General features: G+C 39.7%; 1 long non-coding RNA gene across 1 annotated transcript; it reads left to right on the top strand.

Annotated features, from left to right (window-relative positions):
• Nucleotides 1–20,719: 20,719 nt before the first annotated feature.
• On the top strand, nucleotides 20,720–41,584 carry LOC118898036. The gene is made up of 6 exons (XR_005020588.1): nucleotides 20,720–20,744; nucleotides 23,430–23,520; nucleotides 27,794–27,860; nucleotides 28,455–28,562; nucleotides 28,969–29,058; nucleotides 41,523–41,584. It is a non-coding gene; the product is annotated as an uncharacterized LOC118898036 (long non-coding RNA).
• Nucleotides 41,585–72,089: the final 30,505 nt, after the last annotated feature.

Below are 72,089 nucleotides of genomic sequence, written 5' to 3'. Positions count from 1 at the left end.
TGTAGCAAAAATCAGGAATTTTTTAAAAATAGCAAATCAAAAGGTAAGATGAGATCATATAACATTCTCTACACATCCCAAACCAATATTCCAATCCCTAAATCAAGGTAATTAGTGTCATTAAAAGTTGGTCCCAAAGAAATATGTCCAGTGGTTCACAAATATGTACCTGATAGTTCTCTAAGTTTGTTTCTATTTAGCAACAATAACGAGTTTACATTTGTAGATGTCTGCACGTTATTAAGTACTTCCACTCCATTAACTTACTTCTGTTCAACATCCCTCCAAGATAGTCAGAATAGGTTACCCCCCCATTTTACAGATGAGAAGACTGAGGTTCAGTAAGGTATGTAGCTTGCTTAAGGTCACATGGTTAGTAAATAGTGAAACCAAGTCTAGATGCTATCTCCTTTGAACCAGCCTTACTGTGTTTTTATTATCTATTATTATCTGTGTAGACATTTTTAAAATTATAGATTTCCTAAAATGAAGATCACTGTCTTCTCACAACACCTTCCCAAGGGTCTAAGGTTTGCTACTTAATGTACTTATCATAGTGTTGGTGCTCAAACAGTAGGAAAAGCATTAGTTATGGAATAAAAAGTCTATGCTGATGCTCCACTAGCCATTTCCAGGTACTTTAATATTAATAGCTCTACGAACCTAATGTGTTTTAGTTGGTTTGTTTTGTTTTTTTGTATCATATGGATTTATAAGTTGGCAAGTATTAATTTGATTATAGCAGGGCTTTTCCAAAGAGGTTTATCTGCATACATCATAATTGTTGACTCATTAATGCACATGAACTCATGCTACTTTACCATTTCTTTGTAAATGAAGGCTATGTCATTTTTACTTCTTTATGCTTGAAGTTGATGGTATCTTACCTGGTATCTACAATGAGGAACAGCACCGTGCAGTCCCCTTTACCTCAAACACGTTGAAGTTCTATCAGTGAAAGCGTTCTACCTACCATGTTTCCTTTAACAATGTAAGGAATCTACAGCAAGCAATGGCTTGGTTCTAAAGGAAAACCTTCAGCTACTGGGGATGATTTCATTTAGCCAATAGTTGCCATCTTGTTTACAAGGAAAATACAGCCATTTTCTTTACTGTGTATACAAGTTCTGCAGAGCTGTTTGTTTGGTTTTTAACAAAGACAATACAAAAAGAAATTATACCTCGATTTGGTTTAGGTAAGCAATCTTTTGAGCCAGCTGTATTACTAACTGATCCATAATTGCTCTGCATTTATGAGGTACATAGTTTATTCTCTCGCTTGCCACACAATAGGCCATGCAAGTTAAAGAGCTCCAAGTTTCAAGGACTGGAGTTTTTGGGTGCCTGCCAGGACTGATCTGTTTAGCAAACAAGCTGGAGGGTGCTTATTAGTAGGTTGTGGCTTGCAGACCATGAAGCCCCTGGGGCCAGATACACTGATCAAATGGTGGATCTATATTCCAGCGAGGCCATTGGATGAAAAGGGGAATGGCACCACATTACTAAATATGCTTCTCATAGGCCTTAATTACGCCACTGTAAATGAGTTCTTTTGTAACTCTTTCTGTTGGTCCAGAAGACAGGTTATTAAAGATTAACATAGGAACTATTTTTCAAATTAAAACGTAGACAATTCTGATGAGTTACAGCTATATTATTCATAGTAAAAGAACAAGCCCTGGTTAGATTGGGAAAGTGAAGAGTCATATTTCTAGTGGAACAAAACACATCTTATTTTCTCCAGGTGCATTTCTTTTTTAAAAAATTGCTAATCTTCTCTGCCCCCTGCTTAGATTTTTGTTTCTATTGAGTGACTCAAGGTGGCTTGAGGCTTTAAAATTAATGCCTGGTAGAGTATCATTGAGGCCTTAGAAGAATGAAGTTAGTCTGATTTTTGTTACATAAAAAAAAAATCTAGATAATGTCACCTTTTGCCATTCTTGGTCTCACACATTTTCTTCTGTTGCCTTCACTAGTTTGCCCTAAATTTTAAGGCAATAGCATAGAATGTACCTTTTGAGTGTTGTTATATTTTAATAGAAGCTGTTTCAAGAATACAGATGCATGACTGGAGAAATTTTTGAGTCAGCCCAGTATGTCATTAATAAAACCATTTTTTGTCTCTTGCTCTGCTGTTGATTGGTTAATAATTTGCTCTTATAAAGTTATGAGATAGTTATCCATTAAATACCAGTCTCATAAAGTTATGTACACATGTGGTGTAGAAGAAGAGAGACTTGGGACTTCCCTGGTTGTCCAGTGGGTAAGACTCCACACTCCCAATGCAGGGGGCCCAGGTTCGATCTCTGGTCTAGGAACTATATCCTGTATGCGCGCTGCAACTAGGAGTTCGCATGCCACAACTAAGAAGCCCACATGCTGCAACTAAAAGATCTCTCATGCTGCAATGAAGATCCCATGTACCACAACTAAGAGCCAGCGCAGCCAAAATAAATAAATAAATATTTTTTTAAAAAAAGAGAGAGAAACTTGAAAACACAGAGCTATATGTTAAAATGATAATGAGTGACCCTAAATATAATTTACATTCAAGGCAGAACCATCTATATTATAATAATGTGACAAAAGAACAGCATTAAACAGTTCTATAAATGCAAATGATATTTCAAACCCAAATTTGAGAAATTCTGGTAAAGGGACCAAACTAAAAACAAATTTACAGTTTCACGATATTCTTGGACTTACTTTACCATCTGTAATATTGGCATGACTAAAGTAATTTTTAGTTTAGGAGGAAAGTATTTACATAGAAAAATATCATCCTAAAAAGTGTGGCTATTATGTCAACTGTAATTATTTAGTGTTGATAAAATTGGCCATATTTATTTTTTACCAAAACATTTAACCAAAACCAATGCACCATAACAAATACCACACTTTTTTCTTTATATAAACCTCAAACCATTTTATTCATAGCAATGAAACTATTCTTTATTTTTTATTTCTTGACATTGTATATGTGGGTCATTTTACTGTTTTAAGAAGTTCATCTGATGGAAATTAGCTACTTTGAAAGGTGCTTAAGCTTGTACAGTTTGGGCATGCAAGTTTCATTGGGTCCAAGATTTCAGAACCTAGAGTAAAGTAGATAAAGTAGGCTGTGAACTTGAAGCATAACTACCTAAAATGCATGGGAAGCTGAGATTCCTCTTTTCAATTGCTGTCATTTGTTTCAATCCGACACATATTTTTGGGCTCTCTGTAATGTTCTTGCTTCAGTGCTTGATTCAGGGGAGACCAAGATCTGGTCCCTGCTTTTGCAGAGACACCGTATTGTGTCTTTGCTCATGCTGGGCCCTCTCGCTGGGATCCCCCCTGCCTTTCGGTGACTGGCAAACTCCAACTGACCCTTCAGAGTTCACCTCCTGGGAGGAGGAGCTTTCCCTGCCTCCCCTGCCCCAGTCCTCTGAGGTATCATGCCCTTTGGGCTGCCTTCAAGTGGCTCCATGCTGCATGCCCCTCCCACTATAGTTATAAGTTGATTTTTCTGTCATCCCCACAACAAAGAAACCCAAACATCTGTTGAGTATTTGCTAGCTTATGGGCTAATTCTATTATCAAGATTAGAAAAATCACCTTCATGGACCAAATGAAGAAAAGTTCTCCCCCTTCTTCTCCTCTCCAACCTTCCACTTCTAAGCCTGAGCTCCTATGTTCTGCCCAAAAGGTAATTTGCTTCTTGGCCAGTAATGTGACCAATGAGTTAGATACCTCTCAGTACAGGAGCCCACTGGGGAGTTGGTTGGGGATTCAGAAACTGTGTGAAGCCATTTCAGAAGCTTGGTCCTTTTCAGTGTCTCATACGAGTGTTTCTCTATGTAACAGTATCAAAACACTGAGCATGTAGGGCTCTCACAGTCCGGCTTAGGATATCAGATCGGGGAGTCCTAACTGAGGCAATACCAATCCCACTAGTGTTCTGGGACTGGCTTACCTGTGTGCTGGGGTGTTGACCCCTCAGGCTTGAGTAGGACCAGGGCTGGCTGGAGGCTCCAGACCCATCACTTCTGCCCGGGAGCAGCTTTGTCTACTTCCCTGTGAACCATACACATAGTATCGTTATCTATGCAACTCGATTGGGAAGCACTGGTTGGAGCGATGGTTTCTAAATCTGGATCAGGGTCAGCATCACTTGGGGGAACTGTTAAAAAAAAAAGGCACCAGATTCCCAGGCTGCCCTCGGGTTCACAGAATCAAATTCTTTGACTCCTGGAGCCAGGAAATAGGCTCTTAAGAAACTTCTCAGGTGACTCTCATGTTGTAGAGATCAAGGTTCGAAAACATCTGGATTATAAGCGTGGGCTTTGGGATGAGATATGCCTGTTTCAAATCATGGCTCCATCACTAATTATTGCATAAGTTGTATAAACTCTTTGAGCCTCTGTAAAATGTAGATGAAAACACTTACATCATGCAGAGAAGGAAGTACATAGCACCATGCCTGGTCTGAAGGAACACTAAATAAATCATATTATTTAATATTAATTTATTAATATTATTTATTAATTTTCTTATTAATAAAATAATTTAATTTATTATATTATTTTATTAATGTAAATATTATTAATATTATTTTATTTTATTATTTTATTATTATTTTTATTGTTATTATTATTTATTATTGTAATTATTATTATACACTTACTGGTACTTTAATGACCAGAGTTAATGCACCTCCCATGGCCCCTCCCATTCCTGGGTTTCTTTATCACTTGAGGTTAAGGTTACTGAATGACCATCCCTGGGTCACATATATTTAGCAGTTTAGGGACCTCTAGAGATGCATTTGCACTTACCTCTCTACCTTCCACCTCCAGGGCACAGAGTTCCAAGGTTACAGCACAGACAATGACGACAGAGAAGAGAATCATGCTAACCAGCTTGCCCATGAGCGGACCCTAGCTTTACCACCTGAGCCAACCTAGCTGTGGCTAATTTTGAAAAGGGAGAAATAGCACTCAATGTATTCTACAGGTAAGGAAAAAATAAGCACTTTTATTTCCTTTGCTAACATAGATAAACATTCGTATGTTTTAATATATAAATATATTAAATTCTCGTTTAAACATTTGGCCTTGCGTTAAATTCTGCCTTTGACCAAAACTTCTTGCAGTACTAATAAAACCTTGAGCTTCTGCTAGATAAGTAAAATCTTCCTTGGTCAAAATTAAGAACAGTGCTATCTTCTATAAGGTTTTAGAAAAAAAAAAATCAACTACAGAAAATGATTAAAAGGCAGAACCACTTTTAAAGATAAAAGTTTATAATTAGCATGGAAGTTCTATAATTTAAAATGGAAAGTTTGTGAAGCTATAGGAAAACAGGGTAAACTTCATCTACAAAATAACAGGTTTCATATGTTAAAAATGTCAATCATTTAACCCAAAGTGAACCAATTATAACACATTTCCTCTAATGTATGGGTCTGAAGCTCAGAGGTAAGCCCATTGACTTATAGGAAATAAGTCATGTCCTTAATACTAATAACCAAACTTTTGCCATATATTGCTGTCTAAATTGATAATTCCAAATTTGGGTTCCATTCAAGTTATTGGGTTCAGTATTGTTATTTTAATAGGGTAGGAGCACTTACGTAGTATACTGCATTGAAGTTTGGCATCAATGTAATAACCATGTATCACTTATATAATTGTTATTATCCAGACAAATATGTTTTTCATAGTCATCTGGGATCCATTTAGAGTAGCATAACTCCTGTTTTAACTTAGAGTTAGCTTTATTTCCATATTATTTCACTTCTGTATAGCAAAAGCATACCTTGCAGCTTGACAGGTAATAAATTGGTATTGTCAAAGAACTGTCAATCATTTCAGAATATATTCTTCTAATCAACTGGCATGAACTTGATACATGATAGATAGCTTATCAAGTGTCTGTTTGGATTCTTTCATTTGGAGTGTGTCGACTGAACCTATGGCATGAGGAAACTCGATCTCAAGCTAAAGTAATGGAATTTTTGTACCTAAAATATAAAGAATTTGGGGCGGGGGCAGGGAGTAAGGGAGTGTAGGTGATGAAATACTTCACTGTGCAGTGCCAACTCCTTTTGCCCCCCAAGAGTTAGTTTAAAATTGGGATCACTGAGTTCCAAAGCCCACTGCACTCCAGGAAACAATTTAAACTATGCAGTGATGTGAGTATCATTTTATTCATGGCGCATGACAAAGAAAAATAAATTTGACTACCAGGAGTCTCCTTTTAGAAAACCAATTGGTTTTTACCAGCATGATCATATATCTGTTCACACTCCTGATGAACAGTGGAGATAGCCCACAGACTGCCTTTGGGATTTGCAGTAAGTTTGGGATACCTCCCCAGCTATTCTGGCATACTCCACACTAGGTTTCAGTTATTAACTGAAATTTTCCCAGTGGTCCACTAAGTAAAATGTGGAATTTATTCTCCATAACTATTCATGATCCAAAACTAAGACTTCAGTCAGATCTCTCTCATATATAAAGAGAATAGGAGCCTAGAGCTTTCCATGAACACATCAGGTCAAAGAGAGCCCGTGATTGCTTCAATTGGTTTGACTGTTCATGTGCTAGCTTTCCTTTCTCTGAACTTCTTCTACACTGTATTTTAATATAAGTTGTTTTGTTGTCACGTTTGTGTTTGTGTGGTTTTATTCTGCACCCAGTTTATTGAAAGCTCTTGGGTACAGAAATTGGGTCCTTTATTCCTGCAACATTGGATTAGAAACATAGTATTTTAAAAACATTTATTAAGTGAATCATGTGAATTGATTGCAACTTGTCTGGATTACTTAGAGATCTGCTTTAATTTTTCCCCTTACATATGTATGCATAAGCACATTGCATTTATACCAAGCCTCTAACCCCAATCAACCACACAGTAAGAATGGAGTTACCTGTAAATTCTGGGAGACTCCTGGCTCAGAAAAACCTGTACAGTTAAATGAACTAGAGTAGAATGGGTAGAATACTTTTATCTGAAGTACAGATAAAAAGATCATGCATGTGTGTGTGGTGGGGGGGTCATATAGGGCTCTTGAGGGAGTACAGTATCTGGATAAAGGCATTTTCCCCATCTGAGGCTCCGTTTCCAAACTCCTGTCACCCGAGTCATATTCTTGCCAAAGACACAAAAATGGTGGTCAATGTTGGGTGAATATTTCCTCTGCTTACAGACCTCTAGGTTGGTGTTTCTCCTTGTATTAGCGTTTCCACTGGAGATTACTGAAACTGATTACATCATATTCTGGAATAAAAGGTTTTACATTTTTAGGCTACCATTTGACTCCACATTATTTCAATCAAATCAAGATCAGTCTAGAGAAAGGGAAAGTAACATTAGCATGGAGGAAGCACCAACTCCACAGAAGAAATACAAATCAGCGTGCAGTACATTTTAACAAAATGACATCATAAAAGATTACAGACTCAATGGAAAAAAAGAAAACCACAGAAACCTTTGTCTGTACGCGAAGAAGTTTAAGTATAACCGTCGTTTGCAGTTTAAATCTATTCCTAGGTATGCCACCTGTCTTCTTGACACTTTAAAAAAGTACATACATTTTCTCAAAAGTTGTTCTTTACTGAATTAATAATTTTTACAAAAAAATTGTTATGCATCCTCATGCTTAAAAGTGAAATATTCCTTAAAGATTCTAAGCAACTTATACCATAATATGTATAAAAACTGCCCTCCCTGCAACTCCTCCCTCCCCCTGCCAACTAAATTGACAGCTAATCTGAAACTCAATAGAAATGTTCCTATTTAACATTGTAAGTAGTTGATCCAGAGGATTTGGAAATTGCTGATATTAACTGAAGAGAGGAAAGTAGGGCTGTGGTCTGCTGAGCATGCCTGAGTTGGTGGCAATATATGCCTTATCCCAATCAATACCTTCAGATTCTTTAAAGTTGCACAGAGTTCATTCAAAACTGCTATTGATGTAATGCATGGGTGTGTTTATCCCTTATTTTAGGTTACATACTTGAGGTGAGGTAGCGATATAACTGCTTTATTTATTTATTTTAAAAAATTTATTTATTTAATTTATTTATTTTTGGCTGCATTGGGTCTTCGTTGCTGCGCGCGGGCTTTCTCTAGTTGTGGTGAGCGGGGTCTATTCTTCGTGGCGGTGTGCGGGCTTCTCATTGCGGTGGCTTCTCTTGTTGCAGAGCACGGGCTCTAGGCACGTGGGCTTCAGTAGTTGTGGCACGCAGGCTTCAGTAGTTGTGGCTCACGGGCTCTAGAGCGCAGGCTCAGTCGTTGTGGCGCATGGGCTTAGTTGCTCCGCGGCATGTGGGATCTTCCCAGACCAGGGCTCGAACCCGTGTCCCCTGCATTGGCAGGCAGATTCTTAACCACTGCACCACCATGGAAGCCCATAACTGCTTTGTTAAAAGGATGTGGACTTTTAAGTGCCATAGCTCTGGAAAGTGGGGGTAGTTATAAGGCTGCTGTCTGTCTTCAGTAAAAATATCTGCATCCCACTCCCACCTCCATCCTCAAGCGTTGGGTAATAATACCTACAGCAGAACAAAGATTTGTCTAATGAGTTATGAAAGTTGTTTCTTTTGAGAACTGGGCCCTGCTCACAGTAGAATAATTAAGTAATCACTGCTATCGTGTGAATCCAGCCTAAAATTGCAATGTTTGGGTCCATATGGGAACAATTTGGCATGGGAGATAATTACTGAAAGTATAAATGCAGTTTAATTCTTCAGCAAGTGGTAACGACATCAGAGACAATTGCCCATCATCACTCTAATTACCTGATAGGGTTTATTAAGCACCCATAGGCCACTAGCTCTATATTATGGGTTGTACTATCAACTGAAGTGGGCAGAGACCTTGCCCTTTGGGCACTTACAAGAGAGAACAGATAGCAGATCGTCAGATGCACAAACTGAACATTTCTCAATCCTCCTGGTTTTCAAATATCATGACTTTGCTGGCTGAGCAAACTGTTGTAGACAATTTGAGCTCTAGGGCAAAAGATGGAGGATTATGATTTCCACAGGGGTTAAAGGTCTTAATGCCTCAGCCAGGTATTATCCTATGTGTCTGTGAATGCAAAAATACATGTAGGATCAAAAGGAAATACTGTCAAGAATGTGAATGGGTTGCCCCATGCTTCCACCAGCCAATCACAGACTCCTGGAAGAAAGCTCAAGACTAGATTTGGCTAGGATCTTTCAGGCCACTTAACCAACTTGCCAGTTACATGGAAATCTTCGTCAGCTGAGATGATCACTGGCAGTGTCAAAAAACAAGCCTATTAAAGCTGTAAGAAATTTAAATTTTAATATACCTCTGAGTGATATACTGGATTGGAATAACTTTCTGGCTATTTGAATAGCTAGAAAGGACTCTAATGTTTATAGACTGTCTTTCATGTGTAAGCAGTAAACCAAAGCCCATCTATGGTGTATTATGGCTCATCACAGTCATTTGTTCTTCTCTGCTCTTTATTTTGGCAATATCATCCACATACAAATTCTATTTTAATGTATTATTCCTAATTTATATGATGTCATTGTGCTTTTCATGGAATGGCACTCTATTGCTGTTTTAACTTGGAGGAAATGGAAAGATCTTTCTTCATGGTAAAGATTATGATAAATCATATCTCAGTCTTAAAAGCTCATTTAGTTTTGGATGCAAAACTTCAGACTTAAGTGGAGTTGTACAGTGTGAGGAGAGATGAAAGGGACTTCAGTCTTTGAAAAATTGTGTCCCCTCCTTACAACTGCAGAATGGGGTACCCAAATGATGCCATTCATTGAATAATCCATCTTGAAAATGAATTCCTGGAAGACAGATTATCTTCTCTATGTTCTGGAAAGAATCCACAAAATGCTTCCTACAGAAGAATTCTCACTGTAGCATTTGATGAGGAATAATCCATTTTAGGTGGGTGTTCTCTTAGTGAAAGTTCTGCGTAGAACTATGAGAAATCTATTATATGCACCAGGTTTTTTCTTTCACTGAAGAACTTATTCACGTTTTTTGCTAATACACATAATATATATGTCCTGATTATCATCGCTCAGTTGAATAACCCCTTCGTGCATATTTTTGTCTAATTGAAAAATTTGTAAATTGATTAAAATATTTTGAAAGTTTTGGTGAGTTATGACCCTGTCCTTACGAACACTGTGTATGTTGAAAATACAGTATACTTCTATATGGACTCTAAAGCCTGGTAGAAGCATGTAAAATCTTAGAATGGGACCAGAGTCTCAGGTTCATGTAGTCTGATCTCCTTTCAAATTCAGAGTGTCTTTTTATACCCACCATGTGTAGCACACCTGCATTAGTCAAGGTCCTCCAGAGAAACAGAACCAATAGAATGTGTATCTATATGAAAAGAGATTTATTTTAAATTGGCTCACGTGACTATGGAGGCTGACAAATCCAAAATTGGCAGGGTGGCCCATCTGGAGACCAAGGAAGAGCTTATGTAGCAGTTCAAGTCTGAAGGCTGTCAACTGACAGAATTCCCTCTTGCTTAGGAGAGCTCAGTCTATTGTTCTAGTCAGGCCTTCAACTGATTGGGAGAAGCCCACCCACATTATGGACGGCAATCTGCTTCACTCAGAGCCCACCAATTTAAATTTTAATATCATCAAAAATGCCCTCACAGAAACGTTCAGAATGATGTTTGACCATACATCTGGGCACAATGTCCCAGCCATATACGTTGACATATAAAATTAACCATCACAATGCCCAACAACAGCATTTGAGAGGGTTGTTGCTTTCCCCTTTTTGCCCTCTTTGAGCAACAAAATTTTGCTTGTAATAGGGAAGAAATACACACACACACACGAGGAGTTCATGGTTAGACTTAAAGCAAAGAAAGATTACTAGAGAATGAGTGAATCTACACTGTGGACTGACAACCCTACACATTTTACCACAGGAGTAAATCTAGTGCCAGTATATATAAACATTTGTATAATTTTTAAAGTGGGAAAAGGGATCTGATTTAAAATTCTGGTTCCTCATCACTAGGAGTCTTGTGACTTTTCCCATGTAAATGGGATCCAGAAACTTCTAGCTTCTCCTCACCTTTTGTTTGTTCCATGAGACTCTTGTCCAAGCTAGAGAACAGACTTCTTTATTTCAGGACAGTAGCTGTGTCAACTTCTGAACTTGTTCATATCCCCTTTTCTCTTCTCTCCTGCTTCCCCATAGCATGCAGATATCCAGAGCTTCTCACACTCCAGACCCTGCAAACATTCAGAGAGAAAGCTTGACTTTTTTCTCTTTTCCCACAGCATTCCACCTCTCTAATTTTCTAGAGTATGAAACAACCCTTTTAAAAATATTAATCACACTTTTCCTATATTTTCATCAACCAAGTGATTCTAGAAACTGAGCTAGCAAGCAAGAGTGTTTCTCACTTTCCTTCCACTTCTCCAGACCTCATGTCTCTGTATAAGCCCAGGGACTTGCCGCTCAAAAGCAGAACTCTCCTTAAAGATGAAGGAGGGGAGAGAATGAGTAGGTGAAAGCGGAGTTCTCTTTGGCAGAGGTATTGGGAGTGGAGAAGGGGGCAGGTTGTGCAGCAAGGAGGAAAAAACTGGGAAATCACACCGGAATGTATTCAACCCAAGTACGTTTCTAATTAACCATTTCTTTGCCAATATCATTTAGGTCCTGTACCATCTTCAACAGATGTCATCCACTCTCTGAGGGGATGGGAAGCACGGTAATGTCTGAGGCAGCACATGCCAATTTTGGACAGCTCTGACTCTTAGGAATTTCTTCCTATTGTGTCAGCATCTTCTCCTTAGAAACTTCGCCTGCATCTGCCTCCGGGAGCACTGGGTCTTCATTATCTCTCATAGAAGCACATGAATACCACATAGCTCCTAAACCTCATTTTTCCTGGTTAAAGCTCCAGTTCCCTCAATCAATCTTTATATGACATGATTTTTCAGACTCTTCTCTCTCTTAGCTGCCCCTCTGGATGCTTCCTAGATTTTCAATGTTAAGATGGCTCAGAACTGAACTGAGTATTCCTGCCAGACTGTCTGCCTAGTACCTAGTAAAGTGGAATTACTCCCATTTTGTCCTATGACTCATGCTTATTAGCATGACAATCATATTTTCATTAGCTTTTTAAACCATCACATTGCATGATTTGCCCATATTGAGATTATAGCAACTCAAATCTCGTGGTCTTTTTCTTTACAATTATTACCAAACAAGGACTTCTCCATCCTTACTTTTTCATCTTTATTGTTAACTTTTATCTGGCCCACCTATAGTTCTGGCCTTTCAAAATCTAGCTGTCTGAGAATCACATAAAATATCAAGGACCCAGAAATATTAAAGTTCTAATATAAAATAACTGCTGGTGAGTGAAAGCAATGAAACCAAATAAACATACATTTAAATAAAGATAACTACTGTTACATTCATACAAAATTGAATGCAAAAATAAAATAATTCTTTTGAAAGGAAATATTAAAAATTATTTTAAAGTTATAAAATGAAATGCTAACAATTTAGTAGTAATGATTGAGATATAAATCCCAGATTGTTATCAGTAAAGGCCAGCAGTGTATGGGGGAAAGGCTAGGGAGAGTAAAAACATGCCAAATTCCTAATATCACATAATGAGAATCAGTTTTGTTTCATTCATGAATTTGATATTTTGTGAAATATAGGTTCACATATGATTTGAAAAACTTAGCAGCAACCACAAGTAAAATTAAAAATATAGGATGTCCATGTTCCAAATCACTATGGAAGATAAAAGGAATCAAAACACCAGTCATAGAGCAAAACCAGGCACACACAAAATAAACAGCAAAACATTACCCCAAAACAAAAGGAATAAACAAAACACTAGAGGAAAGGTCAAATATCAGATACGACAATTGAAGTAAATTTTGTAAATGTTCCAGTGAAAAAGCATACATTCCTTAGGATAAGCTTTAAAAAAAGATAAGAACTTTTAAAAACGACGAATAAAAGAATAAGTAGATTTAAAACAAAGTGACGCAAAAGTTTAATAAAAAACATAAAACATCACAACAGAGCAGAAAATGGTTACTATCTTTGACATATAAAGACCACATAATAATTGTCAAGGAAAGTAATAAATTTCCATTAGAAAAATGTATAAAAGGCAAGAACAGAATTCACCAAAGAAACACAAACGGTAATATTTATATGGAAGAACATTTAATGTCACTGTAGTCAATGAAATTCAAACCAAACAAAAAGAAAATTTGAGATTTGTTTATTTGCTTGCTTGTTTTGGCCTACCAAATCAACAAAGAATTTGAAAAGGAAATATCATTTTGAATGAGGGTAAAATGGGCTTTTTCTCAAACCACTGCTGGTGGTAATGCAAATTGGTGCAAGCCTTCTGAGTATAAGTTCAGTACTATGTATCAAGAATCTTTAAAACATGTTTTTACTCAATTATTCCACTTCTAGAAGTGTACTCTAAGGAAATAAAAACACAGATAAATTTCTTCATAGTAAATTGCAAAATTTTTTATTAAAAAATAATTTAAAATTTCAGAATAATAGAGTAATAATTAAATAAATTATAATGTGTGACCAGTTCACTATGTTTGTAGAGTTTTTCATGTCACGGAGTGAAAGATTATAATCAAATGCCAAGTAAGTAAAATGTATGATTTCAATCCTGTAAATTGTGTGTGTGTGTATTTCCTCAGTTCTAAGGTACATTTTTCATATTTTAGTGCTTCTTATTAGGGTGAATTATACATTTAATACAATTCCTTTCTCAGCCCCAAAGTTGTTTTTAAATTGATGCATTATCTCACAATGAATTGCATCTTGAAGTCAAAGATATACTGTGTGTCCACATGCTTTAAAAAATTGCTTATATATTTAGAAAAGAAATGTTTTTAATAGAAAAAAGTCCGCTGTGGCATACCTTTAAAGGTTGCTTCTCACGTTGGTATTTAAAGAGGCTCTCTTAGAGGAGTTCCTCTCTGCCATGTTGACGGTATGTGCCTATTACCTGCTTGTCTATTTACCTTACTAAAAAGAGAATGAAACCCACTTGGAGTGGATTCTCATTATGAGTAAACACTAGATCTTACTCATCAGATCAGCATTTTGTTTTGTAAGGGCAACAGACTACCCATTTAATAGTCCTTTCTGGAATTTTGCAAGATAACAACAGTATGTCTACTTATTTACTGTTTCTAGAATCTGCTCCCAAACCCCATATTGTCCACCTTCTGAAAATCCAAAGGCTTAGTTATTTCAGTCTCCTGACATACCTCAGGGTCTCCTTGATTCAATGATGACCCCAAGTCACCCCACAATCATGCCTACAATTTCCTTAGAATCCTGGGGTGCAAGTCCTCTGGAGATGGAATGTAAGATTCATTTAAGCAGACCATTCTTTTTGGAAATTTGTGTACCCTTTTAATCCATGCTGGATTTCCTAAGTTTTGAAGATAATTTTCCTTCATTGAAATACTTCTCTCATCTACTAACATTATACCGTCATTTCCAGTATTGTACATTTTACTTTCTTGTTCACATCTGTGATCTGAACAGAGTTGAAATGATAGGTTTTATTGCCTTTGTCACTTTTGTAAGCTTTGGCTTATCAGCACATTAACGATTCTGACAATTTTCTTATACATTTCACAATTTGTGTCCTTGGTTACATGACCTTCCTTGCATTTATATATGTATTCTTTCAAAATCTAAACTCATCAGAGGGTTTCTGGGCAGCCTTACTGACGTCTTTATCTCCACATTTATTCATCATAATGTGGTCAGAATTTCATTTTAGACCCCCATCTCTCTTATGCCATGTTCTCTTTCCAAGTCTCTCTTTACAAAACCATATTTGAACTTTCTCTAAGCTGCTTTACAAACTTTTTTTAATTCCTAAAGCATTGGGTACATGCCTGACTGATCAAAAATCTACATCTTAGATATTAGCAATTCCAAGATGGCATGATCACTTTCTCCTGCAGTCCCTACTGCTTTTATGGTTCCAGAAAATGAAAGATTTAAATGAATAGTATACTTTGTCAAGATAATTAGGCTCAGTAATTGATATCGGTGCGTAGTTTTGTAGCAGGGGTTTGCTAGGTCCTGATTGCTCAGTTTTATTCTGTAGCACAAAGTGAGAGCTGTCAATTTTGGGTTTTGCCCTTAGGGAAATGCAACATGACTGGTCCGGCAACTTCAGCTATAGCTTCATTTGAAAAGCTTTAAGGTCTACATACACAGTGTATAAGAGCATACATAGTACACACAAAGCGCATTGAAATCAAGACTCCAAAGTACCTCAACATGCTTCTCCAGGGCCCTGTAATTCATGACCACAATGAGCAGAACAGCAGTGTTCCTTGTTTATTCCATCTGAGTAACCCAATAGTAGTAAAATTAAAACGTTATAAACAAGAAGACATTGAACTCTTTAACAAATTCAACTATGTTGTGAAAAAGCCCGAATGGGTTTTTCAATGCAGACATTTTGTCCAGACGCTTAATTTGTTTGTCAGACCCAAAATGTGGGAGTTTCAGCAATTGTTACTTCTTTTCCACGTGGGACATAACAATATAACAACTTATATTGTTAGCGTTTTGTCCTAGCCTTCTCTTTTAGTTTTTGGTTGAATTCTCAATTGAAATGATGATGTGTGTGATAGCTAAAGAGCATAAGTTAAGATATTTAACATCTGTTAGATGAGTGTTTGCCTCAGAAAGTCCATTGCGGTGAAGGAAGAAAATATTAGAACTTTAATTTATATTCATTTTTTATCTCTTCAATTTTTATTTTTATGGATTTTTATAATATATATAATATAGTAATACATTTATAAAAATATATTAATAGGTACATGTAAATATATCACAGGGGTTAAAATTTTTTTTTCTTAAATTTTTATTTATTTATTTATTTATTTTTGGCTGCGTTGGGTCTTTGTTGCTTCTCACAGGCTTTCTCTAGTTGTGGTGAGCAGGGGCTACTCTTCCTGTGGTGTGCAGGCTTCTCATTGCGGTGGCTTCTCTTGTTGCAGGGCACAGGCTCTAGGCACGAGGGCTTTAGTAGTTGTGGCACATGGGCTCAGCAGTTGTGGCTCATGGGCTTAGTTGCTCCACAGCATGTGGGATCTTCCCAGACTAAGGCTTGAACCCGTGTCCCCTGCATTGGCAGGCAGATTCTTAACCACTGCACCACCAGGGAAGTCCCTAAAATTTTTTGATTGCAGTACATGATCAAAAAAGTTGGGAAACATGGTGTTTTATATAAAAGTGGTCCCCAACTTTTTTATTATATGTATATATATATATACATACATACATATAATACACATTTATATAATATAATACCTATTCTCCCAGACCTTGGAACTTATATTTTTCTACATTAAAAAATGGAGTCTCAGGAATTCCCTGGCAGTCCAGTGGTTAAGACTCTGTGCTTCCACTGCAGGGGGCATGGGTTTGATCCCTGGTGGGGGAACTAAGATCACGCATGCTACGTGGCACAGCCAAAAAGAAAATAAATAAATAAAATAAAATAAAATAAATAAAAGGCAAATTTAAGGTTATTATTATTAAAAAATGGAGTCCCTTAGTATTTACTGAGAACACAAGAGAAATAAATATGCTAGAGTATGGAAAAATAACTTAAATTAAAATAGGACCAGTGAGGTTTGGTAAACATTAGAATAGGCTATAGAAGGAGAGACTTCTAGATCTCCCTCAATATTTGTTCTTTCTTCTTCCTTAGTAGCGGAACCTATGGCTTTTAAATTGTGTACGTTCCTGTTTCCCATACTACCAGTGCTATTTGTAACTAAGTCATAACTCATGGGATGTAATCAGATGTGCTTTGGCTTATCAGTGCATTAACCATTCTGACAATTTTGTGTGCAACTTCTGAGATGTGTCCTTACAAAGAAGAGGCATGCCATTCTCCCCTTCCTGCTGGCAGCAATAAGGATGTGGTGGCTAAAGTCAAGCATCCATCTTGAACCATGAGGAAGAAGCCACACACAGAGGAGGATGGAGCCAAAGACAGAAGGACCATGGACTCACTATGCCAGCTCTGGACTGCTGACCTCCAGATTGCCATTATAGAGGGAGAAATTAACTTGTATCTTGTTTAAAGCCCTGTTGTTTGGGGTTTTCAATTATCCACCACTGAATCTAATCTAGTGCAATAGTTAATTGAGACCGTGAAATATTTCCTTGAAGTACAGTATATTGAAGATTGCATACACTATGAATTTAGTTATATACACTTATTATTCCACCTTCATTGAATATTAATGAGTATATGCAGAGGAAAAGATACAATTTCTTATAGTTAAAATAGGAGATATGAATACAAACAACAGTAAAAAGTAAGAGAGGTACAATAAAAGAACTGGAGTTTAGGATGGAAAGAAGACATTATTAGGAGGAGAGAACATTTGATCTTGGCCTGAAGCAACAAGATGTGGCAGGGTTGGGGGGTGAGGTGGTCACAAAGGCACGTGTTGAGAAAGCATGAAATGTTCATAAGGAAGGGTAAATAGATGGGAGGGAAAATTGTCCCCAGCTCGGTCTGAAATAAAATGGTTTTTGTATGTGAGACAGTTCACAACCAGCTTCCTTCTGGAAAGAAATGAGCATTCCTGATAAGTGCTTAAGCAATTTTCTGATGAACTTGAAGGCAATGAAGAGCTCTTCTGGGAAGTCAACTCCTCACCCTCTCATCTGATGTTCTTTAAGCAGATGATTTTTTCCTGAATTCTGCATAAAATTTTTATCTAAACAATTTCTGTTCCTAAAACACATCCTTACCAAGAGTGAATCTTTGAATTAGCCTCTTTGGACTTCTTGCCTAGTGGCAAGAAAGAAATAAAAATTTAGGCATGAGATTTTTCTAGCATAATCAATGTGTGCATATGAGAGCCTAGTAGTTGGTGAACCAGGTTAAATAATATTTGAAGCAATGAATACTGGGCTAAGGAGTTAAATCTCTTTGGTGGGGAGTGTGGAGCCATTTAAAGTTGCCAGAAACACAGTAGATGTTCAAATGCATAGTTGTTGAACTGCGCTGAGGAGTTGGATGCAATCCCAGTAGTGCCATAGGGCCACTTGGCCAGGGACTACGTGCTGGGTAATCCGGGCAATCTGAGCTGCTTGTCCACCACTTGACTGAATCTGGGATGTGAAGATCACCAGTGACCTCCTGGTACTGCCCTGTGACTTGGGCAGCACCAATCCCAGCCTTCATGCTTCTTGACCTATGTGGTTCATTCACAGGGGTGTCTCCCCTCTCCGTATGAAAATCTCCCCTTTTGGGCTGTCATGACATTGTACTGTCCTGATTCTGTTTTCCTCTCTACTTTCCTGACTCTTTCATCACCAGTCCTTTGTCTCTTCAGGGACTTTCTTCCTTCTTCCAGCCTCTGGATGCAGCCTTCCCAAAGTGCTGTCCTCTGCCTTCCTCTTTCTGCACATGCTTCCTCTTAGAGTTTTCATACCTGATGGTACATCAGGACCTCCTGCGGTGTAGTAATATCTTTCACCATATGCAACGTAAGAGCTGTTCCTATTAGCACTATCTTGAAAACAGTAGGATAGATTGCCATAGATTTGGGTTGGGCTGAGATTTACGTGGATGCATGGGGGGTGGACCAAATCACATCTCAATAATTTATCCCTAGATGAGGATCCTATGCTCAGGTCTTTGTGTTTTAACCCCAGGAAATCTTTGTCTGACTTTAACACTAAAGAACTACCTTAGGGAATGCTTTCCAAATTAGTATTAACAATATAGCTTATGGCACATTTAAAACAGGTGCAATTGAAAGTCTCATTTTGCAAGCCTGTGAAGTAGAATGAAAATATATAGTATGATTTTATCAAGGTATTTTTCCTTCCCGTATCTATTTCATCTCTATGCCTTGTTTATGCTTCTAATGGTGCAGTCGTCGCAGGGAATTGTAATTTTGACTGTGAACTCCTTGAAAGCATAGACTATATCAGTTTGCTTCTGTATTGTTTAACGCATGCTTAGCATACAGTAGATGCAAAACAAAATTTGAAAAAATAAATTAAAAAGAAAAATGATGTCGTTAAGGAAAACCAGAATTATGGAACAAAAAATTAGAAACTAGATAAAAGGTAAAAATAATATTGAGAAGTTTTTAGAGGTCTGAATTTGATTCATGACAAATTTTAAAGAAATGTCCATGGAAATTATGATGATTTGCTTTTATACCTTGCTATTTATCTTTTATTTTCAGTTGACACTCCTCTCTTCCTGACTTCCTTTGTGATTGTTTTAAAACAGATCTGCAAATTCTTGGACACTTCTGCAGTAAAAAGGTGGAGACTAATTGCCCTTTCCTTAAACTTGGGCCAGCCAAGTCATTAATTAATGACTCTAGTCTACCAAATAGGATGAGGAGGAATCAATCCTATGATACTTCTGTGGCTAGGTTGGGAGAAATGATACAGCTTCTGCCTGACTCTGTATCTTGGAAGATGCGCCTTTGGGGGCCTGAGCTGCCATGTTAGAAGTCCAGATACCCTAAAGCTGCCATGATGCAGAGAATAGGAAGAAAGACCACTTAGAGGAGCCCCATTTGCTGTAGCCGCCAGCTGTTTGAGTCTTCCCAGCTGGGGTACCAGGCATATGAATGAAAAAGCCTTCAAACTCACTCCAGTCCCTGACACCATTTACCTGTAACCTTATGAGACCCAAAGCTGCCCAACTGAGCCACTCCCAAATTCCTCAGTCACAGAAGCACGAAAGATAATAGGTGGTTATTATTATTTTACACCAGTAAGTTTTGGGGGGATTTGCTCTACACAGTGGGTAACAAATATACCCTCTAGCTAAATTATCATCTCAGCCAGATTCACCCATTTAAGTGCATCATGCTTTTCAAAACATGCTAAGATTTGCATGTAATAAATTTATGTGCTTCTAAATTTTATTCCCATTTCTCGTATTTATCCCTGAATAGCTAAAGCAAGGGCCCTGTCACGCCAGCTTGAGAGTTACAAATATAGAAGTTCAGAACTTGAAGCTGGGACTTCCCTGGTGGTGCAGTGATTAAGAATCTGCCTGCCAATTCAGGGGACATGGGTTCGATCCCTGGTCCCAGGAGTTCCCACATGCCGTGGAGCAACTAAGCCCCTGTGCCACAACTACTGAAGCCCGTGTGCCTAGAGCCCGTGCTCTGCAACAAGAGAAGCCACCATGAGAAGCCTACGCACCGCAACGAAGAGTAGCCCCTGCTCGCCGCAACTAGAGAAAGCCCACGCGCAGCAATGAAGACCCAATGCAGACAAAAAAAAAGAACTCGAAGCCTTTCAGAGCTACCAAGAATGTCACTTTGTTCACTGCCTGCCTGGGGAGAAAGGGAGACAGAGAGGGAAAGGGGCTACCAGGTGACAATGGAAGTCGATTAGCAGGTGATTAACATGCCCTGGCATCCCTGATACAGACAGAATGTAATTTTTTAGGGCAAAGCCATGTAAGCCTTTAAAGAAGATAGTATGTCCCCTTTCCTGTGAACTAGAACATTGGAGGGTGTGGATCTGGGAGAGGACACTGTGACCCCACCAGTGTTAAGCCCCTGAGATTCTGAAGCAGGAACAATTATAAACAAATACAATAAATCTTAAAAAGAAGGAATCTCTTATTTTCAGAGCTTTGTGTTTTGTTACAGGAGCTGTGTTCTTTGGCCTGACCAGAAGTGAGTTCTACATTCCTTTTAATATATGTAAGGTGCTTGGTTTGTTGGGTACTCTTTGTGGGACAGAAATAACTCCTGGCCAAAAGACACAGAAAAGCCAACTAGCCAGGGCAGTTTAGCTAATATCGCCCCAACTCAGTGACCAACTGGAAAAGGACATTGACCAGCTAGGAGATGGGGACAGCAGACATCTGAAGGGCAGCTTCTGACTTCAGAGGGTTCTAACGGAATTTTCACTTTTGAAATGGACCTGGCATTGCTTAGTTTTTTGTGGAATTTGGGGAAACTGCTATACACTTGTTAGACTTTAGCTTCTTATGATTTGACTCTTCCAGAATATGTAAAATGGGGCAGCAAGGGGGTGTCTATTTCTTTCAAACTTTCTTCGGCTTGGTTATAATTAGGGTTCCTGCATAATTGCATTGTGTTTCCCTCTGCCTGGAATGCCCTTCCCTCAACCTGTACCCACAGACTGCCGCCTTCATGAGCATATACTCCTGGGGAAGTTTCCCAAGAGCCCTTCCTCCTGCCACCAGAGTTGATCACTACCTCATTTGTGACATTGCTGCTGCTCATAACCTCTACAAGATCGTTTTCCATGCTGTGTGGTCATTATTTGTCTTCAGACATCATTTGCTAGGCCGTGAACTCTTAGAAGGCTGGCCCTTAAGTTTGTTTTTTGTTTGTTTTTGTTTTTGTCATGGATTAAGTACAGATCCTGTGTCTTTCCTGATTTCCTTATCACACTCCCTGGGCAAGTAGTAGGTACTTTCCTAAATGGATCTCAACAGCTTGCCAGTTGTGGAGAGACAAAAAGGCTTGTCCATAGAATCTCTCTAGATTGCCTGGCAGGAGTCAGCTGGGATCAGTTACTATCTATCGCCTCAGCAGGAGAGTCAGTGACTGGTCTCAACTTGCTATAAAGTTTCCAAGGGATATTGGTGCCAGGAAGCTGCTATACCCAGCACTGGTATGTACTTCCCCTGAGCCCCCGGTAACAAAATTTAGGTTGTTTTGCCCTCCTGCCTCGCCCCTCTTTATCACAAGCTGCTTTCATGAGAACCGCAGGAAAAGAACAGAAAAGGGGCTGGGTCTCACTCCTCCAGAACATCCATGGTGTTTCTGGCTGTATGCGTCCAACCACCCCTCTTCATGGGATGCTGAGAAAAGGGGCTACATGTCTACTGACTCTCTGCCTGTGTGTCCCAGTCTGTTCTGGGTGGTGATTATGCATATTTGACTGGGCCCTTTGCCTGATACCAGGTCATACCTTGGAGATCAAGTGATCAAGTAAAAATAAATAAGTAAATAAATAAATAAATACAAAGTGTGTGAGCTTGGGAAACAAATGGTTGGTGTAAAAAAGCTAATTTCAAAGGTCTCCATCAGCCCATGGCCACTCTCTTCTCTTCTAGATGCCTTACTAATGCAAAAAGCCAGAGAGGCAGACGCTGTTAGCTTGCCTGAACATGTTTTCTCACCTTCCTCGTCATTTTGATTAGAACTCCCTTGATTTCTGCTGTTGACCCCAGTCAGAACTGATTTTTGTATCCTATTATGCCCTCTGGAGGTGTGACAAACTATCAGGGTGATAACCCAGAGAACAGCAAGTGACTGCAGGATAATGAACTTAGTGGAAAGCTAGAACTAATAAATTTTAAAAAATTGTTTTTCATTGTTGATACCTGCTAAATTTGTTGCCACTTCATTTAGAGGAATTTGGACTTCAGTATTCCGTGCTCCAAAATAAAATATTAGGAGAATCTCTGCCTTGGAGTCAAAAACAGAAAGTTCTCTCCATGGCAAACATCTACCCCTTATCTTTATGCAAACTGTTAATCAGATTTGGGGTAAGATTGTTAGCTCAAAAAGGAAGCCAGTAGGAAATATAGTACTCTCCCAGTGTATAAATCCATGTAAGGGTTATGCTTTCTGGTGGAAACATTATGTGTTGTCTAGTCACCATTTGAAATTTTAATTTTGAGTTGTGGTACTTGGCCAGGAAAACTACTATAACAGCCTCAAAACCAGGCAAAACCTTATTCTTTCGACTCTAGAGCTATTTTGGTATGGGTTTATAACATAGCTTTCTCTTAACAAAGTCTCCCCAGAATTCTATTTTATTATAAAATTCTCTAAACCTTGCATAAAACACTGTTATCTCTACCCAGATTACACAGATATCTAGAAAAGCGATTCATCATTGTATGAAACCACGGCAGGGACAAAGGTAGACTCTTTAGTTCCTGGGTCTCCTAATTCTGTTCTTTTGTCATAAGCCGCATATGACTTCACTGGCTTTATGGTTTAACGAACAAAAGGTTCAGAAGAATCTTTGGACATCAAATGGCCTTCATGAAACAATGTCTTGATGAGTTAAGTAAAAACGAATCAGAAACACATGGACCCAACTTCCCTTGAAATATAAGAGGGCATACAAATCAAGGCAAGGAGCACTTAACGAACACTGGGTTTGGGTTTCCTGAACCTGAAATGTTAAAATAATTAGCAAGGACTTATTGAGGCTGAAAAGTGATCAGTTCCAGTATTCCTAACTCAAAACTGAAATGAAGAGAGGCGGAAAGGTCCTAGAAGAGAAGGGAGTGGCCATGGGGCACAGGGAGACCTTTGAAAATTAGCTTCCCCCTCACACCACTTTTTCTTCTCTTCTGCTTTGATTCCCAGGTTTCAGCTGAAGACCTACCTAAACTGCTCTGAATTGGTTTGACACAAGTCTTTCTAGTTCCTTCTCAAAGGCAGGAAATGATGACATTTGGTAAGACAATGCTCTGTTCATTCTTGACTTGGAGATAAATTCCTATATTGACCGTTCAGGAAGTTTGGTTACGTAAACAGGTTGAATTTATTTCTTAGTGAGCTGGACTTTTCAGCATTTCCCAAACCCAGAAAATAAATTTTCAGAAAGCACTGTAAAAAAGTTATAAGCAATAATTATTACCTACTATAATACAGATTTTGAAGTAGATCGTAAGCTTGGAGAAAAAAAACAAAAAATTTGAATTGTTTGAAACTGAGAGACAGCGGTTTCCTTGCTTGATTCTACACTGTATCTGGGATTCCCAGAATCCCTGCTCTGGCCCAGATCTTCTCCTTTCTTCCTTGCAGAGGCCTCTGGGACTCAGCCAGCTTCCCATATTCTTCCGCAGTTGCTTCCCTCCATCCTTTGTGATATTTTTTCCCTACATTCAAGTCTGGCTGCAGAATGCAAAGCGATTTCCCATCACTACTCCAGAATGCACATTATTTTTAAAGATTATTTTAGAGATTTTATTGGTAATCATCATGAGAAACTGACTAGGGCAACAAAAATATTAACCATGGGGAAGTCGCAGAGCTGACAGAATAATCCCTGGTCTCTTGGTTCCTGACTTTGTCAACTGAAAGCTTGACTGCAGTGGTCCTGCCTTGCCTCTTATCTCTGAAGGTAGATCTCAGCAGCCAGACCCCATTTCTTCAGGCCAAGTGTATCCTTGCTTTCACGATAGCCCTTGGCCAAGCCTGAAGATACTACCCAGTTTGCATCGTTAATATTTCCTTCTATCAAAGGGGGGAAGTTCCATCTCTAAAGCCCCGCCCTCCCTTTCTTTAAAAAATAGTTTTCGTTTTTTTTTTAAATTAATTTATTTATTTTTGGCTGCGTTGGATCTTCGTTGCCGTGCGTGGGCTTTCTCTAGTTGCGGAGAGCGGGGGCTACTCTTCGTTACGGTATGCAGACTTCTCATTGCTGTGGCTTCTCTTGTTGCGGAGCACCGGCTCTAGGCGCGAACGCTTCAGTAGTTGTGGCGCACGGGCTTAGTTGCTCCGCGGCATGTGGGATCTTCGCGGACCAGGGCTCGAACCCGTGTCCCCTGCATTGGCAGGTGGATTCTTAACCACTGCACCACCAGGGAAGCCCTCTAAAGCCCTTTTGATTAGAGGACATTTGTTCACTATTGTTCTGCATAGCCTAGAGTTAGCCTCTTCGGTCGTATTCTCATGTACCCCCTCCTATTTATGAAAAATTAATTTTTTTTAGCCATTTCAGACCTATCAATCAGGAGCTAACTTAAATAATAATATTTTTTATCAAATAATATTTGTTATCATTTAAATATGAAACATTTCACTTACTCATCTATATAGTATATATTTATGTCAGTTAGGCCCAAAATGTCTAGTACTATGAATTCAATGGGCAAGTGTGTGATATAATTCTCTTACAAATTGTGAAAGTATTCAGCAAAGGCCAAGAATCCTGGCTGAGGGGAATGACTTCATTAATTCATTCAACAAACATTCTCACATTGCTTCCTCTGGGGTCTCCACTGATAATATTGTAGCACATGATAAAAAATGACAACAATCTTTTGGGTTTGGGGAGCATTATTATGCCATCTGACACTCCCTTAGCTGCAAGACTTTCTTTCAGATGCTTGTATCCATTATTTCCTTTCCTGCTACTATAATAATATTTCCCTTCTATTGAACACCTATTAGGAGGCAGTCATATGACTTATGTTTTCTCATTTAATCTTTTGACAACCCTATGAAATAGGTAATGTGAGCCATATTTCATGACTGAGCAAAGTGAGACTCAGAGAAATTAATTTGCTCAATACTGAGCCACTGATAGAGTGAAAGAGTCCAAATTTGAGCCCAGATCCGACTCAAAAGCATATTGTATTCACCACATTCCTCTCTATTTTCTCAGTTGTTCTGAATAGAATGCCTAGAACTTTCAAAGAAAGGTGCTATATAAATCAGTTCTGATGATAGGGTGATCACGGCCAGGAAAATCAATCTCACCGTTTTATAATTATACCACTATGGGTTCACAAAATATTAGAGTGGTAGGGACATTTATGATCACCAAATCCAACCCCGTTTTTACCTAGACAACAACCCCCTAGAAAAAGAATGTTGTCTTCAGAATGACACTTAAGGCAAAACCAAGACTGCCATCACATCACCCCACTTCTCAAGCCAGTGTGCTTTCCAATCTGTTTGCCATCTGATATAACCAATCAAATTACATTCAATCAAAAAGAAAAACTTCACCAAGAAAAAGCAACTCAGAAATCTAACTCAATTAAGCCCCAAAGCTATTATGCCTAAGGTCATTGCCAAAGTAACCATTTCTCAAACCAAGAGATCTGGGGAGACTTGTAAGTATTTTGCATTGGGTTCCAATGGCTGTCCAATCTTTGAATACACTGTTGTTTTTGACAGCTGGAGGTCAGTATATAAGAAGGTAGGGTTACAATCTTTCAAATGTCACCTGTACCAATGATATGAGCACTTGTTATAGTGATACCAATTGAGTCCTTGTTTTTCACGTTTAGTATATAGTTGGGTTTAGAATCCCCGTTCAGTCATCTATAACAGCTTTTTGATTGCTTAGACTCAGAGCTCCTTATTAGCCCTAAATAACCTTCCTGTGTTTTCTTTTTCTGTTTGTCCCAAGTCCTAGGAATTCAGCCTGTTTTCCTAGTTCAGTGTAAAAAAATGATAGTGCAACCACAATTATTTTTATTGAGGTCTTGTTATATGCAGACACTGTCCTAAGTGCTTTACATGTATTATTTCACTAATCCTTATGAAGTAGATCCTGTTATTATTTCCATTTTATAGATCAGGAAACTGAAACAAAGAGAGGTTAAGTAATGTTCCCAAGGGTAAACAATTAGTAAGTGGTTGAGCTGTTCTGTACTATATGATTTTACTTTCTCCCTCCAAAAAAGGTCTCTCAGGGACTTCCCTGGTGGCACAGTGGTTAAGAATCCGCCTGCCAATGCAGGGGACACGGGTTCGAGCCCTGGTCCGGGAAGATCCCACATGCCATGGAGCAACTAAGCCTGTGTGCCACAACTACTGAGCCTGTGCTCTAGAGGCTGTGAGCCACAACTACTGAAGCCCGCACACCTAGAGCCGGTGCTCCGCAACAAGAGAAGCCACCAAAATGAGAAGCCCGCGCACCGCAACCGAGAGTAGTCCCCGCTCGCCACAACTAGAGAAAGCCCGCGCACATCAACAAAGACCCAACGTAGCCAAAACCTAATTAATTAAATTAATTTTAAAAAAAGGTCTCTCAGTTTTTCTTTGTTACTCCCAAAATACACACAGATGTATATGCCCCCTCTCATCACATTAAAACAAATAGTGTTTTGCTGGGAATGACTGCTACAAAACAAACAGAGAGTAACACAACATGAACACTGATAAGTTACAAGGTTACAGAATCTTACGAAGTTCTTTGATTGTGATTTGTGGTCTGTAGCTTATGACTGCCTCCTGACATGACAGCTGGAAGACCCAATGATCTTCTGTTCTCTTATTTCCCTGGGGATCGCAGTTTTTTTATTCATCTGTGCTTTTTCCTTGTCTAAAGAAACTGGGGTAAAAAAAAAAAAAAAAGCTTGTAGAACTGACCTGGGTGTAATATGATATGGGAAGTGGGTTTACATCCAAGAGAGCTATCAATAAAGAGACTTCTATGAGTAAAAAAAAAAAAAAGTACCCTAATCCTATCTCGTGGACTGATGTCTCCACTGAGACCCTCCAGACTTCATGGTATGCCCATCACCAGATTTCTGTGTAGTCCAGAATGATTGATCCCCTTGGGGGAGGAGGAGGAAGGAATAGGAGAATAAGGAGACAAAGAAATATCCTTATGAGTTAAAGCGTAATCAGCTTGTTTTCCTGTAGCATCTTACTGGTAAGAGTTGAGAGTGTACCTGGACTTTATTTTAAACAGGTCTGTCACTTACCCTTGTGGGGATGGTAAAGGATAGATACAATTTACTATGGCAATACTGGCAGTTGAACTTTTGATTCCTCGCCTAACTGTTGCCCAGGGGTTGGTCTGTTGGAAGCAGGCAGGCACATTTCATGCAGAAATAAACTCCACTGTTTTTTATAATCTAGTATTATGCCGACACTTCTATATGTTATAAATAAAATCCTAATTAAAACCAGAAAAACCAAAGAAGTCACTAATGGGAAGACACATGTCTTGGCTCTGCCACTAATTAGTTTTGTGATTTTGGCAGATTCTTCAACTTCTCTGGGACTCAGTTTCCTAGTTTTTAAAGTGAGAGAAGAAACAACATTTCTAAGGTATCTTTTAATTCTAACATTCTTTGATTGATAGGAATCATGTGAATAAAAGGCTTTAGAAACTTGAAAATCTAGTACTGTAGGGGAATGTTGCTTTTCTATTTTGAATTTTATCAGACTTTGTTTGATTCTGAATTTTAAAACAGAATTGAATATTTTTCAATTAGCTTTCTATGTAGCCCCAAACACATATCTAATTCAGGAAGAAAAAAACCCTAGAAACTTGTTGGGGGAAAAAAAGCAGTGTTCTTCGGTTTTCTTAGACATTAAATGGCTCATTCAAAGCAACATTTTGATAAATTGTGTAAATGAGGGAGGAACATATGGATTAAATTTTCCTTGAAATACATACGTACTTAAAAATGAAGAAGAAAAAGTGCTTGGCAAAGCCCATTTGGGGTTCTACCAAATGGGAAACATTTTAAAAATAGTTGAAAATGCAGTTTTATCTCAAAATGCCGCCATATTCACCTACCCTTATTGATTATATATTCTAAAGTTTGTTATTTATTCTCCTTGTATTTATTTTTGCAGTTTGTTTTATGCCCTGGGGGCTTGCTCAATTTTGCTACCTTTTTTTCCCTTTTTTAACAGAGAGCATAGTCCATTAGTCACTGAAGAGCACATCACAGTATCTATTGCTTCCTGTGAGATTCCTGTTAATTGGACTTCTGTGGAGGTTTCAGTTTGATCTCTCCTGGGGTAACAACTGGCATTAATTCATATTGCTGTAATGAAAATTTCTAAGGAGCACTTTGTGGTAGAGAAATAAAGGGGATCTGGTCTTTGAAGATGTGGAATATGGTAAATAACTTTCCAGTAAATCATGCTATTGCAGTGGAAGAGCTTTGAGGGAAGACAAGCCCAGAGTTTCCTGATTATATATAATTCAAAACCAGATAATTCAAAAGACTTAGAGATAACATTCCTCCGGATGGATAGAAGAGTTGGTTTGTCAACAGATCCCATAGTATAACTTGAAGAAGAGAAAAATTAAAAAATCTTAAAAATCACAGATTTCTGATCAAATTGGCAGTCCTTCTTAGTTTTAGGGGTTGAATTTATCTCAGTAAAATGACTCAGTGCAATTTGTGTAATTACTTTACAGCTCTCTGCAGAAACTGTGGAAGTCACATCTTGGCAGATAAATGTACGGATTCAGGTCACTTGGACATACTCCTGAAACCTGACATTCTGGGTAAGGTTTTTCTCCCCTCTCTTTACTTCTCCCCCGCTTCTTTTAATCTAATCCATTTAGCAAGAATGTTATTTTGTCATGAAAATACAAGGAAACAAGAACATTTTCTTGGTGTTAAAATCTCAGACCCTAGAAGTTGATACCATCAGATACAGCATTCTACTCAGGATATGTCCAAGGCAATGATAAGATTTATTTTCATAAGAAGGTAACAATATCTTCCTTATCTTTTGAGGCTAACCGTTAGAAAACAGAAATACATTTTTACTGTTGGGTTGTCCTTTTTCTTCTGTAGTATTGAAATGTCATATGTTATTTTTAATAATTATTTTTCCATGAATTCTTTATAATTAAAAAAAACTCCTCATTGGGCTTATATATTTTACCCATGCAAAACTGCAAATAGAATGTATACAATTTCATTAGCTTTGAAATGAAAAATGTTGTAGGCAATTTTGTATAACAACTCAGTAGCAGATACAGAATGACTGACATCCTTGGAACTTCCCATTTGCTTGGTTTTATGTTTAAAGGCCCATTCAACATAACAGAGTATATTTGAAATATAAAGGAAGTAATTTTGAAATTCTTTATTCCATTTACTTAGGGAATATTGTAAGTAATGTTATAAGATAAATTTTGATGTCTGGTAACCCAAACATTTAAAATTTATATTATTCTATTCTTCAGTCTTTCTGTTTGAAATGTAGTGGCATATTCAGAAAATCTGAAAGAGAAAGAGCAAATTAATTATTTTGCTAATGGTATTGTGGGAAATTATTTCAGTTTATGAACAAAGGAAGCTAGGTACTAAAACGCCTTCCTCACTGTAAGGTGTTAATTTGTCATACTAAGGTCAGACCTAAGTATATCATGGTGGTTTGAAAACTTAGATTATTGTCATAGTTTCTTAGTTACTAAGAGAAATTACATTGCAAAAAGACTTTACTGAGGTATCATTTACATATCATGAAATGTACCAATTTAAATATACATTTAGATGAGTTTTGACAAATATATACATCTGTGGAACCACCATCTCTAGTCAAGATATAGAATATTCATATCACCCCCAAAATTTCCTTTGTTTCTCTTTACCATCCATTCCCTCCCTTAAAGGTCCTTGGCAACCGCAGATTGACTTTATACCATAATAGATTAGTTTTGCCTGTTCTAGAATTTGATATAAATTCAATTGTATAATATGAACTCTTTTGTGTCTGCTTCTTTCACACAGCATCATATTTTTGAGATTCATTCATGTTGCTTGTATTAGCAACATGTAGTTTGCTCCCTTTACTGCTGAATATGTTCCACTTTATAACCATATCACAATTTGTCCATGTGCATTTCGGTTGTTTCTACCTTTTGGCTATTATGATTAAAGCTGCTATGAACATTTATGCACAGATCTGTGTATGGACATATGTTTCATTTCTCTTGGGTAACTACCTAGGTGTGAAATTGACGGGGTGTATGATAAATATATGTTCTACTTTTTAAGGAACTGCCAAAATGTTTTTCCAAATTAGTTGCACCATTTTATACTCCCATTAAAAGTATATATGAGTTCTAGTTGCTTCACATCCTCACTAACTTTTAGTATTATTATGATTTTTTAATGTTAGCCATTCTAGTGGTGTGTAATGGTATCTTGTGATTTTAATTTGCATTTCCCTGATGCCTAGTGATGTTGAGCATCTTTTCATGTGCATATAGGCCATTTGTATATATTCTTTTGTGAAGTGTCTGTTTAAATCTATTACCCTTTTCAAATTGGGCTGTTTGTCTTTTTGAGTCGTAGGAGTTCTTATATATTCTAGATAAAAGTTCTTTGTGATACATATATACTGCTAATTATTTCAAAAACATTTTGGGGCAATATTGTACCAGGAAATATTATATCCTGTCAATATTTATCTGTATGTCTTGTAAAAAATAAATTTCCTCTAGACAACAAAAAAAGTAAACAACTCAATTCAGAAATAGGCAAAGGACTTAAATAGACATTTCTCCAAAGAAGAAATATAAATGGCCAATTAGCATGTGAAAACATGCTCAACGTCACTAATCATTAGGGAAATGCAAATCAAAACCAAAGTGAGACACCACTTCACACCCATTAGGATGGCTATTATAATAAACAAACAAACGAACAACCCAAAACCAACAAGTGTTGGCTAGGATGTGGAGAAATTGGAACCCTTGTGCATCGCTTGTGGGAATGTGAAATGGTGCATCTTCTGTGGAAAATAGTATGTTTGATTTTTCAGAAAAAAATATAGAATTACCATATGATCCATCAATTCCACTTCTAGGTATATACACAGAATATTGAAAGCGGGGACGTGAACAGATATTTTTACACCAATGTGTGTAGTAGCGTCATTCACAATAGCTAAAAGGTAGAAACAACCCAAATGCCTTTCATAGACAGATGAAAGGATAAACAAAATACAATATACACGTGCAATAGAATATTATTCAGCCTTTAAAAGGAATTAAATTCTGACACATGCAACAACATAGATAAACCTTGAAGATGTGCTGGTGAGATAAACCAGACACAAAAGGACAAATACTGTATGATTCCACTTATATGAGATACCCAGAGTAGTCAAATTTATTGAGACAGAAAGTAGAATAGTAGTTACCAGGGGCCAGTGGTTATCAGCTTAAAATAAGATGTTATAAATATACGATATTTTATGTAAACCTTATTGTAATCACAAAGGAAACAACTGTAGTAAATACACAAAAGTAAAGCAGTCAAAGCATGCCACCACAAAAAGTCATCAAATCACAAAGGAAGACAATAAGAGAGGAAGCAAGAAACAGAGAGTCTACAAAACAATCAGAAAACAATTAACAAAATGGCAATAGTAAGTCCTTACTTTTCAATAATTACTTGGATTAAATGGATTAAATTCTCCAATCAAAAGACATAAAATGGCTGAGTGGAGAAAAAACAAAACCCATCTATATGCTGTTTACAAAAGACTCACTTTAGCTTTAAGGACACATGTAGACTGAGAGTGAAGGGATGAAAAAAGCTATTTTAAGCAAATAGTAGCCAAAAGAGAGCAGGGTAACTATAGTACTTATATCAGACAAAATAGTGTTTAAGTTAAAAATGGTCAAAGAGACAAAGAAGGTTATTAAACAATGTTAAAGAGGTATATTCATTAAGAAGATACAACAATTGCAAATATTTATGCATCTGACATTGGAGCACCTAAATACATAAAGCAAATACTAACAGAACTAAAAGGAGAAATAAATGGCAATATAATAATCGTTGAGGACTTTAATTCTCCACTCTCAACAATGGATAGACCATCCAGACAGAGACTCAATAAGGAAATAGCACATTTGAACAACACTGTTGACCAACCAACAACAGCTGAATACATGTTCTTCTCAAGGGCACATGAAATATTTTGTAGGATAGATTATATGTAAGACCACAAAACAAGTCTCAACAAACTCAAAAGATAGAAATTATATCGAGTATTTTTTTCCAACCACAATGGTATGAAACTAGAAACTATAACAAGAGGAAAGCTGGAAAATTCACAAAAACATGGAAATTAAACAACACTCTCCTTAACAGCCAATGGATCAAAGAAGAAATCATAAAGGAAATTTAAAAAATATCTTGAGACAAATGAAAATGGAAACAACATTCCAAAATTATAGGATGCAACAAACTTCCCTTTAGGAGGGAAGTTTTTAGCAATAAATGCATACCTCAAGAAAAAAGAGAGATCTCAAACAGACAACCTAACATTACACCTCAAGGAACTAGAAAAAGAAGAACAAACTAAGCCCAAACTTAGTAGAAGGAAGGAAATAATAAAGATTAGAATACAAATAAATAAAATAGACAATAGGAAAACAATGGAAAAGATTAACAAAACTAAGAGTTGCCAGTAAATACAAGTTACATGAAATAGACAAATTCTTGAAAGGCACAAATTACCAGAGCTCACTCAAGAAGACAGAGATAACCTGAACAATACTATATCTATTAAAGAAATCAAAAGTGTAGTTAGAAAACTTCCTAAAGGCGGGCGGTGGGCAGGGGGTGGGGATCTCCAAACTTCAGGTCCAGAATACTAGTGAATTCTACCAAACTTTTAAGAAATAACTAATAGTAATTCTATACAACTTATCTATGAGCCCAAAATTACCATAATACTAAAACCAGTCATGTTTGGACACTGGATTTATAAAAGTGGCACTAGAGAACAATAGGAAAAGGATGGTTTTTTAAATAAAAGATCATAGCTCATTTGTTTATTCATGTGGAAAGAAATAAACCTAGACATCGACCTTTCACCATTCACAGAATTATATGTTTTGGTTATTCATCTAAATATGAAAGGTAAAACAATATATCTTCTAGAAGGCAATGTAGGAGAATAGAAGACATCTTCATGGATTTGGGACAAAGGTTTCTGAAATAGGACACAAAAAAGCACTAACCATAAAGGAAAATATCCTAAATTGAACTACACTAAAATTAAGAATTCCTTTTGTCAAGAGATACCATGAAAAGAGTGAGAAAGGCCACAGATGGGGGCAAGATATTTACATTCATAAAAACAACAAACAACTTGCATGCAGAATATAAAAACGAATCAAGTGGAAAAAGTTATCAACCTAATAAAATAGGTACGAACTTCAACAGGCATTGCACAAAAGAAGATACTCAAATGGACAATTAATATATGAAAAGGTGCTTGACCACATTAGTTATCAGGGGAATGAATGCAAATTCACAAGATTAAATTAAAGTCACAATGAGAAATCACTATGAACCCATCAGAATGGTTAAAATGAAAAAGGATGACATTGAGTTTTGCTGAAGATGTGAAACAACTAGAAGTTTCATCTGCTGGTGGTAGCAACATAAACTGATACAACCACTTTGGAAAGTTGTTTGGCAATGTCTACCAAAGCTGAAAGATCTCATATCAATATAGCAGTTGCACTCCTAAATACATACTCCAAAGAAATGCATACATGTGCACCAAAAGACATGACAAGAAAGTTCATGGCAACATTATTCATAGTACAAAAACCTGAGAACCCAAATGTCCATAAATACTAGAATGGGTAAATACACTGAAATATTTTTACGGTGGATTACTGTGCAGCAAAGAGAATAAAGAAACCACTGATGCATACAATGTAAGTCAACATAACAATATTGAGTAAAAGAAGCAAAACCCAAAGTAACTCATACTGTATGATTCTTTTTCCATAAAGTAGGCAACACTTCCCTGTGGTGTCACTTGTTACCTTTGGAGAGGAGATTGGCACAGGGGGCTTTCAGGACAGCTGATAATGCTCTTTCTTTATCAGAGAACCAGATGTGTTCACTTTGTGAAAATTAATTGAGCCACCGCTTTATGATTTAAGTACTTTTCTCTATGTCTATTTCAATTAAAAATGTTTGTTAAAATTTGTTACTCCAGAACTACTGTGCTAAATGGCATATTGTGAAAATAAAATGAGCTAAATGCATGTGAACATATTTTTTCTTGGAAAGTGCACACATTCATATCTAGAGTGTGACTGTCAGAAGAGGTTCTAGGCATATCAAGAACTGGAGTGTGGAAGACCAGTTACTCTTAAACTCTCACCACAACCTAAGCTCAGACCCACTGGGCACACGCTACAGCAGGAGATGCTATCTTGCGGTAGACTCAGTCCATCGACTTCTTCCAGATCGCCAGGAGACTGCTCTAGATGTGATGATGGATTATCCTTTCCTGCCAAGTTGGAAATGGCCGCATCTTATTGTTCCCCAAATACAGCAAGTGCCCTTTTAACTCCAGGTCTTGCTCATGTCATTTCCTTCCTCTCAAGAATAACTGTATATCAGCCAGAGTCTTGGCAGCAGGATCAATATATAATTCATCAGGCCCAGTAAAAAAAAGAAAATGCAGAGCCTCTTCTTCAAAAGTATTAGGAATTCCAAGACAGAATGCAGCAGTGCATGAAGCCAGGTATGGGGCCTTCCTGAGCACGGGGTCAGACGTGACTGCCTGGGTTGTATGCTTGTGAAGCCGGCCCCGTCTGGCAGGAAACAGCACGCTCACCTGGAATTTTGAAGTGAATTTTTAATGACGGGATTATCTACAGAGATGTGTGCAGAGTTGAGGGAACCGATAATGAATATTGAAGCGCCCCGGCATTAACTGGCAACGTCAGCAAGCTTTGCTACCCCAGGCCTGAAGGGACAAGGGAGGATGAGGGGTGGCCAGAACCAGGTTGAGAGCTAACACCATGGAAAGGCAGCCACCCCAAAAGAGTGAGGCCACAGCAGAACAGAACTACTGTCAGAACTGTGACAACACACGGAGGGAGGGGGGTAAACAAATAACCCACTAGCTCTCTCGTCCCACCTCCAGTGTCCAGGTGGTACCTCTTGTTGGCTGAATACACCCAGGAGCCAGAGGGCAAGGGGGCCTGGGTAACATCGTTCCTGGACAGCTTCCTGGGGACCTGCGTAAGATAAAGAAAAATGGGAAGTAAGTCTGGGAGCAAACATATTAACCAACACACTTTTCAACTGTTGACATATTTTCCATCCTTTAGAAGAGTTCTCTTCCACCTTGGCTGTGCATTAGAATCAGCCGAAGAGCTTTAAGAATACTGTCACCTAGGTCCCAGTCCCAGAGATTTTGATTTCATGGATCTGGGGTACAGCCTGGGCATCAGGATAGTTAAAGTCTTCCCAGGTGTTTCTAATGGACAGCCAGGGGTGAGCTGTAGAGCAAGATTTCTCAATCTCAGCACCATTGACATTTGGGGCCAGATAATTCTTTGTTGTGGAGGCAGTCCTTTGCATTGGGGGATGTTTATCAGCATCCCTGGCCTCTGCTGACTGGATACCAGAAGAAGCACCCAGTTTAACAACTAAAACTGTTTGAAGACACTGCCAAATGTCCCCCTGGGGGACAGTGTTAACTTCCCCTACCCCTATTTGAAAACTACCGCTTTAAAACAGAGGTTCTCAGAATGGTCCCGGGATGGGCAGTGGCAGTACAGCAGGTAGAAATGGGAGGAAGAACTTGTCATAAATGCAAATTATCAGGACCCATCCTAGATTTACTGAATAAAAAACTCCAGAGGAGGGATCAACCATCCCTCCAGATGATTCTAGCGTATGCTCAAGTTAGAACCACTGCTTTAGAGCCTGAATTGAGTTCCAATTATTCAGAAAGAACTTTCTCACCTGTGTCAGCTTATACCTATAAGCTTATACTTTTCTTTGAACTTCCAGTGTGCTATTTTCTATGTTTCTCATGTTAACACTTAATCATATGTTTGTTTCTTAATCAGTAACCTTGTCACTGGGTTATTTTTGGCAGGTCTTTTCTCCTTCACAAGATTGTACAATAAAATATCCGTCCATCTACCCCACAAAGATATGTATGACCTGGAACAATTTACTTAGGCCAAGTCTCAGTTTCTTCATCTGAAAAATAGAGATTATAGTAATTGCTAAATCTCACTGCCTAGCCATCTACTTCTTTAATGTCTGTCTTTGCGACTAAAATATAAGCTCATCTCTGAGAGCAAAGACTGTGCTTTTCGTGTCCACTCTTGTTCACCCAGGACTCATCACAGGGCCTGACACTTAGTAGGAACTTGGTGAATATTTTCTGAATGATCAAGGGATGAGAGCAGTTCATCCTGGAGAAGAAAGGGCTATTTAAGAAAAAAAGAAAAAAAAAAAAGATTGTACACTCCTCAAGTACAAGGAACATCCAGCAGACTTGAGAGGCTAGTCCTGCTGGGGTGGGAGTGGAGGTCAGCTAGGGAACTGACCCCAGGTAATCTATCTTAAGTTCACTCATTTTCCCTGTAGGTATTTAGAAATGTATTGGGGCAATGCTTCTCAAACTGCCTTGTGCAAATGAATCGCCTGAGGATCTTGTTAAACTACCTGACTCAGTAGGTTTGGGAAAAGGCCCAGGATTCTGCATTTCTAACAAGTCCCTAAAGCAGGCTGATACTGGTAACCCACACAGCAGACCCTGTTTGGCAAGGTGCTAAATTGCTTATCAGTTACTTGCACCTAGTGGTCTGACAGTCCTAGAGCCAGACTCCAGAACAGTGGCATGGGGCTAGCGGTTAAATCTTCTTGAAAATGGCAAAGAGAGCTTTTTGAAGGACCCCAAAGGATCCTTACTTTATCAACTGGTTTCATTGGCAGTCAGTGGCTGTCTTAAGATAGTGAAACTCTCATGTCTTTCACTGGCATTAAATGACCTTTGTTCTTTGTGTCTTCTGGTATCTTGGTGTCACTACTGTGCCCTTGTGACAACCGTGAATATCTGTATCTTGCATTCTTTTGCTCTCTCTCAACTCCAACTCAGTGTTATCCATTTGATTAATGCTTAACTGTATAGGAGAATAAATGAATGAGTGAATGAATGAAGTCTTGTGACCTTTTGGTTTCTATGCCTCTGGATAAACCCAAGTTGTGGGCACTTGGATAAAACTGAAGTGCTCTCCTATACCTAGCCAAAGAAGGCAGATCTGCAACCCCCCAAGCAAACTTTGAACCCCTCTAAATCAGCGAGTTAACTCTGGGATTTACTTCTGATTTGCAAGACCCTCATGACATTCCCAGGATTACAAAGACAGAACCAGGACTCCCTGACACATAGAAATTTGAAAAAAATCTCTATCGTTGAAATACTGACAGGTTTTATGACTAGACCATCCCTCACAACTTTTTTAAGAATTGGAGAACTAGTTTCTGTCTCTTTCTTGGATATTTCATTGCCGACTTTAAAAACCCTAACATTCAGAAAGTCTTTTTGATTTTTTTACCTCCATCTTTTTTTTTTTTTTCTTGCAAAGTCAGTTTCTACTTCTTTTGGTCATAGTGGAGATACAGAAAATCTAATCTGCACATTAGCACTTTATGCACTTGAAACCTTACTATATTAGGACAATCTGAAATCTTATCTGGGTAAAGTAAATAGTCCTTACTAAAAACCATTTTTTTCTTCTTCTGCTTTTCTGTGTTGGCAAGTCTATCAAAATAATGAATAAGGGGGGAAAAAACTGTACCACTAGAGGTAATTAAATAAAGAACAATAAGCAGCTTAGGGTTTATAACTAGCAAGGGTGTGTGTCAGGCTGTCCGGTCAAATGTTGCTGGGAAAACATTATCTGGGAAGACTTTATGGGAAAAAGACAACTTCCAAAGAAGGCTCAAGTTCATAATGGAAAAGTTAAATATGAGCTTTTTAACAGTTGGCAAAAATACTCCAACACAACACAATACTATTTCGAGCTTCTCATGAATTACATCATGTCACAAGGATGATGAAAGACATGCTTGCTTACAGCTTTTATCGACAGTCCCATGATCTATTTCCATATGCCAAAGACTCACCACAATTTCATCTCACAGACAACCATGGTGCCATAGGGACAGAGTCTAATGCAGGCTCCTATCTTCAGACAGATCTGCAAAATGAACCATACCTCGCAAATGTTTTCTAAGGATTGGAGAACTGGTTCCTGTACCTTCCTTAGGTCTTCCACTGCTCCTGCTATATGGAGAAAGCTCTTTTTGTATTTTTCACCTAAAGCTCTTTTTGTGTTGTTAAAGTCAGTTTCTACTTACTTTGGCCTTAGTAGAGATACAGAAAATTTGATCTGTGCCTTAGCACTTTATGCATTGCTATATTAGGACACTGAAATTTTATTTGGGTAAAATAAATCGTCCTAATTCCATTTACTTCTCCTCTAATACCCTATTACCCAAGCCTTGAATTATCTTTATTACATCCTTTTAGGCCTCTTTAACCTTTCCATGTCCTTCTAAGTTGTGCTTCTAAAATTTAAGTACCATTGTTTATTAAGGTCCCAGAAGGAGATGGTTTATATTCTTAAGGCTCTCAGATATTGCCCTTTTACTTAGGCAACTCAGAGTCAGTGTGATTTTTTTCTTAAGAAAAAGCCTTGTTTAAAAAAGTGGACATTTACCTTCCAATTGTAAATGGCAGACTGAGCACAGACATCTACTTCCCCTTTCCTCCAAAGGTCCCTTTGAAATGACAGTACAGGGTTTTTGTTTTGTTTTGTTTTGTTTTTTAATAAAAGCAGAACAATGCTGGAAACCATCTGTCCGTCAAAAATGTTGAAGAATTCCTAGAATACTGAAAACATATGTGATCAGAATAAACAGAGAAAGAGCAGAGGAAACCACAGCCCAAGATACCAGAAGTAAGCAAGGGACATCCTCAGGAATCCCAGAAATCACCAAGTTCAAAATCACTAAATTCAAAGGGCAGCGTGGGCCAGTTGCCAGGTTAATCCTTTACAGAACATCCCTATCCCACTCCCACTGTCAAGTGGCTGGCAATGAAAACTTTTGTCCTTAAGCTAAAGCTAGAATATTACACTCCCGAGGAAGCCTGTGATTTGTGCCCAAAGCTTTGTAATGAGGGTTTGGGGAGCTGAGAAAGAAGCACAAGAGACGTTGAGCATCTCCGGAATATACAACAGATATGAAGAGGCTGTGCTCCTGGGTCATCACCATCTTCACTCTGGGACCTAGGCTGATGGTTCCTCTACATGAACACTGTCATTTGCCATGACCAGGGGTCGGGGGGAGGGCAAGTTCCAGAGGTTCTCAAAATAAATGCTCTGGCTTGGGACTGACACACATCTCTCCACTCACAACTCAGTGGCCAGAATTAGTCACATGATCCCATTCAAATTCAAGGAGGCCAAGAAGGGCAACCTTACCACAGGACAAACACCGGAAATACTTGGTGGGTGGGACCCATGACTACTCTGTTACCTACAAAGGAGTGAGAGACAAACAACAGGATTTCCACCATCAGCACTGTGTGCTAGATGACAATGAAGCAATGCCTTCAAAATTATAAGAAAAAAAGGAATAATTGTCTAGCATTCTATTCCCACAACCAAACTCTTAATTCAATGTGAGGACATGTAGGAACTTAGAAAATATGTCACTCATTCACTCTTGCTGAAAACCTTCTTTATACTCTTGAATAAAAGGAGATCTCCAAACTACGTGTACCATGTACATAAAAGTAGATCAGTTGCTTAAACTACAGCGTTCAGCAAAATATTTGAGAAAGTGTTCTGTGATATGGAAGAACTGTCAGGGCTCAAATATTGGACAATTCCCTCCCTCTCTTCTGAGGGATTGTTTTGGACAAAAACAAATAAATTGCAAAGGGTTCTTGGACCCAATTCTAACCTGTGTGTGTGGAGGCTTCCCCACAGCAGCAAACAATTCTCTGAGGCCAGCAACGGGCGTCTGAGAATTCAACTCAATTCTAATACTATCTACCTGGAGACAGAATCAGATTCCACAGGTAAAGGGTTCAGTCCCACAAGACTTCCCTCCGCTTCAGGTGCCAGTCACAAGCTCAGGTTGATCAACGAACTACAGACTGGAGGTGCCAATGACCCCCTCCAACTCAGGATACCAACCGCAGGTCCAGGTTACCGGTACTTCTGGCTGATTGACTGTAAATCAGAGTTCCCATGACCCCCTCCTTAGGTCTGATTAATTTGCTAGAATGGCTCACAGAACTCAGGGAAACCCATTTACTCGGTAGATTACCAACTTATTATAAAAGGATATTAAAGGATATGAATCAACAGCCAGATGAAGAGATGCATAGGACAAGGTCCTAAAGAAAGGAGCTTCTGTCTTTGTGGGGTGCAGGGCCTGGATGGTGGCACATGGAAGCTCTCTGACAAAGGGCCAAAAAGCTGTCCTTTGGGTTTTTATGAAGGCTTTAGTACATAGTCATGATTGACTAAATCATGACCAATGGCAATTGATTCAACCTCAAGTCCTCTCCCCTCCCAGGAAATCAGGGGGTGGAACAGAAAGTTCCAACCTTCTAATCACTTGGTTGGTTCTCCTGGCAACCAGCCCCCACCCTGGGGTGGGATAAAATTCCAAGGGTTTTGGGAGCTGTGAGTCAGGAACTGTGGATGAAGACCAAATATATATGAGAAATGTTTTGGTCATCGGAATGACCAAATATATATATTTCTTATAAATCACAGTATCGCACAAATAAAAGCGTTGCCTTATTCAGGATCAGATGACACTAGAGAATACATTCTAGTAGTACAAAACATTAATATTAATATGGACAGTAGAAAGAAATGGAAACCAAGAAACAGAGAAAAAAGTTAAGAAAGCTACAAAAATTATAAAAGGGTATATATGTGTATATATGTACATATATATTATGTTTACGTTATGTATATATTATGTTTATATGTTTATGTATATATTATGTTTATATGTGTATGTATATATTAAAAATTCTATATGATTATGTGCATCACCATAATATATGTTATATATTGATTTTCAATTTTTCTAGTCATTCTATGCACAAGCACAAAATATGTTATTTTGATTGCAGAAAAGAATATAAATGGTGGAACAATGGAGGATGTAGAGATAAAGGTGAGAAAAGTCGAAGGCAGGGTAAGTATGATAAAACTTTGTGTAGTGCTTGGCAATTCATGGTGCATTTTCATTAATGTCTCATTGGAACCCCTTCATGGGGTTCCCCCAAGTGAAGGATCTGAGAATCTTTTTCATAAAGTGGCAACCTATCAACTAAAAATAATACATAAGACTTTAAGTCTATCCATGCTTCTCCTACCTAGCTAAGAGGCAACCTGATCCATGTCACTGCAATAATTTTAAAAAGCTATCTTAGGGCAGTGAATTTTTGGACATTTTTGGCCCAAGGGCCCTTCTGAAAATCTGATGAGAGTTATGGATATTTTCTGCAAAAAACGTGTATATAATTTTGCGAGCCACTTCAAGAGGTTTATCAAGCCCCTAAAACCTGTCCTGGAGCCCTGGAACCACAGACCCAGCGTCAGAACCCCAGCGGAAGAGTGGTCTTACTTCCACTGTTTTAGGACCTGGTGAAGCTGACACTTGCAGCCTGAGTGCCAGAATGGGCACGTGGATGGAGCAAGGCAGTCCATGCTTTTGACTGGGGAGGAGGTGAGTGGACTCTGCTTTTGCTCCTAAAGTTTATAGGGGTTCTCCAGGGCCTCACCACGTGAGTGAAGGAGGGAATGCAAAGGACAAAGGGCCACCTGATAGGTACCTAGCAGAGTGGGGTTCTGCACAGGATAAGGTGTCCTCTGATCCAGACGCCAGTATGCAATGGAGTTACCGACTTTGCATAGCACGTGGCAGTCACGAAGCACTTTCAGGAATGTCATCTCATTGGAACCCCTCAATGGGAGTTTAAATGTTATGTCAACCCAAGTGGGATGGCCAAGGAATAGCAGCCCTGCTTCATAAGATGAGCCAGGGAAGCCTTGCAAAGATTAAGTGACTTGCCCTGGGTCATCCAAGGAGTTAGCGTCAGAATTGGGTCTGACCCTAATCACGTAATTTTTCCATTCTGCCCCCTCAGGTTGGCCGTCTGTGTGGGTGAAATGTGGGCTATGATTTTGCACTTTGGGAAAAGCCTCTTTCCTCTAATAGAACATAAAATGTTTCTATTCAGAAGCAGAGGGAAGGCTCAAATGCAAATTAAATGTATTGTCACCTGGAAATAGTCGCTCTCGGTCACTCAGGGGCGGGCCTGGAGGTAGGCTGGAGACTACCCTGTGTGGTGGTCCGCAGGGAGCTTGTGTGGGGCGCCGGGTGCCCGAGGAGGAGCTGGGAGAGGAAACAGATTCCCTGCACACAGTCGGCCCCTATTTCCCACCGAGGTCTAGGGCTGGACCTGAGAAGAATTCAAGAACAGCAGGAAGTTGGCAAGAGAAGACAAAGTAAAAATAGCTCATTGTGTAGAGGCCTAGCCACTCAGGAACTGGGTCCTCCTCAGTGTCCTATCTCCTAGCCTGGCCTCAGGGGCTGGTGTGAAGTACACACTCAGGATTGTTTGTGCTGAGTGGGCGTGGGGAGCCGCAGAAGGCATATCTCACCACAGGGCATCAAGATTCGTAACTACCTATGAGAATGACTATTTAGGTGGTCAAGAACAACTTTTTTACAAGTGATACTGCCCATTGGTATAGCAGTGCTTTAGAGGGAAGTCCTCAGGATACGGAAAGTGGAGGGGACAAAGAGCTGGAAACAACAGTGCAGGAAGTGGGAGGATCCCACGTTAGCAGGCACTGGACCCAAGGACCTGAGAGACACCTTTCGTCCGTAATTCCCTGATGGTTAAATGACAAACTGCTTTTAATGAGGGCAACTCAGTGGTTCATTTCCATAATAGGAAAAAAAAAACAACAACAACCAACCATCAACTAGGACCTTGGATCCTCTCAGCCGAGAGAAGACACTATTGCGTGAGGCTGTTAAGAGACTGAAGGTCCCCTGCTATAGCAGAGAGAGAAAGGCAAGGCTGTGCTAGGGACCCATCTCTCGATTTCTTATTGTATAAAGACAGCCATGGTGATGGACAATTTGTGGTGTGACCACTGTGTTTCCCTAGGATGACGCTGGAAGGAGTACAGAGGAGAGACTGGTGGGGAAATCCTTGCTCCAGGATGTGACATGCCTCTGTTTCTCACAGAAGAGTTGAGAAATGTCAGGAACATTCTCCAACCCAGGGTTTGTTGAACCCTTAGTCATTTACTTACACTGTCACAATTTTTGTCCTATGCAAGTAACAGCTTTATTTGTATTTCTTTGATATTTTTCTATAAATACATCTGCATTTTTTGACCTAATACTAGAGCTTAACACCACGTGTTCAGTATATAAGCAATTATTTTTCTGGAAACAACAAAATAGCTTCAGTTTTGTGCTGTATTTTGTGGCCTGAAAGTGCATTTTTTTACTATGATATTCCTTTGAATACTTAGGTTCTTGGGGAATGACATCACTCTGAACAGAAACTGGGGAAAAGCTTTGTACAAAATTTTTTAATGTGGTTAAAAGTTGGGGAAAAAACAGATTCTTCCAATCAATGATAGTTTTGGAAGAAAGTGGTATACCCGAAACCTCTCCTCTCCCCCAACCCTAGCTGTGCAAGCTGGGAAGGAGGGGACTTTCATTCAGAAAATGAAATGCAGTAAGAATGATGTGAATTTGCTCAAAATAATAACAAGGAAAGGAAGACATTTCTTAAAGGCAAAATCACAGAAGTTAATTTGTATGTCCCTGAAGGAAAACTTGGCCAAAGTGAAATGTTGTTGTTGTTCAAGATTCTTGGTGACGATTAGGTGTCTCTACTTCATTCCCAGCAAGGTGAGTCACAGGAAGTGGAATTTACAGGTTTCTAATCCAAATGATCTTCTCCATCTGAAAGGATCTCCTTAAAGAATAAGAGAGAATTTGGCCTCACCGCCCTCCCAGGGAATGGGTTGAGTTTAGTTTATTCAAATCTGCAAACATTTATTGCTTACTTACCAAGTTTAGAGCCTGTGCTTTGTAAACCCGGTGAGCACAAAGACAGAAAGACAGAAATCCTACACTGGATGAGCTGTAATCGAGTGAAGGCAAGATAAGTAAACAGATAATGTTTATCTGTTGAAGGCAATACAGTGTGACAAGTAACCCAAGGCACTAAGAGCTGACATTTGCTGAACAATCATGATATGATGCACATTAATCCTCACAAAACCCCACTTTACATGTGGAGAAACTGAGGCAAAATATAGTCAAGTCACTTTCAAGGTCTTTTGTGAGTGGCAGAGCCAGAAATCAAACCCAGACTGGCTGGCTTCAAGTCTTGGGCATCACCGTCTGGGATTCTTCAGAGAAAGGGATTTGAAGGGTGAAGAGGACTTCACTGGGCATGTGGGGTGTAGGGGGCAGGAAGCTGAAACCTGACACTCTCATCAGAAACAGCATGTCTGAAACATCTGTGAAAAGTCTACTTACATGACGCCGGCGTGCTCCTAAGTGAGTGACAAGGCTGAGTCCCCACATTTTAGGTGATTACTTTTCATTATTCCTTTATTAAGCATCTGCTGTGTGCCAGGCACTATATTCAACACTAAGAATATAACCACGAAGAGGACACCATCCCTCTCCTAGGGCAGGAGGGTCATTATATTTGATTTGAAAATCCATTGAGTTTAGGTAAATTGTTTGGGATGGCATAAACTCTTAAACTTTTAAAAGTAAATTAGAACTGGGAAATCTGTCAAATTTGGGGTTTCTGTTCTACACCTCAGTAAAACCAACCAAACAAGCAACAACATCCAAGATCTCTCATCTTTTCCCCCCGTGGCAAAACACTTTTATTTTCCATAAATGCTTTAATCAGTTTGGAGTATCGGTTTAAACGTTTAGAGTGTACTGGAGAGCTTTAAGCATCAAACAGACTTTTAAAGTGGCTTTTCCTGTTAACATAATGTTTCTTGTAACCAGTCAGCTGGGCCAAAACTCACTGTACAAAAGTAATGCTGCCAGGTGGGGTTGTATTTTGGCAAGAACGCATCAACCTTCTGGATGGCACTGCATTTTTAGTCTGCGTTCAGTTCACATTTTTAGTGTCTTCGTCTACAACTTCCAGAATATCACTTTGCCATCTTGTAAATCGGTTTGCATTATTCGTGATAATACTTACCCTTTATTATAATTACCACAAGTCATGGGAAGGTTCAACTGTTTCATTAGTTGACTGAGAACAACAAAGTCTAAAATTTCATTGAAATCAGATGTAATGTTTGTGTTCCAAGGTCAGCTGGAAACTAATAGGAATAATTTAAGCCATAATATCCCAACTGAGGCTGAGCTACGCTAATCACTCTGCAGATCATACTGGAGTGATTCTGCAGGAAAAAAAAAAAAAATCACATCCTATTTTTCCCTTATTAAGTATACCGAAGCCCAACTTTCTAAGAGGAAAGAATTAATCTGTAGCAGGGTGGTCACAGTCTTGCCTCAGGAACTACTCACTGGGGACCCTTAGCCGCCAGGAGCCACAACCAAGTAGGTGTTGGGAAACTGGAGAGGTCGCTCCCCTTTCTCCTCCCCACCCCCCTTTTTTTCTTTTCAGTTCTCTTTTCCCTCTCCCATAACCCAAGTGTGGAGTCAGGCGATTCTAAGAATGTCTAGAACCTTCCAGAAAGTTCTCTAACCACCCCCACCCCCCCCAAAAATCTGTGAGTGGAAAGAGGCTTGGGAGTGGGGAAGGAAAGTGTGGCAGGGAGGAGCTTTACCCTCAAGACTTCCTCTTCGGGCAAAACAGCTGACTGAAAAACTTCCTCTGGCCTTTCATCTAAAAATTACCAATTCTTTACTTTTCATACTTATTTTAAATTAATTACAAAGTGAATCTAACAAGATAAGGGACTCACCTTCCTCACCATGAATGAAGGAGCCTCTTCCTCATTCAGGATTCTGCCTGGTAGCTCCCAGCTATGTCTCTTCTCTTTCACGAATAAAATCAAGCTGAAAAGACAGTGTTTCTACAAGCTGCAACCCTAAAAGAAGAAAGTCTGTTCAAGGCAGTATGTATACTGCATACATATAGTCATCATCTAGCCAGTGGTTATGGAGTTTTACCAGAGATGGATGTGAAAATAATTTTATAGGTTATTGGAAAATCTGAATCTGTTAGCCCCACAAAGTAAATGCAAGCTTATAGGACTGGAAATTCCTGGGAGAGTATATTGCTGACCCCGCCAAACACACCCCGTTCTTTCCCTTTGCTTTGAAGGAGGGAGGGTGGTTGGGAGGTTGGGGGCAGGGGGAACAAGAGGTTAAAGCATTATCTCTTTTCTTTGGGGATACGTGAAGGTCCTACACAGACCTCTGAGTAATAACTGTTTGGGGGGAGTGTTGGGGAAGGGGACACACTGTTGACACAGCGGGTGCCGGGTGCCGACCAAAGATCAAAGAGTTGCCTCTGGCTGTAAGAAACTTAGAAGCCACAGTGCTGTGGTTCTTTAACCCTCACCCTGCTATTCCAAGTAAATTCAGGCATTCACCAAGATCTCTCTCCCTCCCTTTTCCTTACTTTCTACTTCCCTCGGAATCTTAATCCCTGTGATCATTTACACTTTGCAAAATGCTTTCATATATTAGGCCTAAACACAGGAAACTGATAGTAGTCTATTTTGCCCTACAAATGGATGTTTCATCCAATACAACCTAATATATTGTCTCATTTTATTGCTTTTTGGGGACGGAGCCCATCTGTTGTGATGAGCTTCAGCCCCGAGGTCACATAACAAAGGAGGTATCCCCACCTAGAACTTGAACCTGGCTGTCTGACTCCAAATCCAGTGCTCTTACACCCTGCCTCCTGCTCTGTGGGCTGACCTTGGAAGAGAAGTGTGAGAAGGAAAGAAGGTACTGCGGGTTCGGGTTCTTTTTCACCACTCGTGATAAACTGTGGGTTTGAGCAACCTCCATAGGTCCCGGAAATCGCTCTTCTACATGATATCAAATATATGGAAATGCACCCACATCCCATATTACATAGTTTTTATACATTTTACAAAATTGATGCTCATATTCTTGTGTTTAAATTTATTTGACTCTGGATAACACACTTAATTTATAATTGACTATGATTTCTTTTCTTTTCTTTCTTTATTTATTTTTTGTCCGCTCTTCGTGGCATGCAGGATCTTAGTTTGCAGACCAGGATCAAACCTGCACACCCTGCAGTGGAAGCTCGGAGTCTTAACCACTGGACTGCCAGGGAAGTCCCACAGTTGACTATGATTTCTTGATCACTTGCAAAATGATAAAATCTAGCCCACAGATTGCTTTCAATTGTAATAGAAATTTCACGAATTTTCAATTTAACACTAAATGAATTTGACACAGTATTACATTTTGGAGACATTTAATTTAGTGTTTATTGACTTCAGTTTGCCCCTTTTGCGTTTTTGAATGAATGTTTTTTTTCTTTTTTGAAATTTCAGCTTTTAAACTGTTTTTTAAGTCCTTGGAAATCTCATAGACCCCAGGTATTATGCCTTTAATATTCAGTGTATGAAACAGCCTGGCAATATCCGCTGGCCCCAGAGAGAGCGGATGTCCATTCATTACCCATTTCGTGTGCACCCTAAGTGGAGGAAGATATGCTCTTCCCCATCAAACCTAAGGCCAATGTTTTGAAAAGTCCTTGTCACTAAAAATCCTCCCTGATCATACTAACAAATATGCTATCGTAGGGTCTGCTGATGCTACACCAATTCAAAGCCAGTTAAACCTGGAGGACCTGGAATGTTTGAGTCTTATGATTAAAGACATTTTGAGGTATCTCAGGGTAACCAGAAAGCATGTTTCCTTCAGTCCTTCTTGTCTGAGCTTCCTTTGCAGCCCTAGTGAGTAGCATATATGGAACAAAATGAGATTGTTCATGGTGAGGATTCTCCACGGCTCACGTCTATTTTAATTGAATGGGCCCTGAAGGTGTGATGATCCAGCAATAGTTTCTGGATATTGATTTTCTTTTTTAAAAACAAAAATTTCTGCTTTCAACTATTTTTATAGCCTTGGATGTTTTCTGGTGAAAGTTACCTCCGCCAATCAGTGTTTTTGCTGATGTCCCAATATAAAAGCCAAATGAAACATTTAATCAATGTACTAGTTTACAAGTGCTCTTTTCCGGAACATTATCTCACTCAAAAAATCAGGGGAAAATTCTTTAACTTCATGGGCAATATTTTATTCTGCACCTAATATTATGGGCTTTTACCCTTCTCTGTATCACTACTTCTAACATCTTAATAGCAGAGATATTTTTCTTTTCTATCAGGGGAAAAGATTTTCTCAAACATTTATCATGATGCTGATAGACTTTTCAACTACTCTGAGTGCCACACTTCATTAAGAAAACAAGTCTCAGTATTTCTGTCCTATAAAGAAGAATGATGGTGACACTTTCTTTGTCATGATTCACTCATTTAGCATGACTCATTCATGATCACTCATTTAGCAAATGTTTATTGAACATCTATACTGTGTTACGTACTAGCAAGACCCAGTATTAAAGGAGGAAAATATCCTCATTTAGAATTAATATTTTATCATTTATATCTCAAAACACATACAAACACACAATATCCAAAGTGGGTGGTGTAAAACTGCCAGTACCACCAATGTTTGTTTCCATGAGTTTAATTCAATAAATGCTATTTATGTGCAAAACCTTACATTGGGTACCATGTATGAACATTTCTTCTTTCGTTTCTTCAACAAAAATGTCCTGGGCCTCTACCATTTACCAATACTTTGCTGGTCATTGAAGTTACAGGAGTGAATAAGAAGCAGTTTCTCCTCTCAAAGTGTTTCCCCTTTATTGCGGGGGTGACACACATACAGAACTGTGTTGCAGGTGCCCCGATGGAGCCGGCTTTCAAGACAGAGGGGGAACACACACGGAGAAAGCTTCTCAGATGCGCTTTGTAACCGTTGAGACTTTACTTTGTGAGCATCTCTGGATGTTTTGTCATCCAGACCCACCAAGATGGATATGCAGGTTGTGTGCTGTTCAACCATAAGGGGCATAATTTATATCATAGATACTGCAGATGAGTATATTTTACATAAAAATTTTCTAAAAATATTAATAAAATGTTTAACAAAATCTATATAGTTCAACAGTTTTCTGACAGAGGGAAATGAAGTGTCTTGAGTGAGGGATGCTTCTAGTGTGCACAGAGATGCCATATGGACTAGGGGCTGTGAAACAGTAGGCATTCCCGAGAAGCCAAGGTGGTGAAGGGCATTCGAGGCAGAAGGATGGATTGTGTAAGGCAGGGACCAGCATGGCTCACTGGAGGGATGGTCGCTAGTTCTGTAAGACTGAATGGGAGGGAGCCTGGCTGAGGTGGTGGGAAGGAGCCTAAAGAAGTAAGTACCAGCTTGATCACATTCTCTATACCTATCCTTCTACCTAGGCCTGTTGCGAACTTTCAGCATCATCCTTTAATGTAATACAGCTTTGCCTTCTCCTGCATGTAAACCAAATACTGGTCCTTCACAGTTTAACTTACCTATTATTTTAAGCGGGGAGGTTATGACCTTATTCTAATTTCTTGAGGCATATGTAAAAGTCAGTGAGGGATTTATCATACCATTTAACTCAGTAAAGGAAACCTTTCTCCAGTTACGTATCCTTAGTGCTTTTTCCCACCTTAGGACAATCTTTCTCAAGCCACGGATCTTGTGTCTGGTGGGAATCCCCAAAAGAATCTCCAGGATTCTACAGATCTGAGAGCCATTCTTAATGCAAATCTCGTCACCGTGCAGCTTTTTGTACGCATGCTGGTCAGTATTATCTCCATCCCAGTCCCTCAGTCCATCCTTGCTTGACTAGGCTCTCTTTCCCCCTCTCTTACTAACACTGTTATCTTTTATTTCTATCGTATGACTATAGGTAAAGCTTAGCTCAGGTGAAAATGCCACTATTCCTAAACTGAGCAGAACAGTGAGATCTAATATCTTCAGTAAAAGCTTTTTGTTAGGAGCCTGCTGGTGGGCACCTTGACCAGCATGCATTCTTTTTTTGCCTTCTCCCACAGGTAAGCCAGTTGATAAAGACTTTAATTGACACCTCTGATTGTAAGCAACAGTAAAGAACCTTGCCTAGGTTAAGAAAAACAGGAATTTGTGGGAAAGATATGGAGGAGCTAAAGAAGCAAAGGTAAGACTGAAAATTCATATGGAGAATAGTTCAGGACTCAGGGCAGCCCTGGGGTTCTGGGCAGCAGGAACTAACGGACAGTCTTGGCAAGGCACTGCCACTAGCAGTGAGCACTCACCTGCCCTTGCTATGCTGGGCTGAGGATTCAAAACTCGGGAGAGCGTGTCTGATTGACCCACTTTGGGTCAGGCACTTACTCATTGGCCTGGGGAGAGGGGACATCTTAATTGCCAGAACATTAAGATGGCACTTAATGCAGCCAGGTGACTTCCCGCAAAGGAACAAAAGGGGGGTAGATGCTGATGATCAGAGAAAACGATTGTCCACTACAATGTGTTTTCTCTCTTTTCCAAATTATGAAAATCCTACCTTCCTTTCTTTGGATGTTGGTAGAGGAGTTTTAAAGTTTTAAGAGCCTCCTGGTATTTTAGGGCTAAAAATGGTGAGAAACATATATAGTGGGAAAGGTAAGTGTAACAGGCTGCTCTTTCCCCATTTCAGATTGCCTCAGTCACGTATTCTTTTCTGATTGCATTTTCTAATTATCCATCGTGTGCACTTGAAAATGTGAAAATAGAAGAAGAAAAATCTTTGGGGAGAGGAGGGTTTTTTTTTTAAGGAAATCTTTTTTTTTTTTTTTGGAAACTTGACTTAGAATAATGGGATTTCTTCAATTTGCTATATGCAAAGTAACAGAGATCTTAGTGTATCCCAGAGATGGATTAGACAGATGTAGCACTTAACTATTAACATTTGTGAGGTTCGTTCCCACCAGTGAGATTTGTGAGCGGCTTCCATGAGATGCTATACAAAATCAGTTTAGTGCTTTCCTCATTTTGTCACTGTGCCGTGAAACTGGTAAAATATAGAGGAAACAGAAAATTGGGCACATCTGTGAATTTGGTTGTGTCCTGATTATAGCAATTCAATTCCACACATGTGCATGTTTTCACAGCAGAACAGGTTTCTATTTGACTCCAAACTCCATCAATACTCAGCTGATGTTTTATAGCTCCCTTGGGTTAAGCATGCCCTCCCTTTACAGAGCCAAAACAGTAACTTAGCTATAAGATCCACTGGCACCATTTTGGTACCTATTTTCTTAAATTATGGCAAATGGGAATTTGGGGCATATATAAGTCAAACCCATCTACATATTTCTCCTATAATAATGCTTGGCATATTTATACTACCTTTTCGCAGAGAGCCCCAAACACCTACTAAACATTTATTCATTCTTACCTTAAAAAGAGTTTGGGGCTTCCCTGGTGGCGCAGTGGTTGAGAATCTGCCTGCCAATGCAGGGGACACGGGTTCGAGCCCTGGTCTGGGAAGATCCCACATGCCACGGAGCAGCTGGGCCCGTGAGCCACAACTACTGAGCCTGCGCGTCTGGAGCCTGTGCTCCGCAACAAGAGAGGCCGCGATAGTGAGAGGCCCGCGCACCGTGATGAAGAGTGGCCCCAATTGCCGCAACTAGAGAAAGCCCTCGCACAGAAACGAAGACCCAACACAGCCATAAATAAATAAATTAATTAATTAATTAAAAAAAAAAAAAGAGTTTGGTAACTCTTGTTAACTCCCATTTTACAGAAAAGTGAAAGTGGAAGTCTCGGAGCCCACGAATGAATACATAATCGTAAGTATTAATCATCTCTTTCTCCCTCCTTAAAACCAAGTGAGAAGTGCTTGGAGCTGAAATAATGTCAGGAGTGACATTGATATTTTCTGCTCTAGCCTGTATTGGAAGTTCTCACACCTGGGTGTGCACGAGGATCGCCTAGAGGTCTGGTTAAGATGCAGACTGCCTATCTCCAGCCCCAGAGATTCTGACCCTGAAAGTCTGGGGTGGGGCTCAGGCATCAGCATTTTTGACAAGCACCCTCCCACAGGTGATTCAGAGGACCAGACATCGAGAAACAGTGGTGTAGATGAAGTAATCAAATTACAAGCTCATTAATAGAGAAGCAATGTCAGAACTCTGAGCCAACTGCAAATCCCATTCTCAAGCAGGTCTCCCCTTCTTCCCCAACCACCTCCGACCTCATAAGATTATTCCATTTTTCAAAAGTATTTCTTGAAAGCAGCTGCTATTATCACTAGAGGAGTCCCCAGAAGGATAAATCATCCCGAAAGAAAGAATGATAATGTAAAAATGAAAGCTCGAATCTAGTTTTGGGATCATTTTAACGGTCAGTCAAAGGAACATGGCCTCAAATTGTCCTGCCAGGACTTGGAGGGTCTGGAACCATCTTGGTCATTCAGAAGAAGCAGAAACCATTTCCAGAAGCAGACTCCACACCTTTAAGGATTTTTCTAACATCCATTACACTGCTTCTCACGTGGCAGATGAGCCTCCTCAAACACATGTGACCTGTCCCCACAGTTCCACTAAGGACTTTTATGACCTGGTAATAATGTCAACTAACTTTTACTGTTTACTGTGTGCCAGTAACTTGGTATTCAGTATGACATTTGATCTTCATTTTACTTAATGAGGATCCTCGTTTTACATGGTGCCCATTTCACAGGTGTGGAAATTGAGATAGATTAAACAACTAGCCACATAGGCTAATAAGGCTGCTAAGTGATTAAGCCTCGATTTGAAACAAGCTTTCTTTGTCTCTGAGTCCCTGAACATAACCACTATCATGCTGCCTCTCTTGGAAGAAGGATGGTGAGTTACAAAGGCAAACTTAGTCCCCTAGAAAAATCTTTGGGATAAGAAAATAGGCTATGATAGACTTAAACCGTGCTTTCAGGTAGAGGGCAGTGGGATTCTCATTTCTCAGAATTCCAGCTATAGAATGGGGTTGCAGTACCTTACATACCATGTATTATTCTCCAGGTAATTATACTGAGTAGAATACCTTTTGACTAATTGTATACATAATCAAATATTGTACAAATCGAAAAGCTTGACTCCCTCCACCCCAGACCAAATGGAATCCTATGTACTAAACCATAGTTATGATTTTCCCCCTGGTTTTACTTGGATTTCCTTTAATAATGTTTGATTGTAATTAAAAATCAGTGTATATGTGGAATAGATGAAGAAACCAAAGTTATTCTCTTTTGTCTTTTAGAAAAGTGACAGTTATAAAAATGCTCAATATAATCAATTCACTTTTCCCCCCATTGAACTAGCATTTTATCAACCACAAATATGCTTCTCCACATAAGACAGTCACTGCAGTTCTGTGGTAAATGCAGCAGGACTGAAGTCATTGCCAAAGAAGCATCAAAGCTTTCAGAGCAGCTATTGATGTGCTCAGTTCATAACTCAAAGAAAGAGCAAAGAGAAAGAAGCCAATGGCACGAATGGCTTTGGGCTATGCTTTCAAAATAGGTTTAATATAAAGGCTAAAGCAGCAGTAAGATATTCATATATAGAACAGATATCTGCCACTTAGCAACCTGAGTGGAATAAGGTTTCAGAACCTCTCAATGTTCAGGCACTGCTGATCCTAGTAACAATAGGATTGAAAAAAATAATAGATCCTAATAGCTGATTCTGGCCTAACGGCATCTAAATGGGAAGTCCAGACATTTTAGTGATCTATTATCTTTTAATCCTATTGTTAAGAGGATTAATAGTGCTGCAACATTGATAGGTTCTGGAATCTCACTTCATCTTTCAGGCCAAAGTGACTGACAACCATCCAGAGACTCATCCAGGACAGATAGGAGAACTCTGGTCTGTTCTTGGGTAAACTTACTTTTTGGTCTGGTAAATCACAGCCCTAGGTTTGGGGGACATTAGTAGCAGTGATATTATTTGAGAAATTCTACTCTCCCCACAGCTCCTTGGAAATCTCTGATTTCACTGGTCTGCAGTCACTCTGTCCTCTTTTTCTACCTGGCCTGATGTGGCCACATTACAGTTATGTAAGAAATGTGGTTGGGATGAGTGCCTGCCACCTTATTCACAGCCTTTCATGACAGCCATCTCTTTAATGGATAAGAATCACCTCTTTATTTCGGAAGGCAGTATGCTATGAGGGGGACAGTGTAGTGCTGGGAGACATGTAAAATCTAGTCTAAGTGCTGTCATTTATTAGCTCTGTGGCATTGAGCAAGTTATTTAATCTTTCTGAGTCTCATTTTTCTCATCAGAAAGTTGAGATAAAACTCAGCTTTGTAGGGTCACCATAAGGAATAGAGATACTAGAGTGAGGTAAATAAAAGGTGGCTGGTGTCACTGTTGGGATGACAATGGTAAAGGAGGACAGTTAGCGATACAGAGTCTAGTCCTCACTTTTTGAAGAATAGGATTCACGTCTGGTGATTTTCAAAAGAAGATGGGAGGAGGGAAGCAAAGCTACTTGTTTTCCATGGTTGAGGGAATATCACTGATAGGAAGCAGCCAACAGTATTCTCTAGAGGCAGCGAGACAGCACCAAGCCAGAGAGAGAAGACTCAAGGTGATAGAACTCTCCAGATAGACACTGGTAGAGTGAGATGGGTACCCCCTGGGATTCACCAAAGATGATCTCAACTCCTCCATGACTCTGAAAGTCCTTCTGGAATCTACTCAAAAGAGGATACTGGGCATAGCAGTGGGCAACTATAAATGAGAACTGTAGTATCTGAGGGTAAGAAGATTGGGAAATCAGTGGCAGTCTTTATGTATGGATCTTTCAGATCCCAAATTCCTCTTCTTAGAAGTAGAGTAGATATTCTTCAGTATTCGTCTTGTTGGAACTAGGGCAGATATTCTCCAGGGTCTGTAGTTTGTCATTGGAACACCCTTTTCCCTGAGGTCTTAGGCATCAAGGCTAGAAACCAACCTACATCTGAATGGAGGGCTCCTGTATCCCACCTATTGTCCAAAATGCATTGCAGAAGGTCCCTCATCCTCTTTCCAGTCCCACGATTCTCCTCCCTGTTTGAATGAAATTTTGCGATGCATTTTCTCTAACTACTCTGGCAGTCAGGGTTTCAAGTACACAAAATTGATTGTACATTTGAAAAAAGATCTGGCTGTTTGGGTGAAAACAGGAAGTGATAATTTTGTAGATAATGTATTTTTACATTCTCTCATTTAAAAATATGAATTTTGTTTCATCATTTACGGAAAATTTTGCACTTTTGAGCACAAATTATACAACTAAAAGAACTGGCGATGAGGGACAAAACTCACATACCTGAATATTTTCTTATAACCTTAAAACCTTTCCTCAATTGGTAAGAGCATCTTCATCAAATAAATGCATGAAAATTACAACTTTCTAAAAGAAGTCCAACCACATATGGAAAATAATAAAAATCTGGAAGAAGATGATTTTTATGACACTGTGGCCTGTTGCTATGGAAAATATGATAAGGCAAGCTGAACAATATTATGCTAATAGAAAAATGAGGTAGAATAAGGGTGGGAATTGGAAAAAGAGAAGTCCTATATTACTGCACAAATACCTTCCATAATTAGAAATTGTAGCAGAGAAAAAAAAACTATGATATGGAAGTGAAAGGTAAATAGATTTCTGTCTGATCGGCTTGAAAATTATCCTCATCACCAAAAGGACGTCTTCAAACTTGAAATATAAAGATGATTACTTTTTACTCGAGTGTACATTTTTTATACAACACTTTGAACTCCTCAGTCTCCACCATCTGTAGAACTCAATTTCCGTTTTGTAAAAAAATTGCTGACATCTGTTTAAACCCTAATATCTCCACAACCATGTAGAATGTTAACTCAAGCTTGGTGTCATGTTAAATCATTTTAACTTTAAAATAATATTAAACTTATGGTTCTGTTTCAACTTTGCCATGATACTAGTATTTAACCCTTCACATATTCTAAACTGCTCACCAAAGAAAAAATCTTGAATGGAAAAAATGAAGTCAAATGTGAACCCCTCATTTTTACAGGACACTGGAGAGATTTGTCTAAAATCTACCAAGAATTTGTAGTCTTGGAATAAGATGACAGACTGTTGGAAGGCCAATGACTTGACTAAAACATGGAACAGTCTGACTTAAAGAGATCTTGTCCTACAGACCATGGCAGTTGATCCTGTGCTTGGGCCAACCCATGTCAAAATTGTGAAGTAGTAAAAATAACCTGGATTTATAAAGTGTTGACAAATTTAAAGCCCTTCTACATTCATGATCTTACTAAAATTTCAGAACTGCACTGGTACATACAGTGGCAAGTTACGTCCCAGGTTTCTCCCCCCACCCTCACCTACAGGACTGAGGTTTTTATTCTGCCAGCTATTAGGAGTATTGCTTGCCGATGGCTCACAGTAAGTCATGCCCCAGGAATTGCCCTTTGTTGAAGGGAGCTGCCTCACACAAGTCTATGTTTCCACTCCAAGGACTGCCCATATCCAAAGACATCCTGGTCAATAAAGGAGCAACAAAGGCCCCTCCCCCTCACCTCAGTTCAAACAACTCTGAAAGGCCATTCCAGACCAGAGATCGCTCAGGGTATCAGGTGGGGCCTCTGTTGCAACTACATTGCAGTTCAGTTTTTCCCTCTGCTCGATCCTATTCTCTCTCTCCCCTCCCCCCCATGCATATTGTTCCCAAGAATACATCCAGTGGAATCCCTATATGCAAATCTCCATCTCAGAGTCTGCTTCCTTGGGAACTCAACTTAAGACCTTGGTGCCAGTCTCAGAAAGTCATCTCTAAAATGGAATTTATGAACTAGGTCATCTGCCAGCTGGCAGGTGCAACATCTCAGAGATTCAGGAAAAGAAGTGATTATAAAGACAGTGGAATTAGGTTGCTTTTGCGGAGTGTACTCAATGCAATGGAGAAAGATAATGAAAAGGTTAGAGTGATTAATCACCAATTTAAGGCAAATTGTAAGTTCAGAGGGCTTTCTCAGAAGCATATGAAAGAACAATCGTCTCCTGCAGCCAGAGAGCAGAAAATGCTGAGGATCAGTCCCCAGACTTTAATTACAAGGGTAGCTGAGCACCAGAGAACTTTGAATTGTCAGCCCTACAGCAAGTCAGCTATGCCATGGTCAGAGCCCTGGCTGGGAAAGGATGGACCCTGTGACCTGGGATGGGGATAGCTGGGTGTGTGCACTAAAGAACTTTGATCCCCTGGGGCTTCCCTGGTGGCGCAGTGGTTGAGAATCTGCCTGCCAATGCAGGGGACACGGGTTCAAGCCCTGGTCTGGGAAGATCCCACATGACGCGGAGCAACTAGGCCCATGAGCCACAACTACTGAGCCTGCGCGTCTGGAGTTTGTGCTCCGCAACAAGAGAGGCCGCGACAGTGAGAGGCCCGTGCACCACGATGAAGAGTGGTCCCCGCTCGCTACAACTAGAGAAAGCCCTCGCACAGAAACGAAGACCCAACACAGCCAAAAATAAATAAATTTAAAAAAAAAATTAAAAAAAAGAACTTTGATCCCCTGGAGCCTTGGCACAATGCAAAAAAAAAAAAAAAAAAGCCCACTCTTTCCTGCTAAAGCACTCCCCCTTGTTTGAACATGGTGCAGAGTCCTCTGCCTTGTAAGAAAACCCTTAGGTTTTACTCCCAACTCCACTCTTGGCTGCTAACGAATAATTAGGAGCACACCATAACATAACCTGACCCAGGCTATGCTGGACCTGCTAAGGGTGGAAAGAGACTAGGCACTGAAGGGGCTGTAGGACACAGGCAACATGGACCAACATTGGTCGTTCCCATCTCTAATTCCAGGCTTTGGGGATCCAGAGACCCTGGTTCCCAGAAGGGAAATGCCTCCAATGGGATTTACAGCAAGAGTTCCTTTCACCTCTAAGTTATAGCTGCTACCTGGTCACTTTAGGCAACGTTTGTCAAAGGCAAAGAAGGAAGTCACTGTCTGACGGGTATAATTTAATCATCAGTAGAAATGGAGAAGCTGGTACACAATAGGGAAGAATTCATATGGGACCCAGGTGATCCAGTGGGTCATCTCATCTCCTGATACTCAGTTCCCCAATTTTGACTATAAATGGTCATGTGCAACAGTCATAGCCAGAGAAGGGCATAGGGTCCAGAAGCTCAGACCCACTCAGGAAGGAGTGTCTGGGTCACTTTACCATGTAAGCCACTTAGACCGGCAGAGACGCTAGGGGTGAAGAGAATCTAGAACATGTAGTTAGATAGGGAGATGAGATGAGTGTCAGTTGCAGCCTCAGGACCAGTGGCAGTAGGGGGTGGCTGTATGTCATCCAGTAACCCTCCCACTGTCAGTTTTCCCAGGAAGGGAGACAAACCAGAATCACAGAGGGGCTGTTTCCAGGTGGTGTGTACTTACATACGAAGTAAGTGTGAAGTAAGTGCATCCGAGTGGCACGGGGGTGCATGCAGTTGGTGTCGTGCCCTGCCCAACCCCTCCCCTTCAGGAGGCCTCTTATTCTCCCAGATGCTTGCATTAGTGCTGGGGATGGCTTCAGCTGAGTCCTCCCCAGGCTTGCTCTCAGATGAAAGGAGCTGCGGCCTCTTCCAGGGCTGTGTCCCCTCCATGGGAGGGGACCGGTCTGTATCCAGTGACTGGTTAGTGTCAGGGTACAGACATCTGCCCCTTTGTCTCAGTGCAGGACAGTTTTGAAGAGCTCTGCTCATCAGGAGATCCCTGCAGGGTCACCTGAGTCTGCTGTTGAAACTTCATCACACTTTACCTTCTCCCACTGCCCGGTCCTGCCTCCTTCATGCTCTTGTTCCTGAGGGCTGTCCCCACGGAACATAAATCTCAGAGTCTGTCTCCTTGGGGATTCATGTCTACCAGCAGCATTTTTGGTTTCAGCACAGGACACGGGAAAATTGATGTTTGTGAAGACCTGGAAAGCTTGGAAGCAGGCAAAATAGGAGTCTCTCTATTCTATCTACAAATGCAGCTGGCTGCACGGGCTCACTCACAATGGCTGCTGTGCGTGCACAGGGACCAGGTTTCAAGACACAACTTTTAACACGTTATAAGTGCAAAATAGGTTTTATTACAGAAACCTAGATTTTAAATAATACGATTAAGTATAAAAAATGTGTTTCCACTGTTGTTCCAAATTCTCTAAGCATTTGAGAATATACATGCTTTCTAAAACACGCAAGAAGGGTAGTGAGTGTAACAACTCATTTTAATACCCAAGTTCTTTTTTTTTTACATGTTTTTTTTTTTTTACATTTTCATTGGAGTATAATTGCTTTACAATGGTGTGTTACTTTCTGCTTTACAACAAACTGAATCACTTATACCTATACATACATCCCCATATCTCTTCCCTCTTGCGACTCCCTCCCTTTCCCACCCTTCTAGCTGGTCACAAAGCACCGAGCTGATCTCCCTGTGCTATGCGACTGCTTCCCACTAGCTATCTATTTTACATTTGGTAGTGTATATATGTCCACACCACTCTCTCACTTTGTCACACCTTACCCTTCCCCCTCCCCGTGTCCTCAAGTCCATTCTCTAGTAGGTCTGTGTCTTTATTCCTGTCTTGTCCCTAGGTTCTTCATGACCATTTTTTTTTTTAAGATTCCATATATATGTGTTAGCATACGGTATTTGTTTTTCTCTTGCTGACTTACTTCACTCTGTATGACAGTCTCTAGGTCCATCCACCTCACTACAAATAACTCAGTTTTGTTTCTTTTTATGGCTGAGTAATATTCCATTGTATGTATGTGCCACATCTTCTTTATCCATTCATCTGTTGATGGACACTTAGGTTGCTTCCATCTCCTGGCTATTGTCAATAGAGCTGCAGTGAACATTGTGGTACATGACTCTTTTTGAATTATGGTTTTCTCAGGGTATATGCCCAGTAGTAGGATTGCTGGGTCGTATGGTAGTTCTCTTTTTAGTTTTTGAAGGAACTTCCATACTGTTCTCCATAGTGACTGTATCCATTTACATTCCCACCAACAGTGCAAGAGGGTTCCCTTTTCTCCACACTCTCTCCAGCATTTATTGTTTGTAGATTTTTTGATGATGGCCATTCTGACCAGTGTGAGATGATATCTCATTGTAGTTTTGATTTGCATTTCTCTAATGATTAATGATGTTGAGCATTCTTTCATATGTTTGTTGGCAATGTGTATATCTTTGGAGGAATGTCTATTTAGGTCTTCTGCCCATTTTTGGATTGGGTTGTTTGTTTTTTGGATATTGAGCTGCATGAACTCCTTATAAATTTTGGACATGAATCCTTTGTCAATTGCTTCATTTGCAAATATTTTCTCCCACTCTGAGGGTGGTCTTTTCGTCTTGTTTATGGTTTCCTTTGCTGTGCAAAAGCTTTGAAGTTTCATTAGGTCCCATTTGTTTATTTTTTTTAAATTTCCATTTCTCTAGGAGTTGGGTCAAAAAGGATCTTGCTGTGATTTATGTCATAGAGTGTTCTGCCTATGTTTTCCTCTCAGAGTTTGATAGTGTCTGGCCTTACATTTAGGTTTTTAATCCATTCTGAGTTTATTTTTGTGTATGGTGTTAGGGAGTGTTCTAATTTCACTCTTTTACATGTAGCTGTCCAGTTTTCCCAGCACCACTTATTGAAGATGCTGTCTTTTCTCCACTGTATATTCTTGCCTCCTTTATCAAAGATAAGGTGACCATATGTGCGTGCCTTTATCTATGGGCTTTCTATCCTGTTCCATTGATCTATATTTCTGTTTTTGTGCCAGTACCATATTGTCTTGATTACTGTAGCTTTGTAGTATAGTCTGAAGTCAGGGAGCCTGATTCCTCCAGCTCCGTTTTTCTTTCTCAAGATTGCTTTGGGGCTTCCCTGGTGGCGCAGTGGTTGAGAATCTGCCTGCCAATGCAGGGGACATGGGTTCGAGCCCTGGTCCGGGAAGATCCCACATGCTGTGGAGCAACTGGGCCCGTGAGCCACAACTACTGAGCCTGCGCGTCTGGAGCCTGTGCTCCGCAACAAGAGAGGCCGCGACAGGGAGAGGCCCGCACACAGCAATGAAGAGTGGCCCCTGCTTGCCGCAACTAGAGAAAGCCTTCGCACAGAAACGAAGACCCAACACAGCCAAAAATAAATAAAATAAATAAATAAAAATTTAAAATAATAAAAAAAAAAAAAAAAAAAAAGATTGCTTTGGCTATTCGGGGTCTTTTGTGTTTCCATACAAATTGTGAAATTTTTTGTTCTAGTTCTGTGAAAAATGGCAGTGGTAGTTTGATAGAGATTGCCTTGAATCTGTAGATTGCTTTGGGTAGTATAGTCATTTTCACAGTGTTGATTCTTCCAATCCAAGAACATGGTATATCTCTCCATCTATTTGTATCATCTTTAATTTCTTTCATCAGTGTCTTATAGTTTTCTGTATACAGGTCTTTTGTCTCCTTAGGTAGGTTTATTCCTAGGTATTTTATTCTTTTTGCTGCAATGGTAAATGGGAGTGTTTTCTTAATTTCACTTTCAGCTTTTTCATCATTAGTGTATAGGAATGCAAGAGATTTCTGTGCATTAATTTTGTATCCCGCTACTTTACCAAATTGATTAGCTCTAGTAGTTTTCTGGCGGCATCTTTTGGATTCTCTATGTATAGTATCATGTCATCTGCAAACAGTGACAGCTTTACTTCTTCTTTTCCAATTTGGATTCCTTTTATTTCTTTTTCTTCTCTGATTGCTGTGACTAAAACTTCCAAAGCTTTGTTGAATAATAGTGGTGAGAGTGGGCAACCTTATCTTGTTCCTGAACTTAGTGGAAATGGTTTCAGTTTTTCACCATTGAGGACGATGTTGGCTGTGGGTTTGTCATATATGGCCTTTATTATGTTGAGGTAAGTTCCCTCTATGCCTACTTTCTGGAGGGTTTTTATCATAAATGGGTGTTGAATTTTGTCAAAAGCTTTCTCTGCATCTATTGAGATGATCATATGGTTTTTCTCATTCAATTTGTTAATATGGTGTATCACATTGATTGATTTGCATATATTGAAGAATCCTTGCATTCCTGGGATAAACCCCACTTGATCATGGTGTATGATCCTTTTAATGTGCTGTTGGATTCTGTTTGCTAGTATTTTGTTGAGGATTTTTGCATCTATGTTCATCAGTGATATTGGCCTGTAGTTTTCTTTCTTTGTGACATCTTTGCCTGGTTTTGGTATCAGGGGGATGGTGGCCTCATAGAATGAGTTTGGGAGTGTTCCTCCCTCTGCTATATTTTGGAAGAGTTTGAGAAGGATAGGTGTTAGCTCTTCTCTAAATGTTTGATAGAATTCGCCTGTGAAGCCATCTGGTCCTGGGCTTCTGTTTGTTGGAAGATTTTTAATCACAGTCTCAATTTCAGTGCTTGGTCTGTTCATATTTTCTATTTCTTCCTGGTTCAGTCTCAGAAGGTTGTGCATTTCTAAGAATTTGTCCATTTCTTCCATGTTGCCCGTGTTATTGGCATTTAGTTGGCTTGTAGTAATCTCTCATGATCCTTTGTATTTCTGCAGTGTCAGTTGTTATGTCTCCTTTTTCATTTCTAATTCTATTGATTTGAGTCTTCTCCCTTTTTTTCTTGATGAGCCTGGCTTATGGTTTATCAATTTTGTTTATCTTCTCAAAGAACCAGCTTTTAGTGTTATTGATCTTTGCTATCATTTCCTTTATTTCTTCTTCATTTATTTCTGATCTGATCTTTATGATTTCTTTCCTTCTGCTAACTTTGGGGTTTTTTTGTTCTTCTTTCTCTAATTGCTTTAGGTGTACGGTTAGCTTGTTTATTTGAGATGTTTCTTGTTTCTTGAGTTAGGATTGTATTGCTATAAACTTCCCTCTTAGAACTGCTTTTGCTGCATTTCATAGGTTTTGGGTCATCGTGTTTTCATTGTCATTTGTTTCTAGGTATTTTTTTATTTCCTCTTTGATTTCTTCAGTGATCTCTTGGTTATTAAGTAGTGTATTGTTTAGCCTCCATGTGTTTGTATTTTTTACAGAGTTTTTCCTGTAATTGATATCTAGTCTCATAACATTGTGGTTGGAAAAGATACTTGGTACGATTTCAATTTTCTTAAATTTACCAAGGCATGATTTGTGACCTAAGATATGATCTATCCTGGAGAATGTTCCATGAGCACTTGAGAAGAAAGTGTATTCTGTTGTTTTTGGATGGAATGTCCTATAAATATCAATTAAGTCCATCTTGTTTAATGTATCATTTAAAGCTTGTGTTTCCTTATTTATTTTCATTTTGGATGATCTGTCCATTGGTGAAAGTGGGGTGTAAAAGTCCCCTACTATGATTGTGTTACTGTCGATTTCACCTTTTATGGCTGTTAGTATTTGCCTTATGTATTGAGGTGCTCCTATGTTGGGTGCATAAATATTTACAATTGTTATATCTTCTTGGTTTGATCCCTTGATCATTATGTAGTCTCCTTCTTTGTCTCTTGTAATAGTCTTTGCTTTAAAGTCTGTTTTGTCTGATAGGAGAATTGCTACTCCAGCTTTCTTTTGATTTCCATTTGCATGGAATATCTTTTTCCATCCCCTCAATTTCAGTCTGTATGTGTCCCTAGGTCTGAAGTGGGTCTCTTGTAGACAGCATATATATGGGTCTTGTTTTTGTATCCATTCAACCAGTCTATGTCTTTTGGTTGGAGCATTTAATCTATTTACATTTAAGGTAATTATCGATATGTATGTTCCTATTTCCATTTTCTTAATTGTTTTGGGTTTGTTATTGTAGGTCTTTCCCTTCTCTTGTGTTTCCTGCCTAGAGAAGTTCCTTTAACATTTTTTGTAAACCTGGTTTGGTGGTGCTGAACTCTCTTAGCTTTTGCTTGTCTGTAAAGGTTTTAATTTCTCTGTCAAATCTGAATGAGATCCTTGCTGGGTAGAGTAATCTTGGTTGTAGGTTTTTCCCTTTCATGACTTTAAGTATGTCCTGCCACTCCCTTCTGGCTTGCAGAGTTTCTGCTGAAAGATCAGCTGTTAACCTTATGGGTATTCCCTTGTGTGTTATTTGTTGTTTTTCCCTTGCTGCTTTTAATATTTTTTCTTTGTATTTAATTTTTGATAGTTTGATTAATATGTGTCTTGGCGTGTTTCTCCTTGGATTTATCCTGTATGGGACTCTCTGTGCTTCCTGGACTTGATTAATTATTTCCTTTCCCATATTAGGGAAGTTTTCAACTATAATCTCTTCAAATATTTTCTCAGTCCCTTTCTTTTTCTCTTCTTCTTCTGAGACCCCTATAATTCGAATGTTGGTGTGTTTAATGTTGTCCCAGAGGTCACTGAGACTGCCCTCAATTCTTTTCTTTCTTTTTTCTTTATTCTGCTCTGCAGCAGTTATTTCCACTATTTTATCTTCCAGGTCACTTATCCACTCTGCCTCAGTTATTCTGCTATTGATCCCTTCTAGAGAATTTTTAATTTCATTAATTTGTTGTTCATCACTGTTTGTTTTCTCTTTAGTTCTTTTAGGTCCTTGTTAAATGTTTCTTGTATTTTCTCCATTCTATTTCCAAGATTTTGGATCATCTTTACTATCATTATTCTGAATTCTTTTTCAGGTAGACTGCCTATTTCCTCTTCATTTGTTAGGTCTGGTGGGTTTTAACCTTGTTCCTTCATGTGCTGTGTGTTTCTCTGTCTTCTCATTTTGCTTAACTTACTGTGTTTGGGGTCTCCTTTTCGCAGGCTGCAGTTTCTTAGTTCCTGTTGTTTTTGGTGTCTGCCCTCAGTGGCTAAGGTTGGTTCAGTGGGTTGTGTAGGCTTCCTGGTGGAGGGGACTAGTGCCTGTGTTCAGGTGGATGAGGCTGGATCTTGTCTTTCTGGTGGGCAGGTCCATGTCTGGTCGTGTGTTTTGGGGTGTCTGTGGCCTTATTATGATTTTAGGCAGCCTCTGTGCTAGTGGATGGGGTTGTGTTCCTGTCTTGCTAGTTGTTTGGCATAGGGTGTCCAGCACTGTAGCTTGCTGGTCATTGAGTGGATCTGGGTCTTGGCGTTGAGATGGAGATCTCTGGGAGATTTTTGCCATTTGATATTACGTTGGAGCTGGGAGGTCTCTTGTGGACCAATGTCTTGAACTTGGCTCTCCTACCTCAGAGGCACAGCCCTGATGCCTGGCTGGAACACCAAGAGCCTGTCAACACATGACTCAGAATAAAAGGGAGAAAAAGAAAGAAAGAAAGAAAGAAGAAGATAAAATAAAATAAAATAAAAAGTTATTAAAATAAAAAATAATTATTAAAAAAATTTTTAAGTAATAAAAAAGAAGGAAAGAGAGAGCAACCAAACCCAAAAACAAATCCACCAATGATAACAAGCACTAAAAAAGTTAAAAAAAAATACTATAGTAAAAAAACAAAACAAAACAAAACAAAACAAACGGACAGACAGAACCCTAGGACAAATGGTAAAAGCAAAGCTATACAAACAAAATCAAAATCACACACAGAAGCATACACATACACACTCACAAAAAGAGAAAAAGGAAAAAATATATATGTATCGTTGCTCCCAAAGTCCACCTCCTCAATTTGGGATGATTCGTTGTCTATTCAGGTATTCCACAGATGCAGGTACATCAAGTTGATTGTGGAGATTTAATCTGCTGCTCCTGAGGCTGCTGGGAGAAATTTCCCTTTCTCTTGTTTGTTCGCACAGCTCCCGGGGTTCAGCTTTGGATTTGGACCCGCCTCTGTGTGTAGGTCGCCTGAGGGCGTCTCTTCTTCGCTCAGACATGACGGGGTTAAAGTAGCAGCTGATTCGGGGGCCCTGGCTCACTCAGGCCGTGGGGAGGGAGGGGTACGGATGCGGGGCGAGCCTGCGGTAGCAGAGGCCAGCATGACGTTGTAGCAGCCTGAGGTGCGCCTTGTGTTCTCCCGGGGAAGTTGTCCCTGGATCACGGGACCCTGGCAGTGGCGGGCTGCACAGGCTCCTGGGAGGGGAGGTGTGGATAGTGACCTGTGTTCCCACACAGGCTTCTTGGTGGCTGCAGCAGCCTTTGCATCCCATGCCCGTCTCTGGGGTCCGTGCTGATGGCCGCGGCTCGCGCCTGTCTCTGGAGCTCCTTTAAGCAGCGCTCTGAATCCCCTCTCCTCGCGCACCAGGAAACAAAGAGGCAAGAAAAAGTCTCTTGCCTCTTCGGCAGCTCCAGACCTTTTCCCGGACTCCCTCCCGGCTAGCTGTGGTGCACTAGTCCCCTTCAGGCTGTGTTCACGCAGCCAACCCCAGTCCTCTCCCTGGGATCCGACCGAAGCCCGAGCCTCAGCTCCCAGCCCCCGCCCGCCCCAGCGGCTGAGCAGACAAGCCTCTCGGGCTGGTGAGTGCTGGTCGGCACCGATCCTCTGTGCGGGAATCTCTCCGCTTTGCCATCTGCACCCCTGTGGCTGCGCTCTCCTCCGTGGCTTCGAAGCTCCCCCTCTGCCCCCCGCAGTCTCCGCCCGCGAAGGGGCTTCCTAGTGTGTGGAACCCTTTCCTCCTTCACAGCTCCCTCCCACTGGTGCAGGTGCCGACCCTATTCTTTTGTCTCTGTTTTTTCTTTTTTTTTTTGCCCTACCCAGGTACATGGGGAGTTTCTTGCCTTTTGGGAGGTCTGAGGTCTTCTGCCAGCGTTCAGTAGGTGTTCTGTAGGAGTTGTTCCACATGTAGATGTATTTCTGATGTATTTGTGGGGTGAAAGGTGATCTCCACGTCTTACTCTTCTGCCATCTTGAAGCTCCTCCCCCCAAGTTCTTGAATAAACAGGGTTCTCTAATATTCTACCAAGCTCGATGTTCACTATGATCCAGCTTTCTCTTTTTAAGTAGATTTTCACCCAATATACATTCTATATTTTTCTTTGCTCAATTTCATCCCACTTCTCTTTTTTATACCCAATTGGCTTTCCTATTAAACTTTGCTACCATTTTAGTGAATGATTAGAATATGCTGGTCTAAAGGTCTGAGCTAAAGAAATACTTACAAAGATTTTCTTGAACTTGAGTCAAAAATCTATGAAATATTAAGCTCACTTAATCGTATAAGTATGTTGAAAAGATTAGAAGAGAATTTTTATCCTAAAATGACAAACTAAGAGTTTGACCAAATATAGATACACACACACACACACACACAGACACACACACACACACACACACACCACCTCCTAGGAGTTCTAGCACTTAAAAGGCAGAAAATGTCTTAACTCAATGCAATGCACCTTTAAGGGCAATACTGCAAAGTAATAGACAAACAAGTCAGATTTTAAACTAGAAGTCTCTGAGGATCCCAGATCTGGAAAATCTTTGGGGTCAGTGTTGTGGACATATCCACTCTCTTGTTGATTGCAGACATACTCAGATGAGTGAAAACTGGAGATTCCCTATAAGTGGAATAATCGGAGATTCCTATAGTGAGTCTCCAATTCACTGTAAGTGGTGATTCCCTATAGTGATTAATGTTCGGAAATTAATGTATTTTAGTGGGCATAGTGAGAAGAGGCTGAAGTGTGAGTGGGGAGGTGAAACACACTTTTTACCTCCCAAATTAGAACTCTATGATTGTCACATTGTCTTAATTACTGAAGTGACCCTGTGGGGTGGTAAGAGCTGCTCTTCAGTGGACCTGCAGTGAGGCCTCAGATCCACCTGCACGTTTCCTGTGGTGTAGGTAAGAGGGAGTCCTTTGGGCTATGGCTCCACCTCACCCCCCAAGAAGGGAGCAAATCCTGGAATTTATGGTTAGCTCTGGTGTAGCGTGAACCCATACTTATTGGGCCCTCAGCTACATCAGGAAAAATGCTTTTTTCACCTTAGATATGACTTCCTCAAGTGCCTCAGTTAGTTCGGGATGCTCTAACAAAGTACCACAGACTGGGTGGCTTAAACAACAGAAACATATTTTCTCACAGTTTTGGAGACTAGAAGTCTGAGATCAATGTATCGGCAGGCTTGGTGTCTTTTGAGGCCTCTCGCCTTGGCTTGCAGATGGCCGTCTTCTCTCTGTGTGTTCACATAGTCTTCCCTTCACATGTGTCTGTGTCCTAATCTCCTTTTCTTATAAGGACATCATATTGGTTTAGGACCCACCCTAATGATCTCATTTTTACTTAATTACCTCTGTGAAGACCCTGTCTCCAAATGCAGTCATATTCTGAGGTGCTGGGGGTTAGGACTTCAACACATGAATTCAACCATTCAGCCCATAATGCACCTATTCTATGCTATTGCTCTTTTGGGGGCTTTTAAGTCCCAAGAACTTCTTTGAGAAGTTCACAAATGAAAAGATTTGGGTCCAGCTCACCATGAGGGTCTAAATGTCACCTTATCATAGCTTTTCTTCACATTCTGATGGCTGTTTTGTAAACAGAAGCTGTTTTTTGCAACTCAAGTCTGTGTCCCCAGCATAGGATGATAGATTTCAAAACTATTTTTACAAATAAGAGCTTAACTCATTATTCAACAACTGTTATTGACTATACATCAAGGAATAAAATAGATGCATTCCTTCCCTTATGAAATTTTTTTATATTTTATTTTTTTATTGAAGTATAGTTGATTTACAGTGCTGTGCCAATCTCTGCTGTGCAGCAAAGTGACTCAGTTCTACACATACAGACATTCTTTTTTTTAATACTCTTTTCCATTATGGTTTATCACAGGACATTATGGTTTATCACGGGAATGAATCTTATAGTCTAACAAGAGAGACAGATACTAAGGAAGTAAGACATAAATGAATATTTAATTATAAACTGTGATAAATACCATCTAGGAAAATAGCAGCCTTGCCATAGCTTCTCTTCCCATTGTGCTGGGCATATTGTGAGAGAGAATAACAGGATGGGGGACCGACTTTACCTAGGTCAGGAAAAGACTGAGATCTGAGGGATCCACAGGAAGTAGCCAAGTGATGAGTGGAAGGGAGAACATTGCAGACTGAGAAACGCCATGGAGAAAATCACCGAGGTCAGGAGGAGGAACAGAAGTATAGTAATCTGGGCAGAAGTGCAGTGAACAAGGGGGCAAGAGGCTCAGGATGAGGCTGGAGGTGCAGGCAGCAGCTTGGAAACCACGGGGAGGAGTGGACTTTCATTGTAAATGCCTTGGAATCTTTAAGCGTAGGGTGACATGGCCTGCTGGGTGTTTTAAGAAGATCATTCCAGGTACCATGCAGAAAATGGATTACAGGGCACAAATGTGAAAGTCTAGAGAACAATTAGAAAGATTTTGGGAGAATATAAGCAAGAGGTGATCATAACTCACACAGGCAGTAAGAACGGAAGGAAGTAGATGGATATGAGACATAGTTTGGAGGTAGGAAGGACAGGGCTGGGTAACTTTTGAGTAACTGTGAATGTGTAAGGTTGGGGTCCTGATGGAGAGGAGAGGACTCAGGAATGATCCCTGGTGTGAGCAACTCAGTGGGGCAGGGTACTCCAGGCTGTACAGGAGAAGACAACTCAGGAAACCAGTGGGTTCCAAAAGTGGAATTGTGACAATACAGACACAAATGATCCTGTCACAGAAAAGAGAGACACCTTGGAAACCAACTTGATTGAACAAAGAAGCCTTTGATGGCCTCAGATTTCAAAGAGAAGTATAAAAAAGATAAAAATAGAATATTTGACCTCTTGAACATGGTAATATGAGTCTTGGCATACATTGACAATATACGAACACTGTCAATATTGAACACAAATTCCCTCAGATTCCCTGTTCAGTTTCTGTGTGCCTTTGCTTCTACCAGGTGGTACCTGCAACTATCTTCGGAAGATTGCCCTTGAACTACTGGGCATGCATACACACACACACACACACACACACACACACACACACACATTCCCAAGCAGACAGCCAGAGGGACCTAGCAGTTTATGCCCCACACACACTCACCTTCTACCCCTCTCCCTGCCCTGTAGCCCCTAACCAGTGATTGACTGGCACAGGATTATGAAAGCCCAGTTCCCTTGCTTCAGCTGGGGACAAACACTGCAAGGTCAGGCTGAGGCTGGGCCTCTGCTTGAATTATATCCTTGCTTGGTTTCTTTCCCTTTGCTGTCTTTCTTCCTCCCCTCCCTCACTGGATTTGCCTGGGTTTACTTCATTAAGAAATCCCTTGCATATACATTCTTGTCTCAGGGTCTGATTCTGAGAAAACCTGTCTTAAGACACTTCCCAATGACATATATACACAATAGAGTAGCAGGAATTAGAATAATAGATCCAGGAAAGCTAAAATCCTTCTGGAACTGAGACTTGCACAAACAACAACAATAACAACAAAAAAACAAACAAAAGCCATTCAAGCTATGTTTGCAAAAGGAAAAGAAACAAGGAAAATCTAGGAAAGTTTATAATGTAAAAAAGTGATGTATAAGAAGCAGAGCTCCTCAACTCCTGTGTTGACATCATCTGGTCTATTAAGGAAAATAATTTCCTCAAACTAGAAAGAGTAGAGCAAGCTTGCTTAAGAAAATAGAGGAAGTGGTGTGTCCTGGCGCAGAATTTATCATTTTTGGTGTGTCTTCAACACAAGGCCCAGGCAAGGCACAGCTCAGAACTTTAAGTAACATTTTATGGTGTGATCTCATAAATGCCTGTGGATTTTTAAGAAATCACGAAGAAAGAGGGGCAGAGATTGCTTAAAGAATGTAGCTGGCAAAACGTGTCCTTGATTTTCAGAAATGGGAAAAATGTAGAATGGTAAATTTGATTGTTAATGGCTTCCAAGTTTTAAGAGTGGGTAATCAAAGAGACAAATACTTAGATAAGAATGGAGTGATTGCTAGGTGCTAACATAGGATAACTAAGAACCTTCATGATAAAGAACTTTTCATGTTTTTATTGGGTTATTGGGTGAAATGTTCTCAACATAGTGAACATCATTGGTAAGGTGTCTGATAAAGCCACACGTGATTGCCTTGTGGAGAAGACAAGGAAATGTCCCTTTGTTGATTGTAAAGCAGTGTTAGAGCTGGCATCGGTTAATGGGCTGAGGTCAACCCAAAGAGGTTTTGGGGAATTTACTACTGAGAACTTCATTTTCTTCAATGACCTAGACGGCTAGCACAATCTCCTAACCCTGGCCTTTCCCATTCCTGAATTTCCACCACAACTGCTTTCCCACTTCCAGTGGCCCAGCCCTTCCCTGTCACTACAATATATCAACTTCTTCCTCCACTGGACCCAGTGATTGGGGTGGCATTTACATGCACTGCAGCTCAGTCCTTTGTTCTCCTGTTACTTCCAACCTACCAATATCCCACCTTTGGAATAATTCAGCCCTCTCTTTTCTTTCCTTATGATCCCAGGGTACGGAAAAATATTGGAGAAAATTGCAAACCTATGGCTTCCAATTACAGCCGTTTCTCCTTCGAGTAGTTTCTGCTTGTCTTAAGCTTTCTAACCTCTGCAAATAACACCATGTACTGAAACTGAACTCCTGAGAGTACTCTTGACCTCTTCCTCTTCCTTATTCTTTTTATTTTACCAGTCTCATAATCTTACTGATTCCAC

Source organism: Balaenoptera musculus, chromosome 7, assembly GCF_009873245.2.
Source record: "Balaenoptera musculus isolate JJ_BM4_2016_0621 chromosome 7, mBalMus1.pri.v3, whole genome shotgun sequence".
Lineage (NCBI taxonomy): Eukaryota > Metazoa > Chordata > Mammalia > Artiodactyla > Balaenopteridae > Balaenoptera > Balaenoptera musculus.
Note: the sequence above shows the minus strand (reverse complement) of the source record. Positions and strands in the feature narration are given on the sequence as shown.